The sequence below is a fragment of the Mercurialis annua genome, linkage group LG3 (genome assembly GCF_937616625.2).
Source record: "Mercurialis annua linkage group LG3, ddMerAnnu1.2, whole genome shotgun sequence".
In the NCBI taxonomy this organism is placed as follows: domain Eukaryota; kingdom Viridiplantae; phylum Streptophyta; class Magnoliopsida; order Malpighiales; family Euphorbiaceae; genus Mercurialis; species Mercurialis annua.
In genome coordinates, this window is record NC_065572.1 from 7,292,852 (window position 1) to 7,347,203 (window position 54,352).

The following is a 54,352-nucleotide window of genomic DNA, read 5'->3' on the forward strand; positions in this document are numbered from 1 at the left end:
AATGGACTTTTAAGGGTTGTAACGGGGCTAAGGGTTATGGGTAGGTAATAAGATAGATTTGGCTAAAAACTTGACTTGAATAACAAATGCACTCTTATTTACTTGGTCTAGCTTGGAAATTTACATACAAGTGAACTTTTTAACAAATGAGAGCTTTTTTCATGCCTTTATTTATTCTTTTTCCTTCTTTTCTTTTCTTCAATTTTTCTCTTTTTCTTTTGTTTTCTTTTTCTTGTTTTTCTTTTCTAAGGCATTTCTTCTTGTAAGCTTAAGTTCACAACTCCATTGATTCATCAAGCTAGAGTTTTCATCTATTTTTATGTGAGTTAATCAAGTCAAATTTTGGGATTTTTAAGAGGTAAATTTTAAAAAGGTTGATTTGTGTGAAAATTGTGGTAAAAAACAAAAACTTTGGTGAAGGCTCAAATTGTGTTATCTAAAGGTAAAAGGGTAGGCTTTTTGAGTGGGTTGAAGAAGTGTGTAATCCTAATTGCCATTATCACCTAATTGCCAAAAAAAAACTCAACAATGCAATCTTGCCCGGACATAGGAGCAAATTCTAGGACTAAAACATGCAAAACACAACAAAAAATATAGGCTCGAAAATTCAAGAATTAGGTGTGTTTTTACCAATGCTAGAACTACAACAATCATGCCACGTATGCCCAATTTCCTAGGATTCAACAATTTTACTACATACACATCATATTTCCGCATCAAGCTCATTGATCATGCATTTAGGGTCAAAAGTTGCTAACAAGTGACTTCACCCTAATCTTATCAACCTATGTCATATAATTGGCATTTCACTAATTAAGCATCAACAACAATTGTTAAAACAAGAAGCACCATTCAACTATTCATTAATTAGAAAATGACATTTTATATAATACAAGTACTTGATCAACTTAGCTAACATGCTACAAAATTAAGCTAAGCTAAGGGGTATGCTCAAAGATTTGACCAAAATTCTCCTAAGAAAACATCAAAAGCACACAAACAAACTATAAATAAACAAAGGAAAACAACATTAAAAACAAACAATCCTACACAACTACATTCAATTTTCCAACCCTCCTCACACATTTCGATGCAATGTCCTCAATGCTAAGAAATTAAACATATATGAAAATTGTATGAGTTTGGGTTAGAGAATCAAATATTTTTCAATCAACGCAAAATAACCTAAATGAAACACTAAAAATAAATAACAAAAGATAAATGACATGAAAAGAAATCAAACCTCTCGGGATTGCCTCCCGAGTGCGCTTTAGTTGGAGTCCAAAGCTAGACTCTTCGCTTAAGGTTGTTAAAAATACAACCTAACATGTGGAAACCGTCTTGGTAGCATCTTCTCCCTTTTTTCCGTGTTGGCTCTTTCAGATAAAGCTCGTGTGATATGAAGTATGCTTGTACTCTAAAATAATGAACATGAGGAGTATGGAGCATCTTCATATACTTGGTATTATTTCTGTCATACTCGGAATCAAACCCCTCTAAGAATGGATCTTTATAATCAAAGGATTTGTTGAATTCCTCGTAGAGTACCGTAATACCAAATTTCTCCCCACTTTCATCAATTAAGCTCTTAGGACAAGTAAGTGGCTTGGAAATTGGAGTTTTAAGTTCAACATCCTCACACTTTTCTCTTTCGATCTCTATGTGAACCATTGTGTGAGGATGTTCTACTAAAGCACCATCATCTTTCAAATCTATGGCCATAACGTGTTGTGTTGGAGTAGCTTCAATTGCGGCTAGTAATCCTTCTTGGTTTGTCTCTTGCAAATCACTAGCTAACCGAGCAACTTGTATCTCTAGGTTATGAAGATGTGTAGATTGAATTTCATGATGTACCTCCATTCTATCTAACAACTCCATGATCTTGTCGATTTTGCTAGATTCATCAAACATTTCATCTTGTTGAAAACCATGTGATTGTTGTGGTTCATTGCCAAAATTGGAATTGAGGTCCCATTGGTTTTGAAATGGGTGATAGCTTGAATCGAAATTCAAGTTTTCATTGAAGCTCTCCCAATTGTTGCTCCAACCATAGTTCGGAGGGTTGTGCCACCCCGGATCATACATGTCGGAATAAGGGTCACTATCTTGCCATTGATCACCCACATAATTGACATGGTCATTCCAATTATAGAGTGTAGGACACTCGGCTCCGGTATGACTAAAATTCCCACAAATATCACAATCGTACTTAATGTTTTGATACGGCAAATAACTTTGATTCCAAGCCATTACTCCTTTCCGACCATAATTTCCATCAAAAAAGAATATTTGAGGGTAAACCAATGAAGTCCAAGATTTCCTACGCAACCACAAACAAGAACACCAAGCGTAATTCACGAAAACACAAACTAACAAAAAAAAAGTAAAAACAGAAAATAAGGCTAACTCGACCGAATTTCAAAATACTTTCAATCAATTAAACGCAACCTCATCCCCGGCAACGGCGCCAAAAACTTGTTGGCGATTTTACTCACCAACTTGTAATAGAGTGGACTATAAGTCCGGGTTGTCGAACCCACAGGGATAAGAGGTTTAATGAGAATGAAATATGATTTTGAACTCCAATTCGGATAGCAAACGAGTGATAGGTTTCTCGATTAACAACTACGGAATTTAAACTTAAGCAATCAACTATTCAACTATAGAAGCAAACAACAATCAACAACTAAATGATAAAAGGATTAAAGACAATAAGATTAAAGTGTTTGAGGGTTGATACTAGCTAATTAACATTGCAACAAATGAAAATGAACATCATGGCATTCAACAAGAACCGAGTTGTTTCTAAAGCATCGTTCCCGCTCTCTCGAGCCTCAAAGAACAACAAAACCACCTATCGAGCAACCAATTAAAGCTTAACTCACTCTCGTGATACTAAACCTAATCAATTAAACAACAAGCAATGATTAATCCAACTCAACGGCTACCTAATCCCTAACCCGCTCTCACGGTGTTATGACTTAGACTTCTAATCACATATGTCTATCTATTTAACCATCTCTCAATGCATTAAACAAACACTAATCTTGCTTTAGGAGATCAATCTAAAACAAGCATTAAGAACAATGATTAAAACATGTTATTCAAGCCATACATACAAATCCATTCAAAGCAACAATTAAGAGTTCATATCAACCCCCAAACATGGGGATTTAGCCAAACATGCTAAACATCACTAATAACTACTAAGCAAATGGAAATCATATTGAATAAATACTTACTTGGAAGAATTGAATCAACAATAAAGACTTGCATTAATAGATAACTCTTGTTCAACACAAATCATAAAGCTCCAACACCACAACAATGGTGGAAAAGATGGAGGCACAAAACCCTAAACTATTCTACTCCTAACCAAAAGAGACAACTACAAAGAGAACTAAATGATGTAAAATGTTGTCTATCAATTCCCTCCCTAATTTGGAGATAATGTTGTTTATATAGTACTAGACAAAAGAGGAAATAAAAACATCAACTACAAGAGTGTTTGGCCCAAAGAAGCAATTAGAATCAAGCCTTGTTGCATTTTGAAATCAGAAATCCCCCTTCCAGCAAGCCCATGCTCGAATCGAGCTCCCTTGGTTAAATGAGGAGCTCGATTCGAGCTGCCTTTTTCTGCTCTGGATCGCGATCTTCAAACCTTTGTAACTCGGTGTAGAAATGTCCGATTGAGTCGATTCTTGAACCGTTGGAAAGCTTAGGATGTCTACTTCAACTTGCATGAAGAACACAAATTCATTTGAAGCTTCTAGCTGGTTCCAATTTTCCAATTAGTGCAGCGGGGTCGGCTTCTCAGACTTGTAAATGAGCTTTCGCATCTCTTTTGTCGACTTTTCCAACTTTTGCACCAAAATGCTTCCGCAATGCTCCTAAGTACCTGAAATACTAAAAAACGTAATAAGGCATTCGGAATACCATAAAACCGTGATAAAATATAATAAAAGCATGCGGAAACGACACTCTAAATAGGAGTAAAATACTCCTATCATGTACTTATTTCCATTTTTGAAATAAAAAGGCGATTTGGCGATAAGAAGCAAAATTTTATAGGCTCGCTTGAGACCTAATAGATACAATTTAACAAGAGTCGTTTGAATCTTAGTTAAAAAATAATTTAGACTCGTCCGAGTCAAATAAATAAAAGGATCCGTTCGGACCTACAAATAAATTACACCAGCAGAAGTTTAGATTAACTTCTCAAAATAACAAACGAGTTTAGATTAACTCTACAACTAAAGAAAGCAATGGTCAAAAGATCATTATATTCACAGAAGCAAAATTACAAAGGATCCGCCCACGATCCAATACAAAAAAAGGCGAAAGCAAAAAACTAAAGCAAAAAATACAAAAAAGCAAAAAATACAAAAAGGAGAAAATAAAAAGTAAGCCTTATTCAAAGCATCTTGCTTCTGTTTATCAAGCTTCGCCTTCACCTCCTTCGCCAAAGAAGCAGGATCCAACTGATTGACTCCAAAAAGATCGACGCCAGGATTCTGCTCCCGCAGCTTTGCCCAGATCGCCAACCGGTATTGAGTCATGACTTGGGAATAAAAGCTCCCAGAGTCACCCAATCGCCGGCGGAGACGCCCCTCTTCTTTCTTCAGATCATCCCTCTCCTTAGTGAGAGCACCTGAAGAAGACTGTAGAGACTCGACTTCCTCGGACAAAGTTCGAACCCGAGCCTCTAAAGCGGAAATCTCCCGAATCTTCGTAGATACGGAGGACCTCAGCTGTTGGATCAGACCAGTCGCCTCGCCAGCCTCCTCCTCCATCTTTTGTTTTTCGGAGAGCCAGGATTCGGAATCTCTCTGGAGCTTCTTCAATTGATCCACCGCATCCCTTCGGCGGCGCTCCAAAACAGCGATGGATTGGACCACCTGCGAAAGAAAACAACAAATAAGAAAAACAAAAAAAAAGAAGCAAATCATAATATAAAATAAAAGAAAGAAGCATACCGAAAAACCGCCAAGACAGGCGAACTCAGCCAAACTATCGCCATGTTCGCGATCAATGGACTCAATGTCCTCTTTTATCATAATATTCTCCATGCAAGCATGAAGAATGGCGACGTTTGAAAGACGAGGCGGATTTTGCGCGTCCGCCCAAGCAGCAAACCGAGGTGCCTCCTCGATAGACACCCCAGAAGATTTCTTCTTCTTGGGACGCTTGGCAAAAGCTCCAGCCTGGTCCTCAGCAGGACGCTTCTGGCCAGCGGTAGGCAACCCCTTCAGAGAAGGACCTGACTCCTTCGAAGGAAGCAGAGGCGACTCAGAAGTCGCAACAGGAACTTGATCGCCAGAAACAGGATCAAGGTCAGGATTCACCGAATCAGGCGTCAGACTCAGCACGGCGATCGTAGAGGGATTAGGAACGCCGCTAGTCACCTCGCCCATATCTACAGTCATATCGACATGAAAATTATCAAGCAAATGTTCAAGAGAAGTCGACATCCTACAAAACAAAACATAACAACAAAAGATTAGAAAAATACCTTCTAAAGGAAGACCCGCCAAAAGTATTTCACGGCGACTCAAATATCGTTCTAAAAGAACGCTGTACTTGGGCTTATCAAGACGACAATCCGACAACAAAGACAAGGCGAAGTCCCTCTCCCCATCAGACAGGTCAGGTACATCAGTAAGTGAAACTTTACTAGAAGTAAAACTCCGCAAAAAAGAAGAAAAAGAAGAATGTTGAACCAAGAAAAACTTAGGGGTCCAACCCTTCAAAGAAGATGGAAGACTAAAAAGAGACCGATTCGGTCGACCACCCGCAAAAATAAATTCCTCACCCTTTCGGCGGGAGAAAACATAAAAATAATGAAAAAGAGCAAGCGAAGGCTCCTGCATCCGAACCCTACACGATTCCATAAAAGAACAAAGAAGGCGAATCGCGTTCGGATGAAGTTGACCCAAAGGAACACCCAAATTATGACAGACCTCTACAATTAAAGACTCTAAGGGAAACCTAAGACCCGCTAAAAGCTGTTCATGAAAAACTACTATCTTGGAAGGCGAATCGGTGCTATGATTCGCCCGATACGATTTTGCCGGTCTCAAAATAACATATGACTCAGGAAAATTAAATTCCTCGGCATAACCAAGTATCTGCTCTCGTGACAAGGAGCTCCGGGTATATTCTAGCTCGTCACGAGCACCCTTCGCCCCCTCAGTTACTTCTGACATTTTAAAAATTTTAAAATAGGGGGGAAACACGGAATGATGATGAAATTAAAATCCTAAAAGATCAAAAGAAAGGAAAAGACGAAGAACAAGAAGAACAAGAGGAATAAAATCAAAACGCCAAACTACCAAGAAATTAAATTAGTGAAAAGGTAAAATACCTCGCAAGCAAATACGCAGGATCGAAAGAAAGATAAGGAGCAACTTAAAAACGAGGAATCTTGAAAGCAGAAGAAGGAAACCCACAGAAAGCTTGAAGAAATCGAAAATTTAGCAATTGCAGAAAAAGCAGAGATTGAAGAAGAAGGAAAATGAAACAAAATGAACAATTATATATAGCCTGAACCAAAGAAACTGAAAAGACGAGATCCCATAATTACAAATAAGGACCAACTAATAGCGCATGAAGACACTTGTCCTTCATCCGGTCATAACCCTCTACTAATAGACGACACGTGGCAACGAAGAATCTTACTAAAGATGAAACGTCGCCCACAAACATATGAAACAACTCGCCCGGGATACAAAACGACTCGCCCGTATAAAAGAACTCAGCTCCAAAAGAGCTAAAATCCACTAAGGCATAAATGCCAAACTACTTCAGCTCACTTGCGGGGGGGCTAATGATGGATACCGAATCCTATTGAAAGTATAATGGAGCCGAGTTACAGGAGATCCATTCTCAGGTGATACCGGACTCCCCCTGAAGATCCGAAGATATGAAGGAAATGCCGAATCTCTTTAGATTCGGTAACATAAAGACCGAATCCCACGTGATCCGCCGAGAGCGCATCGAGTCCGGGATTCGGGTAAACGACTAAATATGGAAATATTGTCCTATTTGGACACAAACACTACATATGGAAGGATAAGCTCTACTTTAGGAAGATAAGACTATTTAGGAAGACGTTCCTAAATAGGACTCTTATCAGATTAAGGTAGATCACGACAAATCAGGAGAATCCCTACGATATTGCCGAATCCCTATAAAGTAGGATTCACTTGCCTAATACAACTCTACTAGGTATATTCGACTACTATAAAAGGAGCACGAGGTATGCCTAGAATCACAATTACATTCATATACTCAAAACGCTGCTCAAAGCTCTAGACTGACTTTAACATCGGAGAGTTAATCGGACAACCACCGTCCGGTTAGCTTCTACCCTGTTTTGCAGGTTCACTCACCGGTTCAGAAGGCAGACTCCATCACAAATGAATGGTGTAAATCAATGTTAATTAAATTTGAACTTTTTGTATCTACGCCATTTATTTTATGGTGTAGATTTGTTGAATATGACCTCTCAAGTTAAAATGAACTTGAGGGAATCCCAATTCATTTTTTTGTAAATTTTTTACTTATATTTAAACTAGTTAAAAACGTTGTATTTTGGCTTAATTTTGATAAATACAATTTAATCTTAGAAAATTATTCAACTTTCATAAAAAGACCAAATATATTTGAATTTTTAATTTATAGCCAAATTTTATAATTTTTCCAATCATAGAATAATTTTGATAAATATTTTTTTATTGCGAAAGAAAAAGAAAATCAAAAGCCATATATTAAAGAATTTTTAGATAACTTAATATTTTTAGTTGGTTACAATTAATTTATGCTTATCAAAATTAAATTGACGTTTTAAAAAAGTTAAAATATCAAAATCTAAAAAATTATATATTTTCGAGTGCTTTTTCTTTCTTTTAACTTCTACTTTTTTATTGCTTTGATACGTGAATAAAGTATGATCTTGGTCCATGTAAGATACTGATCAGAAGTTGTTTCTTTTATGATCATTGGAGAGAGAGAGTTTGTGGAAGAAAATAAACACACAACAGCAGAGTGGTGCTTAGCGGTCATATTATTTGAGTTATAATTTTATAGTCTTAAAAATTATAATATGTTTTATTGTTTACGATTCACTTGACAGAAACAGAAGAAATTATTAAAATATCTCAATGTAGCCAAGTTTAGAATCCAAACACATATTCCACGAATAAAGGGAAGGATATTAATACTCTTTGCTTGTAAAGCTAAATAAAAGCCAACTCTTAATGTATATTCTGACTTGAAAGCAGCTGCTATGCCCTTTCTGTCCAATCTATGGCGCAAGTTTTGTTACTTAGAAGCAAGTTGAATATAAAAACAGAAATAAAAGATAAATGTGGGGACTATTTTATTCTTTCTTACCCTTTACCTTGCCTCGCAAGTTACATTCATTAACCTACAAAAATCACCCTCTGCTCATTTCTTTCATCCCAACACTCATAAATTAATCTTGAAATAGCCATATTAATTAAACCTCTTAGTTGATCAAGATTATCAAAAGCTTGCCAGCTGAGATGACAGTACGAAAATTCTTAAAAGTTGTAATTAATTATGCCATTATGGCATTATCAAACTTTATACTATATGGTAACTAAAATGATTTTCTCTACTGTTGTCTTGAGTTTTAAGAAGAACAGGAAGACGAGCAGAATTAATTATGGCCATATCGATCCATACAATCCCGAATATTATAACTTTCAACAATAATATTATTATCAGCAGAATCATCAAACCTCAACCTGATCATCAAGTTACGTATTACGCAAGTTATGATCAGTTGAACCCTACTTCTTCATACAATAATCATTTTTTTAATTACAGTGATAATCAAATTCAAAATCTAAATGGAATGCTATAATATCTTCTTACCTTTTTTTTTTGAGAATCAAAGGAGATATCATTAATAATCCAAAGCAGTTACAGACGTGAGAAATTCAGGGAAGTGACGAAACCACTCCTGATGACCTGAAATAGAACGGGCTCGTTGCGCCATTACATGCGCGGCCTGATTCGCAGATCGCCTCACAAAAACAAATAAAATATTACTAAACTGCTTTGCCAAATTAACACAATCTTCAGTAATGATATCTTGCTCGAAAAGACTCGGATTTCTTATCTCCACCACAACGTCCATAGCATCAGACTCAATCACGAAGTTGTCATAGTCTTTAAGCCAGCTTTAAGCCTCTCGGATACCCATCGTAACACAGCTTATATTTTCAGCTGCAATGTTTTCTGATATAGTGTTGCTTTCATCAGCATGCTTTCACAAGCTGCATTCTTGGATCTCTTCAGCTCAGCAACTTTGGAGCATTGGATTCTCTTTTGACAGCCTGTCATTTGATTACAGCCTGTCACCAGCTCATTTGATTCACACTTACAGTGTGTGTATAGTTTCAAGCTTTCTGATTGGTTAGCTAGCTGTGAGTTAGTTATGAGCGGTTAGTCTAGAAAGTCTATAAATAGTGAGTGATGCTTAAGCCATTTCTTAAGCTTGTAATCATTTTGATTTGTGAAATAAAGATTGATTTGCTCTCTGGTTTTTGGTTTCTAATATGGTATCAAAGCAGTAATTGCTTCTGTTCTTATCTTCTTTGTTCTTTGATCATCATCTTCTTCCTCTGGTTTTCTGAAAGTTTTTGAGCTTCAACAATGGCTGCAAATTTCGTTAGACCTGAAGATTCAATGTCCAGTCCGTTTTTTGTACATCCTGGTGAGAATCCCTCACTCGTTTTAGTTTCTACTTTACTGCATGGTAGCAACTATCATTCCTGGTATAGATCAATGCGTATGGCATTGATATCGAAGAATAAGTATAAATTTGTGGATGGATCTATACCTATACCTGATTTTGATGATGTTAATTACTCTGTTTGGGAGCGTTGTAATACACTTGTTATGTCCTGGATTTATAGAGCATTAAATCAAACCATAGCTGATAGTGTCAGTTGTATTGATACTGCACTTGAAATATGGATTGACTTAAAAGAAAGGTTTTCTCAAGGTGATTCCTATAGAATTGGAGATTTACAGGAGGAGATTTATAGCTTTAAACAGAATAACATGTCTGTTACTGAGTATTTCACACATCTCAAGACTCTTTGGGATGAGCTGCGAAGTTTGAGATCCATACCAATCTGTCATTGTGAACCTAAATGTCCTTGTGGAATTGATAGAGCTATCAAAATGACTCAGTCAAATGATGAGGTAATAAAGTTTGTGAAAGGCCTTAATGACAGTTTTTCTACTGTTAGAACACAAATTATTATGAAGGAACCTTTACCTGTGATCAATAAAGCTTTCTCAATGGCCATACAGTATGAAAGGCAACTAGCTGGTGGTTCAATTAACAAATCTGTTTCAGACTCAAATATTTTTTTAGCAAAAGGAATGCATGATCCTGATGAATCTGAGTATGAGTCAAATCTGTGTTATGCTAGAGGTAAAGGCATGAACAATTTTAGAGGAGGATATAAGAGAGGAGGTTACAATGCTTATTATGCAAACATGAAGCAGAAATTGTGTTCTCATTGTGGAAATTCTGGACATACTATTGATTTTTGCTATAGAAAGCATGGCTTTCCTCCTGGCTTTCAATCAAATTTCCAGTTCAAAAACAAGGGAGAATCTTCTTATGCAAATCAAGTTCAAAGTTCTGAACATGATTATCAAGAATATGAAGATGAAAGATCCATGCAACAGAAGTTTAAGGAAACTCCAAAACAGATAATGCCTGATCAGCTTATCAATTCAAATATGCAGCAAGGACAAATTTTCCCATTCACACTTGAGCAGTACCTGAAGATAATGGCATTGATACAGCCAAACTTAAATGAGGGAGGAACTTCTCAAGTTAATTCTCTTGCTTCAACTTTTAAGCCACAAGTTGATAGCCAAGGTACTGTATACACTACCTGTTTGTTATCTGCAAAAACCTATAAAAATGTGTGGATTCTGGACACTGGTGCTACAGATCATATAATATGTAGATATGAGTACTTTACTCAATCTAAACCAGTAAACAATGTAAGTGTCAAACTACCAAATGGATCCTTGATTCCAGTATCTCACATTGGGTCTGTACAGCTGAGCAACACTCTTACTCTGCAGAATGTCCTATGTGTGCCTGTGTTTAATTTCAACCTCATTTCTGTCAGCAAGTTGACTGATGATGCACAACTATGTTTAATTCTCTATGGTAATTCCTGTTTCATTCAGGATATGGTAACATGGAGGAAGATTGGCTCAGCTGAAAAGAAGGATGGGTTGTATCAGTTTACACCTATGGATTCAGTTTTGCATAGTTGTAACTCTGTTACTTCTAAGTCAAGTGTGAATAAAGACATTGACATATGGCATTATAGATTGGGACATTTATCTCATAACAGTATCAAACTTGTACAACAAGTTGATTCATCAATAAAATCATCCTTTAATTCTGTCTGTGATGTATGCCATTATGCTAAGCAGAAGAGATTGAGTTTTCCTTTAAGCACTACAGTCAGTAAGGCTACTTTTGATCTAGTTCATGCAGATATTTGGGGACCAATGCCTGTTGCTGCTATACATGGTCATAAATATTTTTTGACCATTGTAGATGACAAATCCAGATACACATGGATATTTTTAATGAAGCACAAATCAGAAGCTAGAGAGCACTTACAAAGTTTTATTAACTTTGTCAAAACTCAATTTTCAAAAACTATCAAAGTTTTGAGATCAGACAATGGAGCAGAATTTGCTAATTCTCAATATTACAAGGATCTTGGTATGCTGCATCAGACAAGCTGCACATATACACCAGAACAGAACAGCACTGTGGAGAGAAAACACCAGCACATTCTCAATGTTGTCAGGGCAATCAGGTTTCAGTCTTCTTTACCCTTACACTTTTGGGGTTATTGTGTTTTGCATGCTGTCTATTTGATAAATAGGATTCCTTCTCCTGTCATCAAAAATAAAACTCCATATCATATCCTCTATGATGCATCACCTGATTTAAAACATTTGAAAGTTTTTGGATGCTTGAGTTTTGCTAGCACATATGGTCCTCACAGGAGTAAATTTGACAGCAGAGCAGTCAAATGTGTATTTCTTGGCTTCCCACCAAACACAAAGGGGTATATTCTTTGCTGTTTGAACACAAAGAGAATTTTTGTATCCAGAAATGTTTTCTTCTATGAAACATTTTTCCCTTATTCTGATGATTTTTCCACTCCTGCTCCTGAAATATCATTTGATTATGATCTTTTTTCAGTCCCTACTACTCCACTACCAGATTCTTCTACTTCTTCTTACTCTCAAAATCCACCTTCACCACCAGCATCTCCAACCATTTGGAGCACACCACCTCAATCTGTTACTTCTTCTCCTCCATTACTTTCTGATCAGGAGTTCCCTCCCCTCAGAAAGTCTACTAGACCAACAACTCTTCCCTCTTTTCTAAAAGACTACCAGTACACCTTACCAACCTCACTTCTTAAACACACTACCTCACCACATCACATTTCCTCTGTTATTTCTTATAACAAGGTTTCAGACACTCACAAAGCATACATCTTCAACATAGATACTATCATAGAACCAAGAACTTACAATGAGGCCATCAAACATACTTGCTGGAAAGATGCAATGAATGCAGAACTTGCTGCACTATCACAGAATCACACTTGGACACTTACCACTTTACCTGTTGGCAAAAAACCAATTGGTTGCAAATGGGTTTACAAAGTGAAATACAAATCTGATGGAGGTATTGAGAGGTGCAAGGCACGTTTAGTAGCTAAAGGCTACACACAACAAGAAGGCTTAGACTATCTGTCTACCTTTAGTCCTGTGGCAAAAATGACCACCATTAGAACACTTTTATCCATTGCTTCTGTGAATAAGTGGCATCTTCATCAGCTTGACATCAACAATGCTTTTTTGCATGGTGACCTAGAAGAAGATGTTTATATGCAACTACCTCCAGGCTATGAGGCTTCTGACTCATCTTTAGTCTGCAAATTGCAGAAATCCTTGTATGGATTAAAGCAGGCTAGTAGACAATGGCATGTCAAACTAACTGGAGCTCTCATATCTCAAGGGTTCAAACCTGCTGCTTCTGATCCATCCCTCCTAATCAAGCACACAGATACATCATTCATCATTCTACTCATCTATGTAGATGATGTGATTCTGGCTAGTAATTCTATTACTGATATTACCTCCATCAAGGATTTTCTTCACCAGCAGTTCAGTATCAAAGATCTTGGAATTTTGAAGTATTTTCTTGGCTTAGAAGTGGCATACTCTTCTTCTGGTCTTAATCTTTCCCAAAGAAAGTATGCTATTGATTTGCTAACAGACACTGGCTTCATTGACTCCAAGCCAGTTCCAACTCCAATGATCACTTCTAAGAGACTTTGTAAAGATGATACAGATCTGCTTCCAGACAACACTGAGTACAGAAAATTAGTTGGCAAACTTCTCTATCTTTGCACAACAAGGCCTGATATATCTTTTGCTGTTCAACAGCTATCTCAGTTTCTGGATTGCCCCACTCATGCTCATATGGTTGCTGTTCACAGAGTGCTAAGATATATCAAGGGTTCCCCTGGCAAAGGACTCTTCTTTTCTAGCAAATCAGACTTACAGCTAAAGGGTTTCTCTGATGCTGACTGGGCTACATGTCCTGATACTAGAAGATCCATATCAGGATCCTGTGTTTTTCTTGGTAACTCCCTTATCTCATGGAGATCTAAAAAGCAGACAACAGTTTCAAGGTCTAGTTCAGAAGCTGAATATAGATCCCTTGCTGCTTTAACATGTGAGATTCAGTGGTTGGTTTTTCTGTTAGCTGGTCTAAAACATCACTGCTCCTTACCTGCTCAGCTTTATTGTGATAGCAACTCAGCAATACAGCTTGCTCATAATCCAGTTTTCCATGAGAGATCTAAGCATATAGAGATTGATTGCCATGTTATCAGGGAGAAAATTAACACTGGCTTAATTCATCTTCTTCCTGTTTCCTCTGCTGATCAACTTGCTGATTGCTTCACCAAGGCTTTGCCTCCTGCAATGTTTTCTGATAGTGTTGCCAAGCTGGGAGTACTGGATATCTACTCTCCAGCTTGAGGGGGGGTAACACAGCTTATATTTTCAGCTGCAATGTTTTCTGATATAGTGTTGCTTTCATCAGCATGCTTTCACAAGCTGCATTCTTGGATCTCTTCAGCTCAGCAACTTTGGAGCATTGGATTCTCTTTTGACAGCCTGTCATTTGATTACAGCCTGTCACCAGCTCATTTGATTCACACTTACAGTGTGTGTATAGTTTCAAGCTTTCTGATTGGTTAGCTAGCTGTGAGTTAGTTATGAGCGGTTAGTCTAGAAGGTCTATAAATAGTGAGTGATGCTTAAGCCATTTCTTAAGCTTGTAATCATTTTGATTTGTGAAATAAAGATTGATTTGCTCTCTGGTTTTTGGTTTCTAATACATCGCTTCAGCAACTCTAGGCGTGTAATTGCCCGAAAGCCTCACATGTCTAAATGGAATGCTATAACATCTTCTTACTTAACTATAGTCTATAAAAATTACATTCAGTAAGTAGACTATTTAATTATTTAGAACGTTATTGCTGCAAACTTTTCATACTAATACATAAGGATAGAGAAATTTTTAAATACACTTAGTCCACCACGTCATTTGTGAACTAAGTCAATTACATTATAACACGTCATTAAAATAGTGGCACTATCGTAATATTACTATTTAAATGTGTAAAAAATAATAATAAACAAAATTACAATAGTGTCACTATTTTAATGACGTTTCATGATATGATAGGCTAATCCACGGATGACATGGTAGACTGAGTCTATCTAAGAATATCTCGATAAGGATATCTATCATTTATATATTTCTATTGTTGTTTTATTATATATATTTTTGATAAATTGTTGTATTATTATATATAAATAATTAATCAAATAAGTATTTATTTTAATTATTCTAATTAATTTATTTTTTTATTTCAACCAATTTTTATTATTGAAATTAATCAAAAAATTCATTAAAGTTAAATATATATCATAATTTTAAAATTATATATAGTATTTTTATTCTATTTGAATTTCATATTCATCAACTCATCCTTTCTCCTACTCCCTCTCTGCCCATTTATGACGGTCCATCACTGATAGTAACTTATATACAGCTATATTTATAATTAATCTGTATATTTTTTTAAATCGTTCCTATAATTAAATAATATAATTGAACAATTTTTTCATTAAAAACTCTAGCTCCGCTCCCGAGTTAAGCTGATATTAGTATCGATCCAGCTCAAAAATATTATATTTACATATTTACTTTTCGAGTTCTACAGGCGGTTAGAAATAATATTTTTTAGCAAGAATAAAACTATTCTAATTGTTATCGGGGTTAGGTGTTAATATTAAGTATTAATTAATCAGGCCACAACCTGCGAGAATTGTGGGTCGAACACACAACCTCGGGTATACAACAAGAAGTGCTTTGCCTTATATACATTTGTATTTTTCCTTATATCTCAAAAGGATAAATTAACATAAAAAGTTGGGTTTCAGTTTGATTCCTTAAGTTAACCATACGATACGACTATATACGGTTTGGTTACCGGCCAGTTGCTGTATAGGAACTCTTAAAAAGTTTGATCATCGAGTTTTTAAATTTGAATTTATGTGATATGTTAATTGAATTCAAATAGTATATTCTAAATTATTTGGGTATAAAAATATTTTAGTTTGAATTTAAATAACTAAAATCAAGGAGATTTTTACAAGGATAGTTGAGCTATTAAAATTTCTTTTAACGAATTAGTAAACATATTTTTTTAAAATGATTTTTTACAACTGCATAAAAAATTGTATAAACTCAAAATCAATTTTAAATCAAATTCTCACAGTTTAATTTATTATTAAGTATTAAATGATTAATATAATTCCTCCAAATGTTTATTTTTTATAATTATATTATTTTAAATTATGCTATTTTAAAAATAATTAAAACTACAACTTGCCAACTATGACCGATTAATCTAAAACAATTCAGTCCGAGACTTTGCTAAATTAGTCAATTTGGTCCTTGATTTCGCATGTATAACACAGCTTACACTATTTACCGATGGTTTTGCTTGGGAAACTTTGCCGATTGGCAAGAATCTTCCAGACAACTACTTAATTTCTTTTTTCTTTTTTAAAATATTGCAATCAATAATTAACAACTCAAAGAATCCGAAAATCAAAAATTTCAAACTTTTTATGGATCTTAAAAATCAAAAGTTAACAACTTAATTTTTTTAAAATATTAAAGATAATAAATCTGAGAATATTTTCGTAACAACCCAAAATAATTAATTCCTCCTTCTACTTGCCAATGCTTATATAAAAACAAATTGACAATCTATTTAATTTTGATCAAACTTAGAACTAGTTCAAGCCATAATCATGGCATTCTCAAACCAAACAAAATTCATATATTTGATTTTAGCAATTTTTGTGTTTCAAGTTAGATCAAGAACATTGATCATCGAAGATGCCGCCATTGTTGAGAAGCATGAAGAATGGATGATTCATCATGGACGTATCTATCATAATAGCGAAACAAAAGAGAAGCGGTTTCAAATATTCCAAATCAATCGGAGAAATATTCATAATTTCAATAAAGCATCAAATAAAACTTATGAGTTAGATCTCAATCATTTTGCAGACTTAACTAATAAAGAATTTCTCACTACTTATACCGGCTATAGAGCACAAGAAGTAGCCCAAACAATAAATAAATCAACCAAAGCACCAACAGATTATCATATCACTGATGTTCCCGAGAGTATTGACTGGAGGCAGAGAGGTGTTGTTACCGGTGTTAAATTCCAAGGCGAATGTGGTAAAATTCCTCTTCTTAGATCATAATATTTGATAATTCTATTAATGTATCTTGTTTTGCATTTTCTAGTTAATAAAGCTTTTTTTGTATACTGTAGGATCTTGTTGGGCATTTTCAGCTGTGGCAGCCGTAGAAGCTCTTATAGGTAACGGTGTCTCACTATCAATACAACAACTGCTAGATTGCACATATGAAAGTAACGGTTGCAGAGGCGGTACTATGAATTCTGCTTTTAGGTATATGGCGCAAAATCAAGGAATAACTTTAGAATCATTTTATCCTTATCAATTAATGCAAACAACTTGTATGATAAGTAATGGTGTAATTAAAATCGGTGGTTACGAGGATGTACCACCTAATGATGAGGAAAAATTGAAAGGTTTTGTGTCAATGCGACCTGTGTCGGTAGCCGTTGATGCAAGCTCAGATTATTTTAGATTTTACAGTAATGGAATATTTCCAGCTCAAGATTGTGGAAATTCGTTGAATCACGGTGTTCTTTTAGTTGGATATGGAACAAGTGTAGATGGAATAAAATATTGGTTAATTAAGAATTCATGGGGGACTCAATGGGGAGAAGATGGATACATGAGATTGGAAAGAGATGCCAGCGTCTACGGTGGTGCTTGCGGTGTTGCAATGGATCCTTCATTTCCTTTTCTTTAATGGTAAATTAAACTCAGAGTATTATTGGACATTAGACTAAAATATGTTTTCAATTTTTTTTTATATTACAGAAACTTAGATGTGGTGCTTTATCCTGCAAAAACACCTTATTTTTCTACGCATTTATATAGTTAAATGAAAGTTAAATTACTTAGGTTTGTGTTCGTTTTTATGATTTATCGTATATCTACATGTTCCTATAAGATCCATTCAACAATATTCTGTACTCGCTTGACATATTTTTCACGTATCATCTGAAAAAAGAAGGCCTAACTGTGTGAAAGATATTAACTTTTTTGACTGTTTACAATTTTTAACAAAGTTTTCATTATTGCAGTTTTAATTATCCCCATGTTGAAAACTGATATCAATTTTAGTCAATTTCAATAATTTTACAATTTGATATACATATTTATTTTCTGATAATTTGATATACATATTTTTATATGTAACTTTTTAAAATTTTCACTCTATTTTGGTATTTTTATATACTAAAAACTAAAAAGTAACCTTTAATGCATAATTTTACATTTTTATTGAGTAATTTTTGAAATTGGGCTAAATTTACTGTCAATTTTAGTTTTAAAATTTGGCTCAAATTATTGAAATTAAAATCAATAAGGCACAAAAACAAAAGAATTTTAGTTTTTGGAACACAAATTAATACGCCTAAATTTGCAATAATAAAATATTTTTAACTTAAAAACAAATTATTCATGAATGACTGCTCTTTGAAGTTTGAAACATAAATTGATAACCATGATTGCAATACGAATTATCTTATACATATATATAGTTTATATAAGAATTCTTTAGGTAGATTGGATTTATATTTTTTTTAGGAATTTTATCTAATTAAATGTTAGAAAATGTTATATATTTTTCTTTAATATTGTATTTCTATTTTTTTAATTGATTGGGTCTGTGAACAAAGTATGAAGTCATTTCTAGGCAAGATACTAAAAATATATAATTTGTTAATGATTCAGTTGACAGAAATAGAAGAAATAAAATATCTAAACATACCCAAGTTTAGAATCCAAACAAATATTCCACGAATAAAGGGCAAAATTACTCTTTTCTTGTAAAGCTAATTAAAAGCCAACTTTATATTCTGACTTGGAAGCAGCTGCTATGCATTTTCTGTCGAATCTATAGCGTAAATTTTGTTGCTTAGAAGCAAGTTGAACATAAAAAGAAAAATAAAAGATAAATGTGGGGACTATTTATTTACTATTTTATTCTTTCTTATCCCTCTTTTTCCTTTACCTTGCCTCTCAAGTTACATAAATTAACCTACAAAAAAACATCCTTTTATATATAAATAGACCCTTCGGCTCAATTCTTTCATCACAACACTCATAAATCTTGAGAATAGCATTAAACTTCTTAGCTTATCAAAGTTCTAAAAAGCTTGCCAGGTTCTGAGATGACGGTATGAAAATTCGTAAGAATTGTAATTAATTTTAGGTCATTATCAATATTTATGGCAACTAAATTGAATGTTTTTTACTGTTTTCTTGTGTTTTAGATTACGGAGATGAGGGTGCATATGGATTGTGCTGGCTGTGAGTCTAAAATAAAGAAGGCTCTTCAAAAGCTCCATGGTAAGTTTTTCGAGCTTTAGATGAACCCAGTTCACTACGTATGGTTATGAATATTTGTATTGATAATATAATATGCATGACGTAACTGATTAGAATCTCCAATCCATAAATAAAATTTAAGGCCTAATTACTTACTACTCAACATTTTCAATCTTTTTCATTTATGGTACAACTTTTGAAAAACGTTAATACTAGCCTAATTTTGATAAAGGCATTACAATTGTAGTTAACTTGGCATATTTATCAGAAAAGTCAAACTATCTTTTTAAGTTTTTTCGTTTATGTCAAACCTAGTTAATATTTTTTCAATCGCAATTAAGTAGTTGGTTACAAATAAAACATACTACTAATCAAAATTGTGTTCGTTAAAATTAATGTTTTTGAAAATTAAGTCATAAATGAAACAGTCGGATAGATTTGATATATATGTTTGAGTGAGCCAATGTTTAATTTCAGTTACAAAACCATTTGATGCGGCATAAATCAACTGGACCGATATTTTAAATCGATTACTATAAATAGAATTTTCATAATCTTATGTGTTGAACTGAGCTCGGATTTTCAGTCTTACATAATTTGTTTTCAAAATTTTCAGGTGTGGATGACATAGACATAGACATGGCCATGCAAAAAGTGACAGTAATGGGTTGGGCAGAGCAGAAGAAAGTTCTTAGAGCAGTAAGAAAAACAGGAAGAAGAGCAGAATTATGGCCATATCCATACAATCCTGAATACTATAACTTCAAACAACAATATCATTATCAGCAGAATCATCAACAAACCCTAACTGATCATCAACCTCAACCTGATCATCAAGTTACGTACTACGCAAGTTATGATCAGCTGTGCCCTACTTCGTCGTACAATTATCGCGAACATGGATACAGTGATGAAAGCTATGGTTATTATCAAACACCACCTTATTCTATTGGTGTTGATGAACAAGCTACTGCCATGTTTAGTGATGAAAATCCTCATGCTTGTTCCATCATGTGAATTTTGTATTTCCCCTTTAATTATCTCTTCATGTGTATAAATTAAGAAGTATGTGCAACTTCGTAATAAATTGTACATATAGTTCTAATTATTTCTTAATGCCATGTTTGTTACTTCGTTAATCGTTGTACTTAAGGGTGTGCAAAAATCGAACCAAACCGACAAATTTCAATTTGGTTATATTGAAAACATAGCAAATTAAATTAAATTTTAATATAAACCAAACTATAAAACAATCGAATCAAATAGAAAACTGATCGAAATGACATGTTGTTTTCTATTGGTCTAGTGGTGAAACAAAAAAACCAAACTTTTACGACTTGTTGCAATTTAAACCAAATTTTTTAATTTTTTATAATAGTAGTCAAATTGTATTTTTTTTATTGCTATAATAGCTAAATTAAGTGGTGGACAAATTTATTGTTTTCAATTAAATATTAAACTATTATTATTTTTTGATGAATAATAATATATTAAAAGTCACAAAAAGTAGCAAAAAATTTAAAAATACTCAAAAAATTTCACACAAAAAATACAATTTGGCTATTATTTTAATAAGAAAGTACAATTTCCCTATTATTGCAAAAATAAAAAATTTTGGTTTAAATTGCAACAAGTTGTAAAGGTTTGGTTTTTTTTCGCCATTGAGCCTTTTCTATTTGAAAAATTAACTTCTCTAAATTTCAGTTCGTTTTGATAAAAAAAATTAATTCTTTTGAATCATAAGCACAACCCTAATTGTAGGCGTTTTATGTATTAAATTTATGGTGGACTATTCTCATGAAAATAAACTTTATCATTTAACAATTAGTTATAATTCAAATGGTATAAAGTGTTTGACAACAATCTGTTAGATCGTGTGATTAATTTCTTCCATAAACGCTCATTTTTTCCAATTATATGTAAAAATAATAATTATTGTTTAAACATAACTAATATTTTAGTGAAAATGATTCATAAGAAACCCTCACTATACTAGGAAGTTGCTAATTAGTTGACTATTGAAAAAAAAAACTCAAATACCAAGTTTTTATATATTTTTTATTGAGTTAGTTTTCCTATTCTCATCATCACAAGTAACTGTATATTTCTTTATGAATTTCTAGTTAATTCTTAGATACCTACTCCATTAAAAACTTTAAAATGACCAACAAAGGGGAATTGCTACGTAATTATCTATAGATAAATAATTAAATATCTCTATAGAGTTAGCCACTTTTTACTTTTTCCTTAAATTTGTCATTTTTAATACTAACAATGTCAAAATTAATCTTTTACATATTATTCTTATTAAAATTCATTAATAAGCTAATATATATTATCAAATTACTTTACCTACATTAAATTTTTGATGAACCATTGTGATATCAGTAAACTACTAAATTCTATCGTTTAACACTAGACTACCATAAAAATGGTCTATTTTGGTATTGATTAAATATTAAGGTTTTTTTTATAAACAACCAACATTTATCATATTATTATTTTTATACGGAAATATATTTCATATTATAAAACTACTGTACACGGCTTATTATTTTCTTTTATACGAACTTTCTTACTTTTCCTTATCTTTTTTCTTATCTTCTTCATTTACTTTTCTGGTTTCAATTTTTATCTTCTCTTTTTTTTCTTGCCCTCCCCGCTCTTGTCGTCGTTCTGCCTCTGTCTATCTACTTTTCCTGGTGCGTAGTAAATATTATGTTTCCGATAGTCACCAAAGCTTTAATAGACCTATCTCCTTGTCCAAACTTCATAAATAGTCTCAAATCAGGTTGTTACCATATTATAATATCTTTCCCTTATGAAGAGCTTAAGATGAACTTACATAAAGCCAGGCAAGAAACATTCAGCCCTACATTTCTTTCTTTCAAAACATATGAACCAAGTCTTTATCCAGAGTTCTGCTGCAACAAAGTGACCTTTACTTAAAGAGAAGTCCAGTCTTTCGAGCTATCCCCTTAATGTCTATTGGCTGGAGTAAGGACATCTGTCCAGGCTCGAACCCCAGACTCTAACTCTGTGTATAACAACTATTCAGACTTGACAATCAAATGCGTTTCAGAATAAATTGGAACTAGAGATTTTTATAGCATATCTATTTTCAGCAATTGATTTGTAAAATGTGTCTTGTTTTTTTCTTTTGCAAAAATATCTTTTTTTTACTTTTTTTTTATAAAAGTACGGTTTCCGTAGATTTTTAATAGATCATTGGTAGATATCAGAAGAATATAAAATGAGTGAATTCTTTTTAAAAAAATACATGTTTATATTTTAAATAATTGGTGCATTATATATAAATTGGAGCTCATATGCTATACTTTTATTGGATAATTTAAATGAGAAGAGGAAAGAACCGAACTGCCAAGTTTAAGATATTATTTTTCAAATCTGTAAATTTGATTTTAATTGGCTGTTTGTGCTAAAAAAATTTGTATGGAGTATAACTTCCCCATATGGCTGTCCCTTGTGCTCTAGTATTTTTATTTTGGCTGAATAATAAAAAAAGCCAAATCTTTTATAAAAATTTCATAAAAGTTTAAATATTTCAATTTTATCCAATTTATCCTGAAACGCATGATTTCGTTTTAATTTTGTTTAACTACACAATTTTATTTATGTGGTGTTGATGTGTGGCATTGTCACGCATAAGAGTAAAATTATATGATTGGACAAAATTGAATCAAAATCATGCGTTTCAGGATAAATCGGATAAAATTAAAAGGTTTGGACTTTTGTGAAACTTTCATGAAAGATTTGGCTTTTTGTGTTCATTTGGCCTTTTATTTTTTAAAGAAGTAAAAATTATATTATTTATTTACTATTTTTGGATGAACAATAATTTTTTATTCAATAATAAAATGGATAAAATTAAAATTAAAAAATTAAATAGAGATTTTGTTTGTTTGTAAATAAGATAAACTTTTAAAATGTAACTGTACTAAAATATTAGATATGAAATGAGATCAATTCATTCGGTTGATTTTTTAGTTTTTATTTTTTTAGTATAGTATTTTACTTTTTAAAATTGAATCGGATTTAAAATGATAAAAATTAAGCATAAAATGGCTGTTAATTTTTTTAAAAATATTTATATTTAATATATACAAAATACATGTTTAAGAATATCAATTGGACGAGAGATTCTTAGGTAGACTCAGTTTACCACGTCATTCGTAGACTAACCTATCATATTATGACACATCATTAAAATAATGGCATTATCGTAATTTTATTTATTACTTATTTACACTTTTGAATAGTAATATTATGATAGTGTCATTATTGTAATGACGTGTCGTAATGTAATAAGTTTAGTATATGGATGACGTGGTGGACTGAGTCTACCTAAATATTTCTCCAATTGGACATCTTAAAAAATCATGTATTGGAAATATGTGGCTATCACCGCCAAAAAAAATCGTTTCTGCAACCGGTGGTGGCATTTGCAGAAAATGGAAATCTAATGCACTAATTGACATAAATTTGGCGGGACTCACTCTGTAACTACTAACCACCACCAGCTCACCAATCTAAATATCCATAAAAAAAGACTTGTAGGCAATAAAATAATATTCGAGTTCTTTTAGTTCAAATTTTGAACTTTTTGGATAAATTTGGATTCAACTTTTTTGGATAAATTTGGATTCAAAATAATAATAATTTGAATTAAACTATCACATTGCAGTTTACAAAATAGGAAATAAATTAATAGAATATTTAGTTCAATCTTTTTTATTAGATAAAATATTTAGTTCAATCATAACTAAAAAAAATTAAATTCATTATACTTTATTTCATGTCTAATATCTTCAATAGATTGAATTTATTTTAAATAATAACATATTGAATATTTTTTTTAATTTAGTCAATTACTATTTATTAATTTAGCAATTTAATTTTTATCGTTACTATTAAAATCAGTTTTCACACACTGTCCTTTTTTTGATCAATGTTTCTGTAATTTAAGGCCATTTCCGACCCACTATATAGTTGGAACTCTATTTTTTAAAGATATTAAAAAAATTAAATAAATAAAAATCGATTATTTACCGGATGTTCCGTCTTCTATTTTTAGTCGATTTTGACATTTTTATTGTAAATTCGCTCGGGTATTTGTTGGGTTTTTAATTGAATTGAGAGAAGTGAATTTTTTTAAAAAAAAATTGAAAATGGCTTAGGGGTATTTTGGTAAAAAGTTGGGCGGTAGGTAGTAATTTGGGGCGGTAAATAGTAGTCCACTTATTTTATTATTTTAACAACTTAACTCAAATTGAAACTTTTTTTACATATTCATCCAAAAAATAAAAACATATTTTTTTTAACAATAGTTAAGTAAAAAAAATAAAAAAATATTTTTATCATATAATAATATATATTTTACTAAAAAAATTGAATAAAATATTAATATTTTTAATATGTAAATTAAAAATTATATCTAAATAAAACACACATATTAAACATTACATGAAAATAAAAATAAAAGATATAATAATAATATTAGCATAAGAAAATATATTATTATTATTATTATTATTATTGTTGTTGTTGTTGTTATTTTTATAATTTTTTATATTATTTATTAAAATATATTATTTATTAATGTTATATATTATTAATTTATTATATGCGGTTTTTAAACATACATAATTTTATTAGAAGACATAAAAAATATAATAATAAAGATATAAATTTTTAATATTTGAATATATTATGATATAATTGTATAAATTAAAGTTAACGGGTTAAATTAGTAATTAGTAATTATAAAAAGGTACAAAATAATCCTTATAGAGATGTGAATAGTGAAACTCTACATGTAGAGTTTACTATTCAAAAACTCTAAAAAAATGAGTTTATAGAGTTGGGTGGAGTTACCCAACTCTAAATGTTGGGACCCAACTCTTTTTTAGAGTTGGGTTGGAGATGCCCTAACTCGAGCATAATCAACTCTAAAACACAATATTATTAATTTTCATTTTTTTCAAATTTTAAAAGTTTATTTTGATTAAATGTTGACAGCTATGTAATGAGAATAGAAATAATTTAAATATTTTATATAAAATTACACAGCAACACAATTTAATTGTCTGCATTTTTATTATACTAGTTTCGCATTACGTGCTATGCACGTGGCTCGTAACGTAACTACTCAATAAACATATTAATAAATTTATTATAATTATATCAAATTTTTATTTATAATTAATAGAAAAAGTAAATATAATATATTCGGTTATTAAATTTTTTTGTGCTAATTTTCCTAAATACATGTTTCGCCAAAATAATTACAACTTTACATTGCAAGTTTTGAGTTTTATTTTTTGACTTTTTGCCCTAACTTTATTTACCTGTTTTGTTTTTTTATTTACCAAAATACCTTTTTCGGTTTTTCAATTTCGGTTTTTTGGTTTTTTCGGTTCGGTCAACCAAGCCGACGGAACCGACCGATAGTTTTTTATATAGTGTAAGATTGGTGTATATATAGTGTTAATTTTTGTTTTTTATAGATTTTTTTCCTGAAATTTTTTATTTTATTTTTTATAGTGTAACAGTAGTGTATATATAGTGTTTTATGGTGTTTATATAGTGTAAAATTAGTGTATATATAGTGTATAAGTAGTGTATAAGTGGTGTATAAGTAGTGTATAAGTAGTGTATTTATAATATTTTTGTAGTGTTTTTTGTGGTTTAGCCATGAAACACTGCAAATACACCATAAACACTGCAAATGCACCATAAACACTGTAAATGCACTATAAACACTGTAAATGCACCATAAATATACTAAAAAATGGCAGAAATACACCATTAATACACTAAAACGTAAAGATATTATAAAATTATTACAAATGCACCATAAATCAAAATTTTCTTTACAAAATCAGTAGCAATAAACAAATCTATGAATAAGAGAAGAAAAAATAAATAATTATATGAACAATAGAACAATTTTATAAACAAAAAAATATAGATCTACAATAATTTATTTACAAAATATTTAAATCATTAAAAAAATCTAAAAATTTACACAAATCTAAAAACGAGTCAAGAAATCCATAGCGCGAACGGAAAAGACGAACGGACTAGCGCGAACGGAAAAGACGAACGAAAAAACGACCGGAAACGACGAGAAATCCATCTGTAATACCCCAAATTATCTAATTATCTAATTGGACCACGTGTTCAATTTAGATTCGCCAGAGTGGCGAAATCGGAAAGATTTTGATAAAATTCAAATAAATAAATTTCAAATAGGTTGGTTTCAGGAAATAAATTATGAGAAAATTAAGGTTATATTTCGATTCTAAAGTTAGAATTGCAATTAGAAGGAAAAATGTTAAGAAAAGTCCAAAATAAGGTATAGGGACCAAAATGGTAATTTAGCCACTTTGTGTCGAAAATAGAAATATTGGATTTTGACGGAAAAGTGTTATATCGAGCTTCGTATTATTTATCGGATATAAATAATACGTATAAGTCGTAATAAAAGAGTTTAACGATTTAGCTATGGACTAAATCGTAAGAAAGAAAAGTTTAAAGGATAAATGATAAGAAACAAAAAGAACAAGGACCAAAGTGAACCTTTAGCCAGAATATATAAGGAATAAGATATGAATGAGAACAGGGAGAAGGATCGAGAGAGAACGAGAGATATATCGCCGATTACATCGTTTCGCCGCCGTTTCGCCGTCCGACGTCCGATTCACGTGATTTTCGCGGCAATCTCTCCGGAATTCAATCCTCTACTGATCTTGAGCTTCATTTCAAGGTAAATTTTCGGATTTTTGGTGCTAAAAGCAAGTTTATAGGCTGTTTTAGTTTAGGAATTGAAATTATCGATTTAAACTCGATTTTAGCGTTTCCGGAAAAAAACAAAGTTACGGGTTTTGTTGGAAACGGAGTGTTTGGCGTGTATGGGGAGTCATAGCACGACGGGAAGCCCGGAAAACGACGTTTCCGGGGCTGTGCGTGAACTGCACTTGGTGTGCGATCGCACACCGAAGTGTGCGGACGCACACTTGCAGTGTGCGGACGCACACTTGAGCAAGTGTGCGAACGCACACTTGTGGTGTGCGAACGCACACTCCCAAGTGTGCGGACGCACACTGAAGTGTGCGAGCGCACACAGTGGGTCCGCAGGGACCTAATTGTGCTTTTAGCCCTAATTGAATGGGATTTCAACATTTTGGAATATTAGACCCTAAAAACGATTAAGGACCCCGATAAATTGAAAAGTAAAGTTTTAGCTCGACGTTTTACGTGAGCTATGATAATGAAAAATGTCAAGGATATTATACGTTTCTCGAATACGAGAAACAGAGTTCGAGATATCGCAACTATGATAAAGGAAGAATGCGATCATAAATAAAGTTAAAAATAAAACTAAATCCTAGAACTTAAAAGTGTTATACGTATTAAAGTATGAAGTGCACGTCTAATCATAAACAATTTATCAGACGTGTCAGCGAATAGTGGAGTCAGTAGAAGCGGACTAGCGAGGGCATACCATCAGATCGATCATATCATTTCTTGGATTGCGGTCACTGTGAGTTGTGCTTTTACTTTCATGTATTAAAACTATTTGATATATATATATACTGTTTCCACGCATCGCATTATATATAGTTGACTGAAATGTTATATGTTTATTTAAATTCTATATATGAGAACTAGTATGCGATCCGAAGAAACTAGCTACCTATTGGGTGTCAATAGGCTGTGTGATCACCAGTATCGAGTCAGTCTAGTATGTTTGCATTTGAGAAATGACTTAACACAGCTGGGAGCTGTTGATGAATATGATATTTACGATTGGGTTTTGATACGAGTGAGTACTCGGCTACGGTGTAGTCTGGAGTCCCCGTATCCAGTGGCTGGGCCACCAGCGAGTTGGACTCGCAAATGATATTTACGATTGGGTTGATTGATAATGATTATTCGAGAAATGTGTCGCATGCTAGGATATTAGTTTCGTACGGATCAAATACATGTTTATATGTTTCATATTATTGTTTCCTTGAAATGCGATGCTATGTTTTTATATATTAATACTGTCTGTAAATGACAACTCACTCAGTATTTTCCCAAATACTGACCCCTCACCTTTGATGTCTTACAGGTGCTTAGTTTGTGGACCTACCTAGAAGCCAATTTTGGAGTGCAGAAGTCATCTGTAAATGTTAGTTTATGACTTCTGTGAATGCTGAAGTAGTAGTCTTGTGTCAGTAGAACAATAGCCTAGACAGCAGTTTATTTTTATTGTATATATTAACTGCTGTTATTGTTTTATATGCTTTTTGATAGGCTATGTGTTTTGTATATAATCCACGGCCCCAGATGCCGGTGTGATATTTTGAAACACTAACTGATGTATATAGTACCGCGAGGCCAGTTCGTACAGGGTACGGTAACTAGAGCCCGCGAGGTTTTGAAACAGTTAGTGTAAATGTATGATTATATGTTATATATATGTACAATTGCTTCCGTTGTTTGATATTGTTTATTTTATATTATATTTGCGAAAAATTAATTGTGATTTTAGGCTTGCTACGGGTTCCGGAGCTACCACTCCCGTTCCCTAGCGCCGGTCGCGGCTCAATAATTTGGGTCGTGACACCATCTGAAGTAGACGAACAGAAGCGCGACCGGAAAGACGAACGGAAAAGACGAACGGAAAAGTAATCGGAGGAGATAAACTGAAAATCAAATGAAAAAGAAGAAGAAAAGAAGAAGAAAAGAAGTGTGAAGAAGAAAGAGAAGAGAGAGAGAAAAAAGGTGGCTATGTAAAAATTTAACCTAAAATGAGATAAGACTTCTTTATATAGTGGATACTTTTGGTAAATAAGTTAGGTTATTAGGTAATGTAGGATAAGAGAAAAGGATGGGTCAAAATGATGTAAATACTTTACCTAAAACAAGTATTTGGAAAATAATCTCAATTTTTTTCCATACTGAATTTATTCTTTTTTTAGTTTTATAATAACTATAATTAAATAATTAATTTAATTTTATTAATAATATCTTTAAAAATATAAGATAGAGTTTTAAATAATAATATATTGACCAAATACAGTACTTTTAATTTTGTAGTTCAATCAAATTAAAAGATAGGCATTCCTACTAATTTGCAGACAATTTAGTTATTACATGCTAAAAATTAAATTGGAGATAATTTAACTAACTATTCTAATTAGAAATTTAATTACAATAGTGATTAATTAAATAACTAATTAGTTAATGAATATAAAACTTATATTTAATAGTAAAATGAAAAGAATTATTCAGTATATAGACATATCTTGAACTAATAGACTTTTTGTCAAATAAATTTTATAATTTAAAAAAAATGAAAAGCCCATTTATACAAAAAAATATATAAATTTAAATACATTTACCATTTATTTTCTCCACCAAACATTGAGTTGTTTTTTAGATCTAAATTAATTTTTTAATTAAAAAAATTGACCACACAACAACCAAAAACAATGCATCATTTTTTTTCTATATAATTATTATCCTTCTAACTAACGAAATAAAACCTGAAAATCGTGTTGGAAATATTAAAATAATGTTTTTTAGTAATTACAAATAATTTTCCTACCAAAATACCGACACAGCTACACATTACATAAATACAGAACAAGAACGTTGACCTCAGAAATTAAATTTCCAATCGCATTGGCTATTCATCCCCATAACCCAAATCTCATCCCATCCCTCCCGCTCAATTCTTTTTGTCTCACACTCAAATTTGCAGCACACCTGTCATTTTACAGTCCATTCCCACCAAATTTGACAAGAAAAAAAACTCAAAATTGACGATGCACAGCAGCCCAGCAAATCTTTTATTTTTTTGGTACGGGAATGGGTCTTGGTTTCTATTTATGTTTCTGGGTTGATAACTTTGAACTCTATCTTTTTTTTAATGGAGTTCAAGATAAAGCGCAGTCTTTTTATGGGTAAGATGCTGACATAATAGCATCGAAATCCGAGACTTTGGGAAATTTCGGTTCAATCACTATCTTTCTCTCTCTGTATTATGGGTAGCTTGCTATAAATATAAATAATTAGATGGCTACTGCTTCTTTAATTCATGTTCGATCCGTTTTTAGTAGTTATAGATTTCATTCTACAAATGGCGCTGCTTCCTCTCCGTGTTCTTGCTCTTCTTCTCCGGCTCTGAATTTCTCTTCCGGTAATTTTATTATTTCTTATTTTTATTTGAGTTATTGTTACCATATAGTGTTTTTTCGGTTTAAGCATAATCAATGGACATCTTAAGTTTTCTAAATTTTTCATCCTATAGCTCGGTCTGCGTTTTATGCTTTATTTCTTATAAAAAATGATGTCGTATTTGGCGTGTGAATGACGAAAACGACATGGTATAGAACATTTAGACTATATATATGCCATGCGATGAATGAAAGATTGAGATATATAGGGGCATGTTTTGAATATTGTGTTTAAATCTAAAAAAAACCCGAAAGATGTTGATATATAATATCAATAACCCTTTTTATTTTGTTGGTAATTTAGTTGTGTATTTGTTGAATTCTTGAATATAATTTTTATTTACAGAATTGATTTTAAAAGTTCAAGATTATAATTTGTGAGAGGAATATAACTCATGAGCTTGGCAGAATGCTGACTAGCGCTTATACAATAGCTCGTTGGTAGGTTATAATTTAAGTTAGACTCTGTATGATTGTCGCTTTAACCGGATGTGACCTGATTGAATCCACAAATTGTTTTTTCAGGGAACTGTATTCTGATTTTGATACCTTTTGTCATTTATCTATGAGTTAATATCTTCTGTTAATTTTAAGGTACGTTTGATATTTATTGTGTCCCTGAAGTTGACTAGTGAGATTAAGGAAACGTTTAGAATTGATGAATCTTGTGAAATACTCTTTGCCAAAAATGTAGTAATTCTTAACCTAGAAGATTAGGAGAATTCGAAACTCGAAAGTCTAACCTTGCATAAGATGTAATCCTTAACCTAGAAGATTAAGAGAATTTTAAGAGTATAACCTAGAAGATTAAGAGAATTTTGAGAGTATAACCTAGAAGATTAAGAGAATTTAGAAGTATCGGAAAATACTCTCATCTAAGAAGCTGTGGAGGCAGGGGGGGTTTCGCGCAGCTTCCCTTTTTCTTCAACAAAGTGTCTAAATATCAGGTATTTTCAAGTGGTGAAATTCCTCTGCCTCCAAGCCTAACAAAAATAATGTTTGATATGTTACTTAGGTCTCTTCAACATGTTGCAGTTCCCTGGTTTCTCTTATGACTTGTCTTTCTATGAATACTTTTGTTGTATGATGTTTTGAAACATTCGAGTTGTTTCCTTTTCTTTTTTAATTTCTTTTTGGAATTTTATGCGTATGTGCCATGAGCTATACAATTCAACTGCGCTTGAATGTTGAGGCATTTGGAAACTTATTGCAGGTGTAAATAGTAATTGGAAACGTAACGGTCTTAAAACTCAAGCTATGAATACTGCAACTCTAGGAAATTTTGGATCATCCAAGGGAATCGGCAATGGGAGTAATGAGCCTGATCATCTACTCGTTCTGGTCCATGGCATCTTGGCCAGGTATACGTCAAATAAAATCTTGAAATACAAATGTAGAAATGGAGAACTAGTGAAATGATCATATATATTCGTTGTATGTCATGCAAAAAAGGTCATTTCCACATAAAAGAAACAATTAATACAAAACAGAAATATCCTTAATCTCAATGAGCACACACTTGAAAGTATCAGTTTCTTTCTGCTTTTGTTCCAAAATGATGTTGAATTGATCATTATTCTTCAAATTTCAGCCCAAGTGACTGGATATATGTAGAAGCGGAATTAAAAAAGCGTGTTGGAAGAAACTTCCTAATATATGGTATGTTTGTGTCATATATTTTCTGTATTCTCCTTTATCTTGTATGTAAGAAAAACTGTCAGTTTCTTTATATTTTCCCTTAAGTATTATAAATAAGAAAACTTTAAAAATATTTGGACGTTGCCTGATTTGTTGCATGTTGTCAAAACAACGTTCCTTCGTACAATTAAGTAATGATATGATAGTTTTCCCAAAGGGCAAGGATGAATGAAGTCCATATGAATTCTGATAACTTGGATGACAGTTGGATTTTTATCAATAAAAAATAAGTATTAGATTCCTTATCTGGTCAAACTTTAATTATTCTTTTGAATGTGTGCAGCCAGTGGATGTAATACTTACACTAAAACGTTTTCTGGGATTGATGGAGCTGGAAAGCGACTGGCAGATGAAGTGAGCCTTGAAATACTTGCTTTTATAGGAATTTAATTTTAATCTCCAGTATTGTGATGCAGATATAGTATTTCCTAGGAATTATATGTGATATCGTCAATGATATCTTCTTGGTCTGCCTTCTCCAAATTTTATTAACAGGTTAAGCAAGTAGTAAAGAAGACTGACAGTCTAAAGAGGATTTCCTTTTTAGCCCATTCACTTGGTGGCTTGTTTGCAAGATATGCCATTGGTGTCCTCTATTCCGAGAATGCCTCTGATAATAGCCAGTCGATTGATCTGGCTAATTCTAAACTGTCTAATTTCAAAACAAGGTCCTCCACAAGACAGGGTAAAATTGCAGGGTTGGACCCAATCAATTTTGTTACCCTGGCAACTCCGCATCTTGGGGTGAGAGGGAAAAAACAGGTTTGTTTTGGGGTAGTTCTGGTTTTGTTAATTAGTATTTCTGCATTATTGCAGCTTAGAACATGTAATATAACGTGTTCTTTTTTTTAGCTTCCATTTCTCTTGGGAATTCCCTTTTTAGAGAAACTTGCTGCGCCCATTGCTCCTATTATTACTGGTCGAACGGGTGGTCAGCTCTTCCTTACTGACGGTAAACCTAACAGGCCGCCCCTCCTTTTACAAATGGCTTCAGATTGCGAAGATGTGAAATTTATGTAAGCAAGCCAACTTTTTATGGTTAATTTGGTAGAGCTCATAGATGTTTTATAACAAAATGAATCTTACATGCTCTTTTTCTTCTATTTTGGTGACAGATCTGCACTTGGTGCATTTAAATGCCGCATCCTATATGCAAATGTATCTTATGATCGTATCCCATTGGCATCTATTTGTCATAATTAAATGTGTTTATTCATCCTCAATGTTCTCTCTTTGCTTATAAACAGCTTCCTTAACATTAATTAGATATGGTTGGTTGGCGCACTTCCTCTATAAGAAGAGAGAAGGAACTCGTTAAGGTGAGATTTATTTGTCTACCGTTGATTTTTTTTCTCCTCCGAAACAGTCCCTTATTTTTGTTGCATTAGCGGTGAAGAAGGGTCCATTCAATTAGACCTGAAAAGGAAAATTGTTGAGGAAGTATAGGAGTTAATGGACTAGTATTGTTAAACTTAGTAGTTTGCTGTAGGTTCAGGTAATAAAACTTAGTAGTTTGCTGTAGGTTCAGGTGATGAAACTTAGTAGTTTGCATAAGATGTAATTCTTAACCTAGAAGACAAGCAAGTATATCAAAGTGCATCATAAATAGCCAATAGGTAATGAAAGCTGTTTCACGGTAGCAAGATTGTCAGTTAACATTGGGAAGAGATTATAAAAAAGATGAAATGATGGGGTTCATATGGTTTTTTTGATTTCACATTTTTTATGTTAGCGAGTGAAATGATGCCGACTATCAAGTACTTTTACGATTTTTTTTTCTGAAAATCAAAACAGCAATATATGCTTACTACCGTGTATCATAAATACATCTCAACTGGCAGCCCCCTCGGAGATCTTTGGACGGCTACAAGCATGTTGTAGATGTTGAGTATTGTCCACCAGTCTCATCTGACGGTCCTCATTTCCCTCCAGAAGCTGCAAAGGCAAAGGAGGCAGCACAAAAAGAACCCAGTACGCAAAACACGGTGGAGTATCACGATATCATGGAAGGTAAAAATTCTTTAGCATAAACATACATATCTTTTTGATGATCATGTAATTACCAAAGAGTAATGACGGTAACAGTTCATTAACAGAGGAAATGATACACGGCTTACAACAATTGGGATGGAAAAAAGTCGATGTCAGCTTCCATTCCGCATTCTGGCCCTTCTTTGCCCACAACAACATACATGTATAGTATATGTTTTCTATTTGTTTTTTATTTTATTTTTTCTTTTTAATTCCGTTTTACGTGCCTGAACTTGTGATGAATTCAGGTGAAGAATGAATGGTTTCACAATGCTGGCGCTGGAGTAATTGCACATGTTGCAGACAGCATAAAGCAGCAAGAAAACTCCGTCTTTCCGCTAGTTACTGCTAGCTTGTAGCTATTAGAAATTACATATTAGTGCCATTTGTATTACTTTCGAACATTGCAAAAAATTTAATTGCTATATATATTTATTCGTAAAAGAGGAATGAATTATCAGTTTCCTCGTAATTAGGGTTGTAAATGAATTGAGTTGTTCACGAGCAGTTCGATATTCGGCTGGATAAGAGCTCACATACCAATTAGTAGTACATCAGTTACTTCGCTTGTAAAAGCAGAATATATTCTCAATAAAACTCAACTCTATTCTCAAATCTTTTAAAACCTTGTAATTGGTAATTTATTAGTTAATTAACCAGGGATTGAATTCGTTAATTAACCAGAATTTATAAATTACTATAAAACTGTGTGGTGGCAGTCTAGGAGACTGCCACCTCATAGTTTTTAGGAATTCCTGCTGCCTAAGGCAGCAGGACTTTTTTATTCATATACATTTTCTTTTGATGTAAAAAAAAATAAAATATACGTTTTCTTTTGATGTTGTTGATTTTATTTACAAATAAAATTTAAAACATTTCAGTATTAGGATGCTATAATCAGCTTTAGTTTAAGCAATAAAATCCGTTTTTTTTTAAAAAGCTTCATTCAGATTCTTAATTACAACTGCTTTTGGGCAATTGATATAAAAATACTTAAATGTTTTCCAGAAAGAATTTATAAGCTTTCTAGTTTTTTTTATACATTTTTAAATATTGTAATTTTTCTTTTTTAAAAAAAAAGAGTAATGACGGCTTCCATTGATTAACCTTCTCTTGTAATCAAAAAAAGACTAAAGTCCTTTTAATTTTTAATTTTTTTGACATTTAACCCTTCACATTTTTATTTATTTCTGTAGTTTTTTTTTAAAAGAGGGTTCATTTGACCATTAAAATAATTGAGGGTCCAAAATGAAAAAAAAAAAATTACGTGCTTAACATACCTATCCAAACATACGGCAAGTAAGGGTCTCAGTTAGATACACCCAAAAGAAACTCTTTCAAGAACTACCGTGGTCAAAAACCGATTTTTCTTATTTTTTCCTTCGTTTTCAGGAACAAAAAAACTTGGGTTAAAAAAAAAATCTGTTCTCTCACAGCACACACAGATCAAATCAAAGCGGCAGATCGGTCAATTATGGCTTCCGTCAACGAACGTGAAAACTTCGTTTACATCGCTAAACTCTCCGAGCAAGCCGAGCGCTACGACGGTAACTAAATAATTAATTCAGCACTCAAATCTTTAAAAACAGACGAGAATTTTAATTAGTAACTTCCTCTTTTAAATTTAATGTGATTTTTGTTTTTGTAATTAAATTTTAATGTAAAATTATAGTTAGTTAGGGTTTTGACTTTTTTTGCTGTGTTTTGACTTTATTTGAAATGTAGAAATGGTGGATGCGATGAAGAAAGTAGCGAAACTAGACGTGGAACTGACTGTTGAGGAGAGGAATTTACTGTCTGTTGGTTATAAGAATGTGATTGGTGCGGGGAGAGCTTCGTGGAGAATATTGTCGTCGATTGAGCAAAAGGAGGAGGCCAAAGGAAATGAAAGTAATGTTAAAAGGATTAAAGGATATAGAGAGAAAGTTGAGTCGGAGATTTCGAACATTTGTAGTGATATTATGACTGTTATTGATGAACATCTTATTCCTTCGTGCAATGCTTCGGAATCTACTGTGTTTTACTATAAGATGTAAGTGAGTTTGTTTTTTCGGTTATTTACTGTATTTAGTGTTTTATTTGATGTTGAGGTTTATTTTAGGCATTGTGTTTGCAGGGTAGTATAGATTATGATTTGATGTTTTGGTTATCTTTTTGGCATTTGTGAAATGATTTAAGTAATTGCTTTAGATTCCGGTTAAATTATGTTAATTTTGACCAATTTCATTTTGTTGAAGTGCTATTTGTTTTCTCAAAATAAGGATTTGAGTTGAAAATAATGAATTTTTCTGCTTATTATATACTTTTCCGATAGGGGAATTGGTTATATTTTATTTTTTTGACTTCACAAAACATGGGGGTTCGAGCTTTTTCTCCCCTACTAATGTGTTTTGCTGGGATTTAGGGTTTTGGTGGTGGTTTTGTTTGTGTTGGTGTCTGCAAGTTCTTACCTGTGTCATCAAATTACTTGTGAGAGCTCTATACGTATATGCTTAATTTGTTTAGCTAGAGGTAACTTTGATTGATATAGGAGGTTTTGATGGTGGTTGCAGGAAAGGAGATTATTATAGGTATTTGGCTGAGTTCAAGAGTGGAAATGAGAGGAAAGAGGTTGCTGATAAATCAATGAAGGCCTATGAGGTTTGCTAGTGTATAATCATGTTGATTTTAATTTTATTTTTACCAATCCTGTTTGCCTAAATAGGAAAAAGATAAGATCTAAATTCTGAGGTTTATTCTGTCCTTTCTTTCTTCCCATGCTTCATTTTTCAGCTACTAAATTGAGTATTTTAATTCTATTTGTCCGTCTGTCTACAAATAGGAATACATGCATTTCGCAAATAGGGATACAAGTGTTTTTTTTCCTTCTTTGATATGTTTTAAACTAATTTCTGGTATTGAGGTGGGATTTGATTTTTACTGAGATGACTTGAGCTTCTAACGATTCTAGTTACTTTTGTGCGGCATTTTAGTATTATTCTTGGTTGAAGTATGTGATTAGCTGAAATTCCGTGCATGGCTGCATGCAATTAAGATTCATATTACAGGTGCATCTCATTATGATGATTATTGATTTTGTAGAGAACTTTATATTATGAACCATATCTGACAAATATTTAGGTATTATCACTAGTGGCTAATCATTTGCAATATTCTTTCAAGCTAATTACTACTACTCCATGAGCTTAAGTCCGAAGTGCTGTTCATCCCATGAATTCAAAAATTACTATTTCCCCCATCACATTTTAGTTTTCATTTACTAAAGCCTTCCCTTTATAAGGGTGTTCAGTAAAATAAAACATGAAAGTCAAGGGGGAAACAATGATTTTTAAAAATTGAGGGGGAAACAATAATATGTAATGTACCTAAACTCATGGTTAATAGTAATTAACCCTATTCTTTATTATGAATCGTGCATTTTTTTTTTAAAGTTGATTCATTTGAACTACATATTGTTGCGTGCTATACATCTTTCATGCTTTTCTCTATTTACAGCCAACATGAACTTGAACCATGATTGTAACTGAATTAGCGACATGGGTGATTACAAAAGCTCTCTCTTCCTGTTGAACATGTGGATGCATTTTCTTATTCTTTATTTTTTTCCTAATAAGTTGGAAACTACAATTACAAATAATTAGTTTGAATTTCCCAATTTGTTCATGAATTGCATGTTTCTTTGCAGACCGCTTCTACTACAGCAGAAACTGATTTGCCTCCTACCCATCCCATTCGCCTGGGTTTGGCCTTAAACTACTCAGTTTTCTACTATGAAATTTTGAATTCTCCTGAAAGGTATCTGCGCTATTAGGACTTTTAGATTTCTAGAATAATTTCTATGGGACTGAATGTTGCATCATTTTATTTTATCTTTTCTCCCAGGGCCTGTCACCTTGCCAAGCAAGCTTTCGATGAAGCCATCTCCGAGTTGGATAGTTTGAGTGAGGAATCTTACAAAGATAGCACATTGATCATGCAGCTTCTGAGGGACAATCTGACTTTGTGGACATCTGATATCCCAGAGGATGGAGGTAACTGATCCCTCTCAGTAGATGATTAGCTCAGATTTGTTTCTTATTGATATTACTTCAAAGGATATATTTTTTACCATCAGCTTGCAATATAATTTGTTAATCTGCTTTCTCTTGTAATGTGATTATCACTGTCTCACCATCTCTTACAAATGACTGGCCCCTTCTCATTTACGCATCTTAAGTTTGTTATTTCGAATAAATAGAATGTGTATGTAGGCCCTCCCTTTTTCTTTTTAAGGGTATATAAGATGATTTTTATGAATTTTATAATTTGTACAAGTTAACTTTCTGCTTGTACTTGCTATCGCTCGTTAATAATTTTTTTATGCAACTGCGACAGAAGAGTCCCAGAAGCATGACAAAGCTAATGGTGTCGGTCCTGGCATAGATGCAGAAGTGGTGGGTTGTCTCCTTATAGTTATAGCTGAAATTCTTCCGTTTTTTGTTTGTACGAGTACGACTAACTTTTTTTTTTTATCCTTTTTTTTATTTTGCAGTGAAACTAACCAACTGTGGTCAGTGATTATGGTGCGACATGAGCAAATTAGTTGACTTTAGGAACCCTTAATTTCCAAGAAAAACCAGCGTCGAGTTGTTGTTGTTGTTGTTGTTGTGATAATGTTGTATGTTTGGACTGCCAACTTTACTTTCTTCTTGAAAGCTTCTTATCTCTGTTTGTTCACCAAATCTGAAAACATTGCAAAGGTTGTTTAGAAGGAATTTCTTTTTGTTTCATTTCCTTTGTTGGTTATGGTTTTAATGACTTGAGATCTGTAATGTTGGTGAAAGTGTTAACAAACTCTGATCTAGTCCTTCTCTTCTCCTGTGACTGGTATGGTATGCAACTTTTATGGGCCTTTGGCCTGGACCTGATTATGGGTTCGGATATTTTGTTTTAAATGTGGCTCGAGTTTCTGCCCGTAATAAGTCTATTTTTTGTGGTGCTAGAATTTTTATAATTATATAAATTATATTATAGGTTAAAAAAAGCTCGGTTAGAGCTCATAAATATAATATAAGGGCCGAAGTTGGATAGTAGATATTAAGTTTGAACTGAGCTCGGACTGGTTCATCTCTCCTTTTCAAACTTAATTCACATCGAAGCATAAGTAGCATGTTGCCATTACATTTATCTCACCGACTTTTACTTCAATTGAAAATTGTTACGGTTATTTAGCTTCAGAAAGATGATTACTGCATACCATTATCTGAGAAAATATAAACAACAAAGAACAAAGTACAGGAATTATAGGAACTCCAGCTAATTAGAAAAAAAGATAAGCCTTATTTTTCAGTAACTAAAATACAAAACTCACAAGAAAATCCCACGAACAGTAATAACGGATGTTCCCCAGCTTGAAAGACTGAGGCTCTTAGTTACAGAAGCTGTTAATAGATTCAAGCTTAGTTTCTTGAATTTCTACATTTTATTCAGTTCTCAAGTACTAAAAAATGTGAAAAAATTATCATGACGCACGTCGTTTGATCATGTTCCATATCACTATCATTTAACATTATTTTCTTTTTGTCTGTGGCTAGGATTTTTTTTTATCATCAAGGAGGGATAATTTTAACACTTCTGGAAAAATTTGATCCCACAATCTTGGTAGAATGCTGTCCAACACACAACTGCAAGAGATATTCGACTCTAAACATTCTTTTGAGACTAATATATCACGAGGGGTTAATATGCTCTTCAAATTAAACATTAAAAATAAACTTGAACTTTTTCTCTAATATAAATTATTAATCTTTTAAAGAAAACTCTCTCGATGGGACTGTCTTTTCAATCCCACATTTTCTAAACTCAAACTCTCTCGAATAAAAAATCTCTCACCCTCTTAGTGATTTTTAATTTTTCTTTTCTGGCTTTATCTTTACTTTGATTCCCTATAATTTTATCTTCTTATTTTTCAGTTGCGTGAGTGTTATTTATAACGAGGTACGTAGCCATTTTGCTAGCTAACTGTAGAAATTTCCTATTATTTTGTTTATTTGCACTAGATTTTACGAGTTAATTAAGCTTTATGTTGCGATTTAAATTCCGTATTTCATGTATTATTCTATGATTTAACTGATAAAAGCAATGTTATCCACATATTTTATAATTTTTAGATTAAATTTATTTTAGGTTCTGATAATGAAATAGATTTTGCAATTTATAAGATTATATTTTTGATGTAGCAATTTGAAGTAGAGTTATTTATGTTTTATATTGCATATCTATTACTTTGGTTCTACACCAAATTTAATAAATTCCATGTTCAATTATTTGTGAACTGTATAAGTTGAAGTTCTGGTTCCGCCATTAGTCAGTGGTTATGCCTCGACCATTAGCAAATTAGATAACTTTATAGTAATTCTTAATTTCTAAGAGAAACCAGCACTGAGTTGCTGTTGATAATGTTGTATACTTGGCCTGCCAACTCCAGTTTCTTCTTGAAAGCCTGTTACCTCTGTCTTATAATAAACTAGGTCGATGCCCGCGCGTTGCGCGGGTGAAATTAAACAATTTTATAATTATATCATAATTTTATAATTTTTTTAATTTAACAGTTTCGATTTATGTAATATTATTTAAATTAACTTTTTGGAGTCGTATTCAATATAATAATTGAAATGGTTAATAACATATGGAAATTTAAATTATTTAATATAATTAAATTGAATCTAAATCAAATAAAATTTATTGGTTTGTTTTCATAAAGTTACTTGATTGTTATAACTGTTTATAATTTGGGTGGCGATATTTCCAGAGCAAATTTTGATAGACATTACTATCCTTTTATAATTAGTTATTTATTTCCTGTTTTTAGTTTAATATTTTTATTTCTAAATTAGCTTTGTTTTTTTATAAAAAAAATTAATAACAATAAATTTTCCTTTAGAAGACATACAATTCTCAAATTCAACAACTTGCAGAGCAGATACAGTAGAAAACAATGACCAAATAAGCAAAAACTAATAAAATTCAAAGAGGCTATCAATACTTATGGAGCTTCCTTAAATTCTGAGATGGAGTCCAGTTTACAGCTAAATTAGTAGAAAAAAGAAAATAGAGTGATAACAGTGATTGAACAAAAATATTAGAACAAACCGACATTTTTATTGACTAATTACAGACAGATTGTTTTTGTTATCACATTGTCTGTAATTTATAACTCATGTTTCACTTGTTTATTTTTTATCCGCTCGATTGGGGCAGAAAAGAATGATATATTTGATGAATGAATTTGTGTCAAAAGATTGTTTTGCAATTTAAATTTGATTTGTAGTTAATCAAAAGGGTTTCGTTTGAATGAAGAGAAAGATATTGATGCGAACAATGTTTAAAATATTGGATTTCTTCCCAAAAGAAACAAGACTACTCCAGGAATAAAAATAAATCAATAAAAGGAACTAATTGACTAATTATAAAAGGGTAGTAATGTCTAAATCTTAAAAGATGCTCTGATCCTATCAAAATTTGTTCTGGAAATATCAGCCTCCCTATAATTTTATAATATAATATAATGTAATACTAATTAAATATTAAATATAAAAAATTACATCCAATAGCGTAGAAATATTATTGATATACTAAAAATCTTCAAATTATATTATCATAAAATTTATTAAATTCTATTAGTCTGCACTTAAATAATTACATTGTAATTGTAGAAAATCTATCGATGAAACAAAAAATTAGTAGTAAAAGGTTTTTTCTACAATTATTTTATTTTTAGTTTACTTTGTTAGTTTAACCATTAGATGAAAATGATAATAATTCATCAAATAGTGATAAATAAATCAAGTAAGATTAATATTGTAAAAGATTAAGTAACTGTAGAAACACCTTTAGTTAAAATTACTTTGCTCAACGGCTAATCCCGTAATTGGTAGAAAACTATTTCAGTAATTTGAAAAAATTGGATCGATTAATTTGTAAATGGTATATTTGGGAATATTAAAAACAAAAACTTACATGATTTTGCTAGCTGTTTAAATATTAATTGACGTCAATGTGAAACTGATTAATATATAGGCAAACAGACTGACCTACAATTCCGAAAAGTGAAAAAAAAAAACATTCTTTGCAGATATAAGAAATTCAAGGGACATAAAACAACTTATCCTTTCTTGAGTAAAAACATACTCTGATGAATAATGCATCCTTTTGTCAATAGGCTGTATCAAATAGCAAGCTGCAAGAACAGAAATTTTCAATCTTTTGCATTGTACACTCTTTATAAATTGAAATAGCATTCTTCCAGTGCTCTATCATAAACTTAACTATCTAAGAAAATAAAGATAAAATGTAATGAACAGTTTGCTATTGTAGAAAGCATTTCTAACTTCTCAAAGCAACAATTAGAAAATGTAAAATGAGCTGACCATATTACATGATAGTCAACTATTAGAAATTTACTCAAGATAATCACAAGAGGTTACTACGATATATTGCGGTCTAATTCATCCATAGTAATTAGCTGATCAATGAAAATATATCAATTACTTTATCATGGTCACAAAACTTCCATTAATAATATAGTTGGAATTTGGAATTGAATTTCAATATACAAATTACACTGCACACCAATATAATCATTAGTGTCATATTTAGTCAAATGTCAGTCAGTGCTAGCATGAAAACCATAAAAATATTTCCATATCTGACTAATTGAATATATGGTTGAACTATCTAATACAATCAATATATGGTAAAAATGTACTTTGGTGAAATTTTCAACATTATGCATCCTTCTTCTATGGGCTGAATCAAATAAGTAAACTGAAAAACAGAAATTCTCAAGCGATTAGAATTTCTCTGCTGGTTTTACTTTAGCATTTCTTCTTCCTGCTAAATGCATTTAACTCTATTTACTGAATCAGAATAAACATTCAAGAACCCAATGCCACAACTACAATATGAAACATAACCCTTTGTTCAAATATGCTTTATGTCATAATCTATAAAAATAAACAATTTAACATCTAATCTATACTTAAACGGATAGGAATTAAATGAATGAGACCGATACTGCAGTGCTGAAACAAAATTTACAAACCATGCAAGAATGTGGTGTATGAACTATAATGCTTTGATTTGATTATAGCTACTTCAAATCAGATAATGACAAATAAGCTTTGTAACACAACAATTGAAACAGAGAGACTGTACCTTAATCATTTTCCAACACCAGAAACTAATTACTGCATATATAATAAGCACAACAATCTTAAAACTGGCTGCATCAGAAATAGGATATGGGTTGGTAAAACACATCATATTTCCATAACCTAACTTTCCGATGGAACCTGTGTTAAAAGGTTCTATAGTGTCTTATACTCTACCTGTCAAATATTCAATTCCCAAATTGCATTCTAACGATGCTTCGCAATTCTATTTCAATAGCTGTTATCCTATTAACAGAACCTTGCAGAGATGTTTAAACTTTAAAGCAATTTAGTATTGAGAATGATTGGAGGCACAAAATAAAGCAGACAGCACATACGAAATGCAGATCAGTAGGCATAAAGCCACAACATGAATTATATATGATTTGAAGCTTTTTAATATATATCATCATAAGGATAGATCAGGTTCTTGAAGCATATCAAAGTCTAATGTAAATGACAAAGGAATCAACAACAATTCATGGTTAAATATATTTCAAGACCTCTGCAAAATTGTTAAGAAAAATGTTTCGATTTGAGGATTTTTTTTAGAAAAATTCAGTAGCCAGTATGAGGATGGATTCTAGAAAAATATTGGTTGGTTGTCAAAACTCAAAACACTTGATAGAAAAACTCTTTTGCAGGAGAAATAAGTTCTCACTCTTGCAAAATATTCTATGATCACATTCCCTTGAAACCTTTTCAGTCTTGCAAAATATTCTATGATCACATTACCATCATGCAAATCACTTCACTACACAAGAAAAAGTTGAAAACACACACACGAAAGCAATTGGTTACAATTTCTTACCATTGTAGCAATAATAGATGTAATATTGTGTACGCTTGTTCCTGGGGAGCAGAGAATAAAAATTTACAGTGATTAAAATCTAAACTCATTTAATCGAGCACCTGATGTGCATAGCAGAGTGAGTAATTTTGAAGATTAAAAATTAAGGCTTACCTGAGTTGTGGAGTTCTATACTTTCCGATCCAAAATTCTGGTGGATTTTGGATGCACAGTCAGTTATTTTTTGGTTTTTGTGATTTTAAATAGAGCTGCAGAATGAAGAATAGGTTTCATCGTAGGAGATTAAATGTGGTTTTGTGTAACGGTTTGAAGATGAACAGAACAACCGTTTGATGAGAAACTTGAAGGGTGCGTGAGAAATGGGTTTTACTTTTGCAGCGCTGGGTTTTATGTTGCAGGAATGAAAAGTTTCACCTGAGTTAATGAGAGTGAAGTCCACATGTCAAATTTATAGAGTACCACTTGTCAAGATATTATTAAAAGTTAATTGGGAGTTCAGAATTATAATATAGTATAGATAATATGAATTATAAATTAACATAAATTAAATTAGTAATACATCTCTTGAATTTGAATACATATTAACTAAATAATTCTATAAATTTATACTTAAAATAATACTATCTTATTAGGTTATTTAAAGATAATTTTTTTTAATAATTTATATTTTAAAGACTGTAATTTATTTTAATTAAAAATGAAAATTTAGTTTGAATTTATTTATGATTTTATAAAATTATATATTTTTTAAAAAAAATATTAGGGAAAGTAAGTATTCAAATTTATAATTGTAAATCTATTAATTTTACTTACAAAAATTTAGAGATTTAATTTTTTAATTTTACTTACAAAAATTTGACATTGATTTTAAAATAATGTTTTACTTTTTCTATAATCTTAATTTAATTAGAAAAGTTATAAATACTAAAAAAAATCACTAACTTACTTTTTAATAGTTCAATAAAACGAGTTATTTTAAGAAAATTTAGGTAATATTATGATCTGATTTATAAAAATAAAGAAATAAAATGTATTTTAGTAACACCGTTTTCTTTTTGTCAGTAAGAGGAGACATTTGACTCATTTATAAAACATTAAAACTAACTTTTGAGACTAAGGTATTTTGAGGGGTTAATATGCTCTTTGATCTAAACATTAAAGATATATTTAAATCTTTTTCCTAATATAAATTATATTGTTGGACATCATATTAAGACTCCTGGCCTGTTACTTATTCGGTTCAAGTCAGTGCATAGCTATTGGCTTTCTTTGATTTCCAGTCCCTAGTTCCGCGCATAATCCCGTATACAAATATGGATTTATCAGGGCTGAGGGTAACAGCACATAAAGTTTTGGATTTCTTTAAGAGTTTTTTCAAAATAAAAATAAAATACTTAATGTAGGACTCAAATAATTTTCTGTGCAACAACATGTACCAAAATAGGCTGCATTCTTCTGTTCATAAGAAAGATAGACTGCACTCAACAACTTATATTAAATGTTCATTGTATGAAGGTAATTAATATGGATGCTAAAAGCTCATAAAATCACAAACAGATTAATTTTGATGATTAATTCATAGAATAACTAGCGTTACGCTCGTGCTTTGCATAGTTTTTACACGTAAGTATAGTTGATTTTTGGAACTACTAGATGTTAACAATGCTTTTCTTACATGGTATATTAGAAGAGAAAGTCCACTTGTTAGTTGTTACCACCCTAAAGTTACACAAAAACTCAACCTCAGGAGGTCTGTAAATTGATAGTCTTTATATATATGGTTTAAAACAAGCTTCCAGACAATAGAACATTCGATTTATAATCCTTACTCACTATTGCTTCATGTGTTGATTCAAGGAAATCGGTCACAAAATTTTGTATTTTTTCCGAATAGGTCTTTTTTATCTAAAAATAAAATAAAATAAAAAAACAAGTCACTGTCTCTCGTTATTCAGCAGAAGCTGAGTACCGTACATGGACTCTACTACTTGTAAACTTCTTTAGCTCAGCTATCTCTTACAAGATCTACAAGTTTTAGCTCCTTCTCATACTTTGCTCCACTGTGACAACAAAGCAGCCATGCACATTACTTCCAATCCTGTTTTTCAATTCTTGTTATCCAGTTGAATCTTGCTGCTCGACAAAATACAACTTGAGGGGAGATGTTAGTTAATTCTCTTCAGCTGTAACCTAGTATATAACGCAGGTTTTTTAGTTCATTTTGACGGTTATCAAATTAACAAGATTTCCAAATTCCTTTCTCTAATTTCTAATGGTTCTGAAAGAGAAATATTTTCTTGGAATTCTTTAGTTCTGGTAAAAAGAGTTCTTTTTATTTTGAAGTTTCTTGAATCTGAACTGGAAGTCAGTTTCGTCTTGTAGGCGATGAAATGAATTCCCGACGACTAACTAGATTTATATCTATTGAAGTAGATGGTCGATGCTTGCCATATAACAGTTACAAATTTATCTAATGTAATATTTGATTTGAATAGATACAAATTTTGGAGAGACTAATCCTTTTTTTTTATTCTCCACTAGGCAAAAGTGCACTATAAATCAAGTATAAGAAAGTTAAGTCCTAAAAAAAGGCTCAATTTGTAAAAGACTCAATTTGTTTTAACTGCAAAATTCTAGATTAAGCCACTAACTAGCAGCAGACTGATGATCATCATCTTGAGTCCCATGGGATCTATCATCTCTAGCAGCAGGCCTGCAGAGAAGCACACTGTATCACGTCATAAATCTGATTAAGTAGAATGAACCTCATTAATTCATGCATTAGCTAAAGACAAGAATAAATCACCAAATCAGTCCTACTAATAATCTGATGTGCAACTGTTGTGTCACGTCATAATGACTATACAGCGTAATATGTCACGTCATTCGTGCAGCAAGTAAATAAGACGTTTAATGATACAAAAATAAATAATAATTGAACATTTCTATATCGCAAATACGGATATACCTGTTGTAAACGTGTCACGACCGCGTAAAATACACACTCGACCAATAACTAAAAGGCTTAATTGCTTATAAAATATCCACCAAATCGTGAGTATTTTATTCCATTCTATATCGGATAAAAACAAAACCAATTCACATAATTTACCCTTATAATCTTGATTTTTGGACCAAATTACATAAACAAAAATAAAAAGTAGAATACCTATGTGAATTAGAAATCCATTGGCCATTATCAAAATCAAAATGCCGTCTGATTCTGAAAGTTTCACAGTGCACTTCATTCCCATTACTCTCCAGCTTTACAATATAGCCATTATGACACCTTTTCAAAACAAAACCAACCCACCAAGAATCCTCTTCTTCATAAATAGACACATCAACTCTATCACCCGCATTGAAATTCTTGATATTATTCCTCGGCGGATCAGGCCTGATCTCCGCCGCGTCAACCGCCGCAGTCTTCAACTTCCGCTCTCCCTTTTTAACGAAAACGTATACCGTTTCGTATCTTACTAAGTATTTGGCTTGTCCACAGCCAATAATCTTGGCTCTGTAGTATGGTCCTTCCTTTTTTTCGTATATCTCAACCATTTGATTGTATCTATATGAGTATGACATCTCTTCAGATTATGCAATTCGACGGCGATGACGGCGTTGTTGAAGTGTTTTCTTGATTTTCTTTAACTAGAGAAAAGATTTTGTTATTTGAAACTTATTTTTGCATCTATTTTAAGAGAAATTCTTAGGTAGACTCGGTCCACCACGTCATCCGTGGACCGAGCCAATAATATTATGCCAAATCATTTAATGATGCCACATCATTTAAACATTCATATTTAATTTATTTCAAATATTTAATTAACAAAAACATAATTAATCTTCTGTTTGGACTTTTTTTAGAATTTTTTACGCTTTTGATACATCAACCCTATTTAGCCGCCATTCTCATTCATCAGTTCAAATTAGCCATTACTTGTCTTCCTGAGATTGAAAAATTTCATTCTTCATTTAACTTTAAGTTAGCCAATATGGCCGTTTATCATTCAATTCCAATTTGACGATGCTTTGGATTTGTAGCAGGTAATAAAGTTTAATTTTTTTTGTATCAGAGGCATTTTCTTGGAGATTTATAAGAAAATAGGTTTTGATGTGTTGCTAATGGTATTGTGGTTTTTTTTAGATTAGTGAAGAGAAAATAGTATGGAGCACTTGATAGAAATTTTTAATGATAGATTTTTAGTTTTACGATTATTTGTTTAGTGATGTTTGTTAATGTTTTAGATAATCATGTTTAAAGTGTTTGTTGAAATGTCTACGAAAGAATATAGCATTATTACTGATAGCCATTAATTTATCTTTCTTTTTTTTATTTTGATCTTGTTTTTGGAACTTAAATTTGCAATTTCGAGTTAGTTGTTATTCTCTCTCTATTATTTGCAGTAAAGAAACTGACAACTGCTCGAACAAATTTAAATGATAAAACACCGAGATCAATTATTTGATGGCTGTCTTGTCTTGTTGCTCATCCTAATACATTTTCCAGATGATAAAAATTGAGTGTAAGTTAAACCTCATTTTTATAAAGGACATGCAGTAAATTGAATTAAGACGACTGCATAAAATTTAAATTTAAAGCCGAACCAAAAAAGCTAAGAATTTAAAACTTAAAGTGAAGAATTCGAAGGTATCATCCGAAGCAAGTGAAGAACAATGAAACATGATGTAACGCATCAATATGGGACATGCAATCATTGATGGATACAGTCAGGAAGCTAGCCGGAGAAAAGGAAAGCATCCAAAATCAGATAAGCTTTTTGTGTTTATTGAACATTCATCTGAAGCTCTAAACTGTAACATGTTTTGTGCAACTTTTTTTTTTACGAAAGAGAACACAATATTAGTCAAGAATTAAGACATATCCACCAAAACATTCCAGACTGAAGCTCTAAACTGTATGTGTTGTACAACTTTTTTTTACGAAAGAGAACAAAATATTGGTCAAGAAATTAAGACATGTCCACCAAAACATTTCAGACATTAGCAATAATTGGACATTGGCATTAATACTTTGCATCTCCATAAAAGCACTCCAGACGTTTATTCCAATAATCAGTTCCATTAACATTGTTGGGTATTGTTCAAAAAGAAAATGACATTTGAATAAGAGGTATATGTGTTAAAAAAAAAAAAGCAAACTCCAAATAACTTAAATTAATTCTACTTAAATTTGGATGCTAAAGTATTATCAACTCAATTCTCCATATTCTTTCCAAGCTTAAACTGCATAAACAAGAAAAAATACAGTTAATTTTAAAACATGCTAATCAAAATAACTAATAGTAACGTAGTTGAAAAGTGTTTTATAAACAAATATGAGACCAATAGATAAATTATTTCTACATTATTATCTGAGTATGAATCTTCATATTCTTCAATTATGAGAACTCCATTCAAAATTATGTCCCTGTTATTTTAATAAGTATTTTTATCAAAAGGATATTTAAAATTTGAAAATAAATAAAGTGTAAGTATATCATATATGTACCTGAGATAGACTTTCTGAAAAATGTGTTCCTTGCAAATTAGCAGGGAAAGAGACATTTGATTCATCCATGGTCAAGTTAACAAATGAATTCTAAATCAATAAAAACTAGTTAGTGTCAATATTTATATATAGTTTAAAGTAAAATATATTGATTTTAGTTACCTGTTGTGAAGACATGTGCCATATAGAATTATTAATTTGATTAGATATATTCGGTAAATAACCATGGTATGAATGTACCTATATAAAATCAGAAAAATTAACAAGGCATAATACTAATAAGGTCAGATATAGCTTATAAAAAGTAACTTACATTGTGCAAATTGGAATCTATTGATCGATCCAAAAAATTTAAGAAGACGGGTGGAATAGAAATCATAGGAGCAGTGGATGAAATTATTGGAGCACCTTCTTGCACAACTGTATCTGCTGTATCCATATCAAGAGCCACTTGCACTATTTGATTTTTGTTTGACAACCAAGAATGTAAAAATTTAAAGATAAATTAAAATATGCAAAATAAAATAAAATTATATATATAAGAAAAAAATAGTAGCAAAATTAAAATTCCTTACCCTTATTTTTTTCTCTGATCTTCTTCTGCGATTTATTTGTCTTCTTTTTTTTCTCTAAAAATCCTTTAAACCTTGAATTAGAAACTCCTTTAGTTTTTGCAATAGGAGGATCTAATACACAATTTTCATTGTTGGCTTCATCTCGAAAGCTACTAGCTTTGTATTTCTTTATTTTGGACTGATTATTTGAACATAAATTCTTAAAATAATTCTTGAGTTCTTTATATCCATCATCAAACATACGCCATATAATTTCCCTTGTTTCTTCATGTGCTTGGCCCATTGTTACAATATCATAAGCATATGACATAGCTTGATTCCTCCATACAATTTCAATTTCACGTCCATCATTTAAGGATTTTTCATTTAAATATGAGTGAATTCTTGTCTTTACTTCCTTGGTCCACCTTTTCAAAATAAATTGCTTAGGAATTTCAGATACATTTCTAAATTGTAGAATAGCCAATGCATGAGAACATAGTAAACCAAGAGTCTCAAATTTTCTACACGAACAATTTAGTTCCATAGTAGACATGTCAAGAAATACAACTCTTATTCTTGAATCTTTTCCTTGCATCGTGCAATCATACCTCAACAATCCTTCCTCACATGCAATTTCTTTGAAATTAACAGCTCCACATCCATCAAGATACCCTTTCTCAAACAATTTATACAGCTTATGAGTATAAATATCAGCTGCGTCTTTTAGAATATTACTACACTTAATTGCACGCGTAGGAGTTTTTTGGTAACAATTAAAATCATCTTCTCCTTCAGTCTTTCGCCATTTCTTTACCATATTTTCAAATGCAATCACAAACTTGGTAAGAGATGTGGATTTATTAGCTATTCCATTCAAAACATTATTTGTGCTCTCACTTCTTTGAGAAGATTTTATACCACCATCAAAGATATCTTTATTAAGAGCTGTGCACCATTTAAACCTTCTTTTATACATCTTATTGAGCCACTTATGACTTCCATCTGTATATTCAATGATCATCTTGCCCCATGTTTCTTCAAATTCTGTTTCTGACTCACATCCTTGCAAACATTTATTAAAAATATTATGAAATAGTTGATTAGAGTTCAGTGCACCTAAATGAGAAGCTGCATTTTTAGAGATATGCCAAAGACATAAACGATGGCGGGTAGTATGCAACACTTTTCCTATTGCTTTCTCCATTGCCTTGTCTTGGTCAGTGAAAATTGTTTTTGGTGCTCGGTTACCCATGGACTCCAAAAATGTATTGAACAACCACTCAAATGTTTCATCTCTCTCATCTGAGAGGAATGCGCACCCAAATATCACATTTTTCCAATGGTGGTTAACCCCCACAAATGGTGCGCATACTAAATCATATCTATTTGTCCGGTATGTGGTATCAAAGACTATAACATCACCAAAATTATCATAGTCAACTTTAGATCTACCATCACGCCAATAAAAATTTGTCATTCTTCCTCTTTCATCAAGTTGTACGTCCCAATAAAACATTTCTCCCTCTTCACTTGCCTTTCGTTTAAAATGATTAACCAAACTCTGAGAATCTCCAACTTCAATTATTTTATTCTTCTCTATATCAATGTAATTGTAACAATCTTTTTTTGTGAACCCAATATTTTCATCACCCCCACCTTCTTCTGCCATATATGAATACGCATCAACTGTTCGAATACCTGCATTTACCATAGAGTTTAATACAACCCCTTTAAAAAGGGAAACCGACCTACCCGACCTTAGTAAATGTCTTTTTGTTGGTGAAGCAAATAAATGATTGTGTTCATCTACAACACGATTTACCCTCCATGCACCTTGTTCATCAATAACAAAGCGTACCATGGCCTTACACCCAGTTCTAGAATCTAACTTACTGAAACTTGCTTCACTTGTCCGATTATCATATTTCAATCCTTCCTTTGAACAATAATAATCTTTTGTTTTGATATTTTTTGTCCCACTGTAATATGATTGTTTTCCTTTTCTGACACTAAAACCTTTGGAAAATCCATACTTTCGATATAACTCATATGCTTCTTCTTCATTATACACCACTTTTTTCAAAATTTGATCGGTCGTAAGTTCTTGGTTTAAGACATTAGTATGACTATCAAGTGATTCATTATTCTGGTCGACTTCTATATTATCACTCACTTTTCCAAATTCTCGATTTTCCATTCCTTCAAATAAATTAAAGTTATAACTAAATAAATAAGATAATACAAAAAACAATAAGTATAGCACAATAAATTTATTTAAAATTTAATGAACCAAAAGTTGAACAGCTATTTTATGTATTTCTAAAACATTTATAGACTGTATTTTACGTCGCTGTGTTCTTAAAACTGTATCTTAATAATATATTGAGAAAGGGATAATATATATATATATATATATATATATATATATATATATATATATATATATATATATATATATATATATATATATATATATATATATATATTGCATCAGACAAAACTAATGATTGGTTCACAAAGCTACTATTTTTTATTGAATTAATAAAGAGATAATTAAAGATGGAAGAAGAACACAATTTAAAAACAAAATCATATGCATACCTCTTATGATAGACCCATGCAACAGCGACGTAGAAGAAAAAAAGGTTGGTGATGAACTCAAGAATAAACGTATTAGGCAACACACCTATGAGCCTATCCAGGTTGGTGATGAACTGATGAATGAGAATGGCGGCTAAGTAGGGTTGACGTATCAAAAGCGTAAAAAATTCTAAAAAAAGTCCAAACAGAAGGTTAATTATGTTTTTGCTAATTAAATATTTGAAATAAATTAAATATGAATGTTTAAATGATGTGGCATCATTAAATGATTTGGCATAATATTATTGGCTCGGTCCACGGATGACGTGGTGGACCGAGTCTACCTAAGAATTTCTCCTATTTTAATTAAAATGCTAACGGTTTTTTAGAATTTTAGTACTTATTGACTACTTATATTAGCCGTTAGATCTTTTGAGATAAATCAAGAAGTTATTTTGTCCTATTTCTTAGTATGGTGGGGTCCGTGGAATCTAATTTCTTGATTTAATAATTAAGTCAGCTTGGGGACTAGTATCATAATCAAGAACAATCTCCAAAAAAAAAAAAAAAGAGTTTGAATTTAATACTTGCGTTGCAACTTTTATTTATTCTAAGGTTTAAGCTGTAATTGTTAGTAATTTTTGTTATGTCAATCAATGAATATGAGGATCGAATAATTGCCAGTTTTATTTTTATTGTATTAATTCGCATACATTAGTGTGATATTTATTTCTTAAATACTTTAATAGAGATTCATTTTTATTTTATTTTTAAATTTAAAGGATTTAATTGTACTATTTTGTGAGAATATAATGTTTTTAATAAATTTACAATTATTTATAATTTTATTTAAAATTATACGATTAAAATATCAATATCAATTTCAATTTTATGAATATGTAATAAAAATAAACGTGTGGGTAAAATTTGTAAGGTCTAGAAATTATTGTAGTGATAAAACGAATAGAAAATAATGATAAAAAATGTTTTTTCTCATTGTTTAAAATGGTGTTAAATGTAGAGTATTAACTTTTGTGTTACAAGTATTAAATTCTAAATCTTATTAATAATAAAAATCTAGGTTTTACAAATAGTGTAACACTTACTTATAAGAGTAATGCTACATAATCCTCCTTTTTAACCCATATTCTTTAATCACCTTACGTGTCATTAAAAAAGTGGATGAATTAAAAGTTAGAATTTAAAATATACACTTTTGGAAGTGGATTTGACGAATTAAATGCTGCCACGTAAGGAGGGACAATGAAGTTAGTACAATATAATGGATTAAATAGCATTTTCCTATTTATAAATGGAGTTTTATGTTGGAAATGACCAAAAAATAAACTTATAAAAAGATTGTTTTATAGATCTTCTTTGATTTATGAAATCATTTTAGAAGAAGATATAGAACAAACTTTTAGGAAATGTGTACCGATTCATTCCATTAATTTTACCCCTGAAGTTATATGGGATGATATACAATATGAAAAACAGTCTTATATATTTATAATTCTAATTATTTTATC

At 31.8% G+C, this 54,352-nt stretch overlaps 6 protein-coding genes and 1 long non-coding RNA gene across 11 annotated transcripts; 4 read left to right on the forward strand and 3 right to left on the reverse strand.

Moving 5' to 3' along the window:
• The first annotated feature begins 16,487 nt into the window (after positions 1–16,487).
• Positions 16,488–17,683, forward strand: LOC126675122 (ervatamin-B-like). The gene is made up of 2 exons (XM_050369712.1): positions 16,488–16,939; positions 17,037–17,683. The coding sequence occupies exons 1-2, from the start codon at positions 16,501–16,503 to the stop codon at positions 17,603–17,605; spliced, it is 1,008 nt and encodes a 335-aa protein (XP_050225669.1). The 5' UTR covers positions 16,488–16,500; the 3' UTR covers positions 17,606–17,683.
• A 1,250-nt stretch (positions 17,684–18,933) lies between these two features.
• On the forward strand, positions 18,934–20,330 carry LOC126673928 (heavy metal-associated isoprenylated plant protein 28-like). Its single transcript, XM_050368244.2, has 3 exons — positions 18,934–19,040; positions 19,137–19,212; positions 19,808–20,330. Exons 1-3 carry the CDS (start codon positions 19,035–19,037, stop codon positions 20,206–20,208), a joined length of 483 nt encoding a protein of 160 aa, XP_050224201.1. The 5' UTR covers positions 18,934–19,034; the 3' UTR covers positions 20,209–20,330.
• A 9,494-nt stretch (positions 20,331–29,824) lies between these two features.
• LOC126674359 (putative lipase C4A8.10) lies at positions 29,825–34,644 on the forward strand. Of its 4 annotated transcripts, XM_050368800.2 has the most exons (12): positions 30,271–30,406; positions 30,969–31,037; positions 31,657–31,804; positions 32,035–32,102; positions 32,425–32,495; positions 32,637–32,903; positions 32,994–33,157; positions 33,257–33,312; positions 33,408–33,460; positions 33,983–34,151; positions 34,238–34,335; positions 34,421–34,644. In XM_050368800.2, the coding sequence occupies exons 3-12, from the start codon at positions 31,701–31,703 to the stop codon at positions 34,529–34,531; spliced, it is 1,161 nt and encodes a 386-aa protein (XP_050224757.1). In that variant the 5' UTR covers positions 30,271–30,406; positions 30,969–31,037; positions 31,657–31,700; the 3' UTR covers positions 34,532–34,644. The 4 variants fall into 4 exon arrangements, with proteins under 4 accessions (XP_050224760.1, XP_050224756.1, XP_050224757.1 ...); XM_050368799.2 differs by lacking the exon at positions 30,969–31,037 and having other exon boundaries at positions 29,827–30,406; XM_050368801.2 differs by lacking the exons at positions 30,271–30,406; positions 30,969–31,037 and adding an exon at positions 31,293–31,390.
• An 833-nt stretch (positions 34,645–35,477) lies between these two features.
• Positions 35,478–38,941, forward strand: LOC126673803 (14-3-3-like protein C). 2 transcript variants are annotated; one of them, XM_050368081.2, is made up of 7 exons: positions 35,478–35,719; positions 35,898–36,204; positions 36,725–36,812; positions 37,858–37,967; positions 38,055–38,203; positions 38,547–38,605; positions 38,704–38,941. In XM_050368081.2, the coding sequence occupies exons 1-7, from the start codon at positions 35,647–35,649 to the stop codon at positions 38,704–38,706; spliced, it is 789 nt and encodes a 262-aa protein (XP_050224038.1). In that variant the 5' UTR covers positions 35,478–35,646; the 3' UTR covers positions 38,707–38,941. The 2 variants fall into 2 exon arrangements, with proteins under 2 accessions (XP_050224038.1, XP_050224039.1); XM_050368082.2 differs by having other exon boundaries at positions 38,550–38,605.
• A 3,206-nt stretch (positions 38,942–42,147) lies between these two features.
• On the reverse strand, positions 42,148–44,607 carry LOC126674744 (uncharacterized). Its single transcript, XR_007639616.2, has 3 exons — positions 44,328–44,607; positions 44,175–44,215; positions 42,148–42,390 (listed from the first exon to the last, which is right to left on the reverse strand). It is a non-coding gene; the product is annotated as an uncharacterized LOC126674744 (long non-coding RNA).
• A 2,012-nt stretch (positions 44,608–46,619) lies between these two features.
• On the reverse strand, positions 46,620–47,857 carry LOC126675160 (uncharacterized). Its single transcript, XM_050369762.2, has 2 exons — positions 47,344–47,857; positions 46,620–46,887 (listed from the first exon to the last, which is right to left on the reverse strand). Exons 1-2 carry the CDS (start codon positions 47,757–47,759, stop codon positions 46,821–46,823), a joined length of 483 nt encoding a protein of 160 aa, XP_050225719.1. The 5' UTR covers positions 47,760–47,857; the 3' UTR covers positions 46,620–46,820.
• Positions 47,858–49,549: 1,692 nt separating this feature from the next.
• Positions 49,550–52,440, reverse strand: LOC126674777 (protein FAR1-RELATED SEQUENCE 5-like). Its single transcript, XM_056105269.1, has 5 exons — positions 50,262–52,440; positions 50,000–50,142; positions 49,849–49,926; positions 49,687–49,776; positions 49,550–49,605 (listed from the first exon to the last, which is right to left on the reverse strand). Exons 1-5 carry the CDS (start codon positions 52,438–52,440, stop codon positions 49,573–49,575), a joined length of 2,523 nt encoding a protein of 840 aa, XP_055961244.1. The 3' UTR covers positions 49,550–49,572.
• Positions 52,441–54,352: the final 1,912 nt, after the last annotated feature.

What these genes read in the sequence shown, in the direction of transcription:
- LOC126675122 (XM_050369712.1), top strand. Translation starts at nt 16,501, where the DNA reads ATGGCATTCTCAAACCAAACAAAATTCATATATTTGATTTTAGCAATT. An exon ending in TAAATTCCAAGGCGAATGTG is followed by an intron (nt 16,940 to 17,036) that starts GTAAAATTCCTC and finishes TGTATACTGTAG; the next exon opens with GATCTTGTTGGGCATTTTCA.
- LOC126673928 (XM_050368244.2), top strand. An exon ending in GGCTCTTCAAAAGCTCCATG is followed by an intron (nt 19,213 to 19,807) that starts GTAAGTTTTTCG and finishes CAAAATTTTCAG; the next exon opens with GTGTGGATGACATAGACATA.
- LOC126674359 (XM_050368799.2), top strand. Translation starts at nt 30,283, where the DNA reads ATGGCTACTGCTTCTTTAATTCATGTTCGATCCGTTTTTAGTAGTTAT. An exon ending in AAGAAACTTCCTAATATATG is followed by an intron (nt 32,103 to 32,424) that starts GTATGTTTGTGT and finishes GAATGTGTGCAG; the next exon opens with CCAGTGGATGTAATACTTAC. An exon ending in GAGAGAAGGAACTCGTTAAG is followed by an intron (nt 33,461 to 33,982) that starts GTGAGATTTATT and finishes CTCAACTGGCAG; the next exon opens with CCCCCTCGGAGATCTTTGGA.
- LOC126673803 (XM_050368081.2), top strand. Translation starts at nt 35,647, where the DNA reads ATGGCTTCCGTCAACGAACGTGAAAACTTCGTTTACATCGCTAAACTC. An exon ending in GCAAGCCGAGCGCTACGACG is followed by an intron (nt 35,720 to 35,897) that starts GTAACTAAATAA and finishes TTTGAAATGTAG; the next exon opens with AAATGGTGGATGCGATGAAG. An exon ending in TGATATCCCAGAGGATGGAG is followed by an intron (nt 38,204 to 38,546) that starts GTAACTGATCCC and finishes CAACTGCGACAG; the next exon opens with AAGAGTCCCAGAAGCATGAC.
- LOC126675160 (XM_050369762.2), bottom strand. Translation starts at nt 47,759, where the DNA reads ATGTCATACTCATATAGATACAATCAAATGGTTGAGATATACGAAAAA. An exon ending in TGGATTTCTAATTCACATAG is followed by an intron (nt 46,888 to 47,343) that starts GTATTCTACTTT and finishes GCTTCTCTGCAG; the next exon opens with GCCTGCTGCTAGAGATGATA.
- LOC126674777 (XM_056105269.1), bottom strand. Translation starts at nt 52,440, where the DNA reads ATGGAAAATCGAGAATTTGGAAAAGTGAGTGATAATATAGAAGTCGAC. An exon ending in GATCAGAGAAAAAAATAAGG is followed by an intron (nt 50,143 to 50,261) that starts GTAAGGAATTTT and finishes AAAATCAAATAG; the next exon opens with TGCAAGTGGCTCTTGATATG. An exon ending in GGCACATGTCTTCACAACAG is followed by an intron (nt 49,777 to 49,848) that starts GTAACTAAAATC and finishes TTATTGATTTAG; the next exon opens with AATTCATTTGTTAACTTGAC.